Source organism: Scyliorhinus torazame, chromosome 7 (genome assembly GCF_047496885.1).
Source record: "Scyliorhinus torazame isolate Kashiwa2021f chromosome 7, sScyTor2.1, whole genome shotgun sequence".
Classification (NCBI taxonomy): Eukaryota; Metazoa; Chordata; class Chondrichthyes; order Carcharhiniformes; family Scyliorhinidae; genus Scyliorhinus; species Scyliorhinus torazame.
Genome location: NC_092713.1, coordinates 236,571,509 through 236,643,597, shown reverse-complemented (window position 1 = coordinate 236,643,597; position 72,089 = coordinate 236,571,509). Strand labels below are relative to the sequence as shown.

At 50.3% G+C, this 72,089-nt stretch overlaps 1 long non-coding RNA gene across 1 annotated transcript; it reads left to right on the top strand.

The window, feature by feature from the left end:
- The first annotated feature begins 11,863 nt into the window (after positions 1-11,863).
- Positions 11,864-67,039, top strand: LOC140427457 (uncharacterized). The gene is made up of 3 exons (XR_011948500.1): positions 11,864-11,921; positions 38,804-38,994; positions 65,598-67,039. It is a non-coding gene; the product is annotated as an uncharacterized lncRNA (long non-coding RNA).
- Positions 67,040-72,089: the final 5,050 nt, after the last annotated feature.

Below are 72,089 nucleotides of genomic sequence, written 5' to 3'. Positions count from 1 at the left end.
AAAACATAGGACTTGCTTCCTCCCTCTGCAACTGGATCCTCGACTTGCTGACCCATAGACCACAATCAGCAAGGATAAACAACAACATCTCCTCCATGATAGTCTTCAATACCAGGGCCTCGTAAGGCTGTGTATTTAGCCCCCTACTATACTCCCTGTACACACGCGACTGCGTAGCAGCATTTGGCTCCAACTCCATCTACAGGTTTGCTGATGACATGAACGTAGTGGGTCGAATCTCGAATACCGATGAGTCAGAAGAAAGGAGGGAGATAGAGAACCTAGTGGCGTGGTGCAATGTCAACGATCTCCCTCAACCTCGGCAAAACTAAGGAGCTGGTCATTGACTTTAGGAAGCGAAGTATCATCCACACCCCTGTCTGCATCAATGCAGCTGAGGTGGAGATGATTGACAGCTTCAAATTCCGAGTTGTGCACATCACCAAAAATCTGTCCTGGTCCACCCACGTCAACGCTATGACCAACAAAACACAACAGTACCTATACTTCCTCAGGAAGCTAAGGAAATTTGGCACGTCCTCTTTGATTCTTACCAATTTTTACAGATGCACCATAGATAGCATCTTATCTGACTGCATTACTGGTATGGCAACTGCTCGTCCCAAGACCATAAGAAATTAAACAGAGTCGTGAACACTGCCCAGTCCATCATGTGAAACTGCCTCCCATCCATTGACTCTGTCTACACCTCCTGGTGCCTTGAGAAAGCGGGCAGCAGAATCAAAGATCCCTCCCACCCAAGTTATTCTCTCTTCCAACCTCTTCCGTTGGGCAGGCGATACAAAAGTCTGAGAACACGCATTAACAGGTTCAAAATCAGCTTCTTCCCTGCTGTTACCAGACTCCTGATTGACCCTCTTATGGACTGAACTGATCTCTCCACACATCTTCTTTACTGAGTAGTACTCCACTCATTATGCTTCACCTGATGTCTAGAACCATGTATTTACATTGTGTATTTATTGTATGTCCTATGTTTTTTCATGTATGGAATGATCTGTCTGGACTGTACGCAGAACAATACTTTTCACTGTACCTTGGTACATGTGACAATAAATCAAATTCAATCGATGGCTCCACATAAATGGCAAAGGTCCTTGAATGTACCTTCAAATGATGCATCGTACTATATGAGGAAGAAGCCTGAAGTACTCCTGCATATTGCTAAGTTTAATAAGATGCTACACCAAGGTATTGGTAATGTCACTGCTGAACATGAAGCTGTGTTCTTCCTCAGGATGTCAGCATTTATCACCTCACCTCAGCCATTCCACCTGAGCTCTTGCTATTGCCTGTCAGCCAGCCAGCCCAGACTGCTGCAGCCTAAGCCATGATGGTACAATCCAAAGCCAGGCCTCCCAAGGCCAGAGATCTTGAGGTCATCCTAAAGGCCATCTGCAGTCACCCCATTCAATGTTAGCAAACTTCCACCAGCCTGGGGCATCCACTGGGAAAGAACTGTATCCGAGCACTAGGTAAAGGCACCAAGAATGACAGGTACAAAGGGAATTCACAAGGGTGATTAGCTGACATTTATATGAAATATTGGATGATTTGGTTTCTGAAGTTAGTTTGGAAAGTTTGTTTTGTAGCGACCTTTATTTGAGCATTGTAACCAAGATGACACGATGATCAATAACAGGGAAGGTAAAGTGTGGAACTGTTGGTGAATGAGGAATTGGGTTTGTGTACACGGGTACCATCACTAGATAAGCTGACCACAGGCAGCTCAACCAGACTGGGAATGTGTTTGTTACTTCCTCCCTTCCTCCTTCAGCACTTCTCCCACCTCCTCCTTGTCAGCTGGTCAGCATAAACTTGGTGGAAAGGGCTGTCAACGAGGCTCTGTATCATGCAGCAGACCACACTGAATCTTGACTTTCACTGAGTACTGCAGGGTTCCTGCAGAGCTGTCTAGTCAGTGAGGAGCATTGTCAAAGCACCCCTTGGTCTGCTCAATCACATTTCACGCAGCGGCTTGGTTTCATTATGAAACAATGAAATGAAATGAAAATCGCTTAGGGTCACAAGTAGGCTTCAAATGAAGTTACTGTGAAATGCCCCTAGTCGCCACATTCCGCCGCCTGTTCGGGGAGGCTGGTACGGGAATTGAACTGTGCTGCTGGCCTGCCTTGATCTGCATAAAAGCCAGCTATTTAGCCCTGTGCTAAACCAAGCATGCTGTGAACCAACATGTGTGGGTGGAGAACCAATGTTTTGAACCACATGGTCTGTGGATAGCCCTTGTCCCTAGTGACACCCTCTGGCTTGACACGGCTGTCAAGATCATGTGTTGGGTGTTCTGGATCACAAACAGGTCACCAACACTTGAAGTGGTGCAACTCTATTTTATTATAAGGTTAACTATATTAACATACTTGAACAGTGGGTAAATGCCATAGCAGCTTTAACTGTTGACCATTGCCTAGTTCTAACCAGGTGATGCACTCAGCACATGGTGAATATCTGTGTTGCAGGCTGGGAGCTCTGTGCTCCGAGCTGGCTTCTACTAGAATGAGCGGGAACTCTCCTGCCCCCTGTCTTTATAGTGCATGTGCTCTCACTGGTGATTGGCTGCGGTGTTGTGTATGCTGATTGGTCCCACTGCATGTCCATCAGTGTGTGTGTGTGTGTCTGCACCATAATATACTGGTGTATATTATGACAACGGCAACTCAAATGCAGATGGTCCAGCAGACAGCCACAGAATGAAGGCAACATGACAGCTGTCAGGATACAGAACATTAATACACTAGCTATAGGAACTTAAGAACTAGGAACGGGATAGGACATGTTGTCACTCTCCTCTGCCTTTAAATAAGATCTTACCTGACATGGGTTGATCTTTCATCTCAACTCCACTTTTCCTGCCCATTCCCTTAAAGTCCAAAAATCAATCAATGTCAGCCTTGCACTGTCTCATTAACTGACCATCCACAGGTCTTACCTGTTGGGCTGGACACTTTCTGCCGGCTTCCTTTGCCGAAGGAGGTGACAAGAGGATTCCCTTAAGAGGCCATTATATTGACCCACAGATGAATGGGCTGCCCAACCCCCTCCTGAACCGTGATGATTTGCAGTGGGGTTGGGATAGGGTGGGTAGATGCCTGGAACAGTGCGGCTGGCATGGCACCAAATTTACAGCCCTCCACCTGCTCTGCTGCCCCAGAGGACTGTAAAATTATTGCCCATGTCGGCTAAATCAAAATTAAAGTAAAACATTTGGCGAGCTTAATTGAACAATCTTAAATTCTCAAGGATTCATTAACACACACTTTCAGTAGACATGGATGATGTTGTCAGACACTGAGTTCCTTGTCAGCAATGTGTTCATTAACACATTTGTGTATTGAACAGTTGAAACAGAGAATTTTCAGTAAACTGAAGTGGAATAAATTGCTAATTTACCTGTTTATCCAAAACATAAAACCTGAAGGAATTTTTTTTTTTAATAAACATTTTATTGAGGTATTTTCAATGTACATGAAACTATAAACATAGTGCAAAAGCTGTCTCCCTTCATTACAGGTCCCACCTTTATTAACCCCCTACTCTAAGCTAAACTAACCCACTCCCTCTTCCGCTGACGATTAATTTTCCGCGAAGAAGTCGACGAACGGTTGCCACCTCCGGGAGAACCCTAACAGTGACCCTCTCAAAGCGAACTTGATTTTCTCCAAACAGAGAAAGCTAGCCATGTCAGATAGCCAGGTCTCCGACTTCAGGGGCTTTGAGTTCCTCCAAGCTAATCGTATCCGTCTCCGGGCTACCAGGGAAGCAAAGGCTAGAACTTCTGCCTTTTTCTCCTCCTGGATTCCCGAGTCTTCCGACACCCCGAAAACCGCCACCTCTGGACTCAGTGCCACCCTTGTTTTTAACACCGTGGACATGACATCTGCAAACCCCTACCAAAATCCCCTAAGCTTCGGACATGCCCAGAACATGTGGACATGGTTCACTGGTTCTCCCGCACATTTTGTACACCTGTCTTCCACCCCAAAGAATCTGCTCATCCGGGCCACTGTCATGTGAGCCCGATGAATGACCTTGAATTGAATTAAATTACATAGAATTTACAGTGCAGAAGGAGGCCATTCGGCCCATCGAGTCACACCGGCTCTTGGAAAGAGCACCCTACCCAAGTCCACACCTCCATCCTATCCCCATAACCCAGTTACCCCACCCAGCACTAAGGGCAATTTTGGACACTAAGGGCAATTTAGCTTGGCCAATCCACCTAACCTGAACATCAAATGTTACTTTGGCATGTCGACACTCAAGTTTCTAGGTTACCAGATCTCTCAGCAAGGCGTGCGCCCGGACACAGACAAGGTCAAGGCCATCGAAGCCATGAAGGTCCCTGAAGACAAGAAGGCGGTGTTGCGCTTCCTGGGCATGGTCAATTTTCTGGGCAAGTTCATCCCAAACCTGGCCTCACACACCATGGCCCTACGAAATCTGGTGCCTTTGAATGGAAGGCAGCACAACAGGCTGAGTGGTTGGAGCTGAAAACCGAGCTCACCACTGCACCAGCCTTGGCATTTTTCGATCCAGACAGGGGGACGAAGATCTCGACAGATACGAGCCAGGATGGCATCGGTGAGGTGCTGCTTCAACGCAATGACACTTCATCCTGGGCACCGGTATCCTACGCATCGACGGCCATTACGCCCACCAAAGTAAGGTATGCGCAAATAGAGAAGGAATGCCTGGGTCTTCTCACTGGCATTCTCAAGTTTCACGACTATGTCTACGGCCTGCCGACATTCACTGTCAACACGGATCATAGGCCTCTGGTCATCATTATCCACAAGGACCTGAACAACATGATGCCTCGGTTGCAGCGCATCCTCCTCAAACTTTGACTTAGTGTACACGCCTGGCAAGGAGCTCATCATCGCTGATGCATTTTCCTGCTCCATCACATTGCCTAGTGAACCGCTGGAAATCATCCGGCAGATTGAATCACAGGTGCAGCTGTGAGCTAGCACCCTCCCCGCGTCTGATGAGAAGGTGGTTTGTATCCGCGAGGAGATAGCCAAAGACCCCCTCTTGCAGCGTGTCATGCACCACCTCGCCAATGGCTGGCAGAAAGGGCATTGCCCTCAATTTTACAATGTAAAGGATGACCTGACGGTGATTGATGGTATCCTCCTCAAGTTGGACTGGATTGTCATTCCACTCAGTCTCCAGAGCTTGATGCTCCGCCAAATCTATGAGGGACACCTGGGCGTCGAGAAGTCCAGACGCAGAGACAGGCAGGCTGTCTACTGGCCCGGTATTAGCCAGGATATCTCGAACATGGTCCTCAACTGTGCGACCTGTCAATGCTTCCATCCAGCGCAGAGCAAGGAGGCGCTCCAGCAGCATGAAATCGAGACTTCCCCGTGGTCCAAGGTTGGCAGCAACCTCTTTCGTGCGAATGGTCGTGGCTATGTGACATCTCTTCTTTTTTTTCATGTTTTGTTGGCATATGGGAACGTACTTACATGTGGTGGCATTTGACTATGTTGTCATGACTACGTGTTGATTATTGATTCTCCAATTACCCTGAAGTCGTGAAGCTCTCAGACCTCACATCTCGGACCTGGAAGGAGACGTTCTCCAGGCATGGTATCCCACTCACTGTCATGAGTGCCAATGGCCCGTGCTTCAACTGCCACGAGTGGTCTATGTTTGCCAAGTCATACCATTTCAAACATGTCACTTCCAGCCCACACTATCCGCAGTCCAATGGGAAAGTTGAAAAAGAGGAGCACATTGTGAAACAGCTCATCTGCAAGGCTGCGGATTCTGCTTTTGACATCTACCTCGCGCTGTTTGCGTACAGGGCGACCCCACTGTCCACTGGCATGTCGCCAGCTCATCTCCTGATGAACAGGGACCTGCGGACGACACTTCCAGCCATACACTTGCCCAACCTGGATCACCTCCCGGTGCTGCAGAAGGTGCAGCAGCTCCGAAACCAGCAAAAGCAGGGCTATGGTGCTCATGCCACTGATTTGCCCGTGTTATCCCCGGCAGATACTGTCAGGATCAAGATACCGGATGGTGGCTGGTCTGCTCCAGCTGTCATTGTTCGACAGGCTGCGCCCCGCTCGTATGTTGTACGTACGGCTGATGGTTCTGTTGTGCGATGAAACAGACAGGCACTGCGCAAAGTTGTCTGCCCGCAACCGCTTTCTTCTCCGTTTCCGTCTGTTGTTTTGCCACCTCCTGATAGCTCGAACTACGAGGCCACCAGTCAGGCTTCCATCCCGCCTGTCAAGGCACCATCGTCCCCACCGCCACCTCTCCAGCGGTCGACAAGGATCAGACGCAAGCCCCAGAGACTGGACGTATGAACATTTGTTTTGTTTGCTATGTTCTGTTTTCTCACATTAGACAGCTGTCTTCACATGTAAATACGTTCACATAAGTCACCGCTTGTAAATATGTTAATATATGCCACCACATGTAAGTACGTTCCCATATGCCAACAAAACATTTTTAAAAAGGGGAGATGTCATGATATGCAGACATGCAGGTAATGATATACAGACAGGCACAGACAGGCAGCTAGTGAACACAGAGAACAGGACACGACCAATGAGCATGCAGGATACTCAGGGGTGATATCTCACTATAAAAGGCACGAGACGCTCACACTCCGCCTCTTTCCACTGATGAACATATACAGAGTGAGTCAGGGTGTATTTACAGTATCACACCTCCAGCACATGGCTAAGAGCTAGTCTGGTTCAGTCAGACAGAGTAACCACACTTAGGTTAGTAGAGACTCGAACTCATAGAGAACTGTGTGAACTGTGCTTCTGGTCAATAAATCAGATTGAACTAACTTCAAGGTCTGGAGTATCTTTTGGTTAAAGCTGCATCCAGTTGCAGCCTGTGTTATCCCAGAGTACATAACACGACACTACCCATCCTCTGGAAACTATCCTGTCCTGAATCCCCCTTCGCGGTAGGAGCGGGAAGGTTGACACCTGTTTACGAAGGAAGTCCCGCACCTGCAGATACCTGAATTTGTTTCCCCTCACCAACCCAAACTTCTCCTCCAGCGCCCTCATACTCGGAAAGCTGCCCTCTATAAACATATCCCCCATCCTCTCAAACCCTGCTCTCCACCATATACGGAACCCCCCATCCATATTTCTCAGGACAAACCAATGATTATTACAGATTGGGGACCAGACCGATGCTCCTACATGTCTCCTCCATTGCCCCCAGACTCTCAGGGCCGCCACCACTATGGGGCTGGCGGAGTACCGTGCCGGCGGGAACGGCAGAGGCGTAGTTACCAACGCCCCCAGACTGGTGCCCTTGCATGAAGCCGCCTCCATGCCAACCCCTCCCCCACCACCCACTTCCTGATCATGGCTATATTCGCCGCCCAGTAATAGGTACTAAAAGTTGGCAGTGCCAGCCCGCCCTCTCCCCGACTCCGCTCAAACATTATCTTCTCGCGGGGTCTTGCCCGCCCAAATGAAGCCAGTGATCAATTTGTTGACCCGTTTAAAAAAGGACCGCGGAATAAAGATGGGGAGACACTGAAATACAAACAAGAATCTCGGGAGGACCGTCATCTTCACTGTCTGCACCCTCCCAGCCAGTGACAACGGAAGCGTGTCCCATCTCCGATAATCGTCCTTCATTTGGTCTACTAGTCGGGCCAGATTCAATTTATGCAGCCGGTCCCATTCCCAACTTGAATGCCTAGGTACCTAAAGGTTCCCCCTACTAATCTAAACGGCAGCTCCCCCAATCGCCTCTCCTGTCCCCTCGCCTGGACCGCAAACATCTCACTTTTAGCTTACACCCCGAAAACCGGCCAAATTCCCCAAGAATCCTCATGATTTCTTCCATCCCCTCTGTTGGGTCCGATACATACAGAAGCAGGTTGTCTGCATAGAGCGAGACTCTGTGCCCCCCCCACCCCCCACCCCCTCCGGACCAGCCCCTTGAGGTTCTCAGAGCAATTGCCAACAGCTCTATAGCTAGCGCGAACAACAGTGGGGAGAGGGGGCATCCCTGTCTCGTCCCCCCGGTGCAGCCTAAAATAGTCTGATGTCTTATTCGTCCTTACGCTTGCCACAGGAGCCTGATACAGCAACCTGACCCAGCCAATAAAGCCCCGCCCAAATCCGAACCATCCCAGTACCTCCCACAGATAATCCCATTCTACCCGATCAAAAGCCTTTTCTGCATCCATTGCGATCACTGCCTCCAACTCCCTAACTTCCAGGGGTATCATGATCATGTTTAACAACCTTCTTACATTGGCCACCAACTGCCAACCCTTAACAAACCCCGTCTGGTCCTCCCCAATAACGTCCGGAACACAATCCTCAATTCTGGAGGACAAACATTTGGCCAGGAATTTGGCATCCACATTCAACAGGGATATCGGCCTGTAGGACCCACACAGCTCCGGGTTCTTGTCCCGCTTCAGAATCAGTGAAATCGTGGCCTGTGACATCGTCGGGGGCAGCACCCGTCTTTCCCTTGCCTCATTGAACATTCTCCTCAACACCGGCCCCAGTATCCCAGAGAACTTTTTATAAAACCCCACTGGGTACCTGTCCGGCACCAGAGCTTTACCCGACTGCATGGCCTTCAGACTCCCCACTCTCTCTTCCAAGCCGATCGGGGCCCCCAACCCTTCTACCAGCTCCCCGTCCACCTTTGGGAAATTCAGCCCCTCCAAGAAGTGCCTCATCCCCTACGGCCCCGTAGGGGGTTCCGACCTGTACAGCCTACTGTAGAAATCCCTTATTCACCCCTGCTGAATCTCCAACCAGGTTCTCATCTCCGTCATTTACTTTCCCCATCTCCCTGGCTGCCTCCCTCTATCTAAGCTGCTGTGCAAGCATTCTGCTGGCCTTCTCTTCATACTCATAGATTGCCCCCCTCGCCTTTCTCAGCTGCTCCACTGCCCTCCCTGTGGTTAACAAGCCGAACTCCGCCTGTAGCCTCCGCCGTTCCCTTAAAAGCCCTGCCTCTGGGGTCTCCGCATACCTCCTATCGATCTGCAGTATCTCCTTTACCAGTTGGTCCGTCTCTGCCCTGTCCACCTTCTCCCTATGGGCCCGTATCGAGATCAGCTCCCCTCTGACCACCGCCTTCAGTGCTTCCCAGACCACCGCTGCTGAAATTTCCCCCGTGTCGTTGACCTACAGGTAGTTCTGAATACACTTCGTCAGCCGTTCGCACTCCCCTTCGTCAGCCAAAAGTCCAACATCTAACCTCCATTGCGGGCGCTGGTTACTGTCTTTACTAACCTGCAGGTCAACCCAGTGTGTAGCATGGTCTGAGATTTTGATCGCCGAGTACCCCGTGTCCACCACCACTGCCAATAAGGCCCTGCTCAAAATAAAGAAATCAATCCGGGAGAACACTTTATGCACATGTGAGTAGAAGGAGAACTCCTTCACCCTCGGTTGCCCAAATCTCCATTGATCCCCCCCCCCATCAGCTCCATGAACCCTCTTAGTTCCTTTGCCATTGCTGGCACCCTGCCCGTTTTTGAGCTTGACCAGTCCAAGCCAGGGTCAATAACTGTGTTGAAGTCCCCTCCCATGACCAACCTGTGCGAGTCCAGGTCCGGTATCCTCCCCAGCATCCTCTTTATAAACTCCACATCATTCCAATTTGGCGCATACACATTTACTAATACCACCTGCACACCCTTCAGTGTCCCACTGACCATAATGTACCGACCTCCCACATCCGAGACTATTGTACCCGCCCCAAATACCACCCGCTTATTAATCAGGATCGTCACCCCTCTAGTCTTTGAGTCTAGTCCCGAGTGAAAGACCTGACTGACCCAGCCTTCCCTCAATCTAATCTGGTCAGTTACTCTAAGGTATGTCTCCTGCAACATTACCACGTCTGCCTTCAGTGCCCTAAGATGCGCGAACACACGCGCCCTCTTGACCGGCCCATTTTACCCTCGAACATTCCAGGTGATCAGCCTAGTTGGGGGGCTCATTGCCCCCCCTTCGCGATCAGCCATCCCCTTTTTTGGGCCTGCCTCCAGCCCATGCTCCCCACCTCCACTGGTCTGCCCCCAGGCAGCCTCCGCCCTCAACCTCCTCTCTGTCCCTTAGCCCAAGTCCCTCCCTCGTCAGCAGAACATTTACCTCCCCATCCCCCCCCCCCCCCCCCCCCCCCCAGTAACAACACTCTGTATCCCAACCCCTTTAATAATCCAAACATATGCACCCCCCCGCCCGACTGCACTTCCATGAGCTAGCCTGCCCAGCTATCTTGGTGGCCCCCATCCCTGGCACCGGACAGTCTCCCACCTATTGTTCCCTCTCCACCCTCCCCCCCACTCATACAAACATACTCCAACATCAAACAATCCCCACACAATTGCCTGACAGAAAAATACCAAGATCTAAACAAGCACACCTCCATCCCCAACAGTGCAAATGAAAACCTGAACTCACTCAGCTCTACCACTGGTCCCAAATCAATGCAAAAGGCATTCCAAACAGCTTCCACAAAATGAAAAACGAGAAACTTTTTTTTAAAAGAACACAAAAAAAACATGAACGTTGCAGTAAAGTTCAAAAGTTCTCAGTCCACCACCAGTCCTTTCCTTTTCGTGAAGTCCAGCGCGTCCTCAGGCGACTCGAAATAGAAGTGCTGTTCATCGTGCGTGACCCAGAGAAGGGCCGGATACAACAGTCCGAATTTCACCTTCTTGTTAAAAAGGATCGACCTAATCTGGTTGAAGCCTGCTCTTCTCCTGGCCGCCTCCACACTCAGGTCTTGGTACACCCGCAGGATACTGTTGTCCCACTTACAGCTCCATGTCTGCTTGGCCCATTGTAGAATGCGCTCCTTATCCAAGTACCTGTGGAATCTCACCACCATTGCCCTCGGGGGGTCTCCCATTCACAGCTTCCTCGCGGGTGCTCTGTGAGCCCTGTCCACCTCCAAGGGCCGGGAGAATGCCCCATCCCCCAGCAGCTTCTCAAACATGTCTGCGATGTTTGCCCCAGCGTCCGCTCCTTCGGACCTCTCCTGGAGCCCAACGATTCTCAAGTTCTGCAGGTGGGACCTATTCTCCACGTCCTCCACCTTCTCCAGGAGCTTTTTCTGCTGGTCTCTCAGCATCCCCACCTCCAACTCCACCACAGTTTGATGTTCCTCCTGCTCAGCCAGCGCCTTCTCTACCTTCTGGATCGCCCGATCTTGGCTGTCCAATCTAAGCTCCAGCTGCACTCTTTTATCGGGTCCAAGCAATCCCGTTTCTGCTTCCCAAAGCCTTCCTGAATAACTTGCATCAGCTGCTCCGTTGACCGCTGGGTCGACGCACCAGAGGTCCAGTCCATCGCCATGCTGCCTCCTGCTGCAGCTTCAGCCCAAGCCTTCTCTGTCTTTCTGTTTCTGCCTTTACGAGCACTTCTAGTCCTTCTCTCCATGCACTGATGTGGGAATTCAGTACACAATTGCCTCTGTCATCAGTTTTACAATTTACGTCCGGTATAAAATCGGGGGAAAAGGTCCAAACGTCCGACCAGAGCGGGAGCCACCAAATGTGCGACTTACTCCTTCATAGCCGCCACCGGAAATCAACCTGAAGGAAAATTTGACTGCATATGCATGATTGATATGTGGCTCTGTCTACTTTGAGGATGATAATGAGAGTAACTCAATGTCAAAAAGAATATTCCACAATTTCTAACTGTCATGCTGACACTTAAATGTCAACAAATGAAGTGGCAAGAATGTAAACCGCAAAAAAACTGGGATAACAGCTGAAGTTTTATTTATGAATTTGCATTAAAGCATTTACTCCCCTACTTCTTGCACCCTCTACAACTGTCCTTTCTAGGATTTTGAGGGGGTTTTCCTTGTATCCAATGACACGGGGACATCCTCTTCCTGTAAGTGTTCATTCTCGCTTTTGTTATAGACGATCTTCTCCTGTATACTCTGTAAAGGAAGTTGGAAGTTCCATTGAATAGAACGACATCCTGTATTACCTAATGTTCAGTATGTAGAGCATAGTGAGTATGGGGGCAATTTTCCAGCAACGTTGTGCCCGTTGGAATTGTGGCTATCTTGGGGAAATATCTGAAATTCAATTTCCGGGTGCGTTGTTCTCAGGCCCTTCCAGCAGACATAATCAGGTTCACACTATGAATTTAAATAGATTTTAACATGCAAAGTCAGCCTGACGCCCAATCTTCTGGGAACGTGCAATGTTCCCACTCATCGATGTGGCGTGGCATCGGTGGGAATCACTACTGGTCGCAGATGCGTTGACCACACTAGAGTGGGAGGTCGGAGAACATAGTCATCCCCAGATGAATGGGAAAATGGCAAGGCAGTGACCTGGCACTGCCCTGGGCACCGTGGCAGTGTCAGGTTGGCTTTGCTGGGGTGCCACGCGGCAGTGAGGTTGGCACTGAGGTTTGACGACCCCATAGCGGAGAGTCACTCCTCGGGGAGTGCTGATGGTGGGGGGCCTTTACTAGAGAGGTGGGGGGGGGGAGGTGGACTAATGCCAGCAAGGATGGTGGGGAGCGGATGGTGGCTGGGTTGAGTCATCGTGAAGCCTGCATTGTCTGAGAGGGGGAGGGGTGACCCGAACATCTAATGGTGGGGGGTTTCCCCACTGTATCTTGCATTCCTTACAGACAAGATGATTTGTCTCAAGTTAGCTGGAGCTCGACATCACCAAATAAGAATGTTTTGCACTTTAAACTGCTGTGAGACTTTAAATCCTGCAGTAAAACACAATTTTCCACCCACCAACTGCTGAACTCTGACTCACAGACAGTTTCATCTATGTAGCTCATGCAAAGCAATAAGATGTGATTGACGCCAGAAAAATGAGTGGGAAGAGTACATTGCAGATAAGGTGGGCCCATCTCCCACACTGCCCACTTTCGGTGAAACCTACACCAACACAAAACCTGATCTTATTGCGCTTTTCGCACCACAGTCATCATTGCAAATCTTCCTCCAACACCATGGGCTGGATTCTCCGGGGTGGAGAATGGTCCTTCACCCGTAAATCGGGACCGGCGCCGCTGAAGTGATTCTCTGGAGAATTGCTCGGGGGTCGCTCACACGCGATTTACACGGGACGGGTAGGGGGCTATTGACAGATGCCCCCACCGCGATTGTCCGCGCAAAACCACGGGCGTCATTCTCCGCCGGCGGGAGTCTCCGTTTTGCCGGCGCCCGGGGGTTTCCCGACGGCGTGGGGCTGCCCCACAATGGGAAACCCCATTGACCGGCCGTTGTTACAGAGACTCCCGCCGGCCAGTCGGGGCAGAAATATGGCGGGGCGGGTAGGAGAATTTTGCCCCACATATCAGCCGTCGGGAATCTCGGGTTGCGGACACCGCCCTGGTGTGGGACGGGGGATCGATCACCGGGGTGGGGGGGGGGGGGTGCCTCATGGATGGCCAGGGAGCGATCGAGCGGCATGGACCCGCGGTGCGCGCAATCACGTGGTGGCCTACATTTTTGATGACGGTCCACGGTGTGAATCCGCCATGTCGCATGGCACGGCCGATGTGCACATGTGCGGTCTCCCGACCGGAAGTGCAGGGCCCCATATCCGCAGCCAGGGCTGGAGAAGCACTCCGGGGCACTGCCAGCCCCCTGCAGGTCGGAGAATCGCTCACGACTTACTTAAAGGAAGTCCAGAGTGAAACGCCAGCGTAAAGGGACATAGCCCCATTTTTGGAGAATCCAGCCCCATATCTATAGCTAAAGGTACAGATCTATTCAGCCAAATAGAACAAAATCTACCTGGTAGTTTGTGTACAATTGGGTGTCACTTATTAATTCCTCTGGGTGCTGCTTTCTGAAGTTAATGCTAATTTCCTTCAATGTAACACTTGAGTTTTTATTAAAACATAAATAATCACAATTGGTTACAACTCTTGTGCAGCCCAAGAACTCCAAAATGAAAGCTAAAGTGCATTAAATTACTAACTGGACAAAGGAAGATTGTTTTTGATCTTAAGGGAGAAGGTCACGGCCACGATGTTTTGTGATATTCTCATGTCTTTAGCCCACTGGATCATTTGGCTCTCAAACTCCATTTTCAAGATGATGTGAGTTAATAGTGCATTTTTGGTTGGCTTTCTATCTTTATGAAATGATGGGTCATAGTAGAAGCAAATAGATTGTTTCCAGTGATTCAAGAACCTAGAGCAAGAAAATATAGATGTAATATCAAATAACATGGAAGCTCAAATGTTTGTCATCCAGAATCTGCGGCGAAATTCTCCGGTATCGGCGCGATGTCCACCGACCGGCGCTCAAAACGGCGCAAATCAGTCGGGCATCGCGCCGCCCCAAAGGTGCGGAATCCTCCGCATCTTGGGGGGCCCAGCCCTAACCTTGAGCGGCAAGGCCCACGCCGGACTGATTTCCGCCCCGCCAGCTGGCGGAAAAGGCCTTTGGTGCCCTGCCAGCTGGCGGGAAATGACATCTCCGGGCGGCGCATGCACGGGAGCGTCAGCGGCCGCTCACGGCATCCACGCGCATGCGCAGTGGAGGGGGTCTCTTCCGCCTCCGCCATGGTGGAGACCGTGGCGAAGGCGGAAGGAAAAGAGTGCCCCCATGGCACAGGCCCCCTGTGGGGGCACCCCCCGGGGCCAGATCGCCCCGCGCCCCCCCCCCCCCCCCAGGACCACGGAGCCCGCCCGCGCCGCCTTGTCCCGCCGGTAAGAGAGGTGGTTTAATCCACGCCGGCGGGACAGGCATCTTAGCAGCGGGACTTCGGCCCATTCGGGCCGGAGAATCGCCGGGGGGGTGGGGGGTTGGCCGCCAACCGGTGCGGCGCGATTCCTGCCCCCGCCGAATCTCTGGTGCCAGAGAATTCGGCAACCGGCGGGGGCGGGATTCACGCCAACCCCCGGCCATTCTCCGACCCGGCGGGGGGTCGGAGAATCTCGCCCCGGGTCTCCAATTTGTGGCCCACCTTGACGCGACTGGTGGCACATGGTTAGGGATTTCGTGGCATCACTTATCTCCTGCAGTCCACAGTCTCCCCACAATCCAATGGCAGTGGCACAACAAGAATATTACATGTTGCCCTCTTTTTGATAGAGCAACACATCTGCCCTCTCCCCAACCCCCTCAACCAACATACATCATGGCGCTAAAGAGCCAACTAGGTCAGGCTTTACCAGCCTGTTTCTGTCTGCAGCCAGGCCGAAATTCCAGAGGTCACCAGTTAACAGTATCACAAAGAAACCAACACAAGTAACAGTCACTAACATTCACAAAGTCACTGGAGGGCACCCTATGGGAGCAGTCGAATTAGTTTGCTTTCCTCTTAATACAGCATTGTGCGTCATCACTTGGATGAGAAATGAATTCAAGATAATCATTGTGCTTGAGATTAAATTCATCACCTTTATCACATTTGGCATTTTTTAAAGCAGCTTCTGAATCTGCATTATTAATAAATACTTTCTCTAAAACCTGGCTGGATGGTTACACTATTCTTCAATGCAGTCAATGGTCATTGTTCTGAGAGTTGTACCTTGTGTCTCATTTCCTGATTTTAGATCAGTTTGTCTACTTCAGAATTTATTTGACTCTCAGATTATTCATTGATCATTATTGAAAAAAGGTGGAAGAAGGAACAACAATAATTTTAATGTGACAAGAAACTACCCTTCACACAACTAATTTTAATAGGAACATTTGAATTAAATTAGCAAGCTTTTTTAATATTGTTCCTGACTACTATTTTTGGACAAAAAGTTTGGAATATTTCTCTGAGTTATTAGAATTTCTGTGATTCAATAATGAAATGCCAAATTAATACTTTTTGATATTTGTATTATAAGACTGGAGAAGGTAAAGTCACCTCTCCAAAAGGGGCTGAAATATATGTCTAAATGTCTGAAGACTGAGCTTCCTTGTATTCACAGCTGTTGGTTCATCTTTAGAGAAACCACAGGCGTGATGCAACGGACTCGTCGCGCCTGGCTTGGTTTCGGGATGAGGCCGTTGAATCTCGCAAGAGGCCAAAATATCTCGCAAGATTCAACGGAATCTGGCAAGGCGTCGTAATCCGGATCTCGCTGTAGCTGGAAATTTGCCAGATTCTCCCAGTTACTCGGATTTACCAGCCATGCCTAGGAGACCTTGCCAGGGCGCTCTTTAGTACTGGTCCACACGAACATGGACCAGTCATAATGGCACCTGGGGGGTCTCCCATGCCATTGGAGACCCCCAGGTTAGGCATTAGGTAGGGTGTCACCCTGGCACTCACACTGGCCCCTGGGCACCTTGACATTGCCAACTTGGCATTTTGGCACTGCCACCCAGCCACCTGACAGTGCTATAATGGCAGGGGCATTAATAATGGCCAGGCTGGCAACGCCAAGGTGCCTGGATGCCAGGTTGCCAGTGCTAGGGGTATGGCCCTGATGGGGCCTTGTCTATAAGAGATAGGGTGAGGGGGAACTCGAGGACGCTGGAAGAGGTCATTTGGGTGAAGTGCGGGAGGTCTGGAGGCTGCGGTGGGGTTGCTGAGGAGGAGTCAACAGATTGGGGCTGCCTTTAAAAATTACGCCCGAAATACGAGTAGTGTTCCTGCACTGGCGAGCAGGAAATAACTAAAGTGTGACCTCGACGGGGAGTTCACCGCCGAGGCCATAAAACCCAGCAAAGTGCCGTTGAATAGCGGGGTCTTTAGTGCCGAGAAACACCCCATTAAACGCGCCTGAAACCGGATATCAAATGTTTTTGATTGAATCGAGCCCCAATAGTTCTTTGCCATGCTAAAACCCAATCTCCTGGTTTGTCAACCTCAGTACTTGTCACTGATGGTGCAATAATGTAATTTGTTTACAAGGAAACAACAATTAACCACTCTGTTTTTTTCCTTACATGCTGTTGGATCGCCTTGCTTTTCCATCATTCGTAATTAATCTCATTTAAACATTACATTTCAAAGAGAAATTAAAGTAATGACGGGCTAGATTCTCAGATTCTGGGGCTATGTCTCCACACTGGCGTGGAAACGGTGGCATTTTACGCCATAAACAATTGTCTTAATATGGCTACCGATTCCTCGTTTTGCTGGGGGCTAGCATGGCGGCAGCGTAGAGCACCCGGCTCTAGTAGCCGATTCGGCTCGGAGAATTGCCGGGTTCATGGCCGCGCATGCGCACGGTGGCGGCCTGCAGCGGTCGTACCATGCTACATGGCGGAGGCCGCTCGTGGACCCGTCCTGCGAAATAGTGCCTCCCCCTTGGCCGGCTCATACACCCCGGGTCACCCCCCCGCAGTGCCCCCTGTTAGCGGAAGAAATTGCTATATGTGTCTGGATTGATACAATAAAGATGTCTCAAAGTATTGTAATAGCACAGGTCAAGGGCAAACCAGCAAGCAAGGGGTTAAACATCTCCCAAGGGAAAACCAGCAAGCAAGGGGTTAAAGTCACCCACATTGGAAATGATTTAATCATCTCACAGAGCATTTGAATATGAAAAGGGAAACACAGGAGGCCCCAGTATGTCTAAGGGATCCATTGTCCAACACATTCGCACCTCTTCTAGAAGTTAAATATGTTAAGCACAAACCCATGTGATTGTAAGGAAACATTGTATTCTTTAATCGTTTTCCCATTACGGGGACCAGAAAATATGCACACTGATCACTTTGTATTGTTCCGAATGATTCAGTGACGTCAATACCTGCTTGTGACTCCGAAGGACTTTAAATATATATGCATGTAATTCTGAGGACAGGCACAGCTGACTTTTGGGAGCTACAGGATAGTCGCAGAATCTATCTCTTCTGTGTGCACACAGTTTTTCTGAATTATACAAAGTTTTACCAACACCACGCGGAGTCCGCAGCCACCATGCCGAGTTCCCGACGGATGAGGCCACACGCGACTGACACCATCGGGAAATCGTCCGGTCGGGGGTGGAGCATCGGGGGCCTCAGGCAATGTCCGATTTGGTCAGGAACTGTGATTCTCCAGCCGATCGCCGAACGTGATTTTGCCATCGGCGACCGGAGAATTAACTCCGACATCCCCTTACCTGGCACTTTTAAATGGTATTTTGTAATTTGCCTGAATGACTACAAGAATTATTGTTTCTTTAAAAGTTTTCAATTTTCTTCCTGCTTCAAATACATTCCAGTATTATATTTTCACTCTTGTTATAACATTTCAGAATTCCCTCATATATTTTATTGAAGAGTTACCTGAACTACTTCATTTTTTCTGGTTAAAAATTAATATCAACATTAAGCCTTTAAATCTCATATTATCCATAAAATCCATCCATTTACAGACAAGTGCTACATAGATTGTCGTACCTACTCAAAATATCAGGGGTTTCTTTTATGTTTTTTATTAAAGGAAATTAATGTTGAGATATCAGATAGCATGATAGTTGAATGTCACCATGACAAAGGTAGAGGTCTCATAAATTTGGCCTTGCTAGTGTCTGAGGGCACAGCAAAAAATCATACATAAGTACCATGGACAAGGTAGATGGTTGTGTAAGCCTAGTTCATATACTTTTCCAATCCACTCAGGCAAGTGATGGTTGCCTTCTGATTGAGGTTACAATGAAAGAACAGAATCGCACAACGCCACAGTCTGAGACAAAGCTCCCACGCTTGTATTGCTGTGTGTATTTTTTGGTGGATTTAAACGGAATCTCGAGATGAACTGCAGCAGCTTTGGTATAAACATGGAACACTTGATAAGAGTCTTGTGGTGTTACTCCTTTATCGATGTTGTCAAGAACAGGAAACCTGCTTTTCACTTTTTAATGTGGTGTGCAAATTCTGGCAAGCTGAAGGCCATTATTTATGGGTGAAACCGAGTTTAGTACAGATATGAGAGGGAAACAATTAAATTCACAGGTGCCATTATACAGTAAAACCAATAACAATTAAAACATCTCATAAAATCAGTAACTAACAAAAGATCAGTTAATTATAGGATGGAATGCAACCATTTTAATTGGGGAACAGCTTTATAATTCTTTGATCTTTAAATTGTATACAACTCTTAATATTGGCAATTTACCTCCAGAGACTTTAACTATTTTCAAACAATTTGAAGAATAATTATGTGGTGAGCTTGTTGCTTGACTCATTGCTTGATGTTATTGGCTTGAAATAACGTGCTGGATTCTCCGGTCCCTCAACCCTGGACGGGATTCTCCATTCCCTGACGCCGATTTTGTTATCGGCGATCTGACGGAGAATCCCTTTTTAAGATGGAATCGGGGGCGGTGCCTGTTTTCCGACGCTCTGCCCCCTCCAAAACACGTCATCGAGGAGCGAGTCGCGCGCCGTTGGGATGGACTCGGGCCATTACCTGAGGGCCCTCCCCCGATGCTCCGCCCTGATGGGCCGAGTTCCCGACCGCGCAGTTGATTCATGGGCTGGGCTTCTCCTTTCTGGGGACTAAGTCCCCACGCCGGCGGGAAAACCGCCGCCAACCACTTTGGCGTCAACAGCCCCCGGAAGTGTGGAATTATCAGCACTTTCGAGGGCTAGGTGGACGCCGGAGGGGTTGGAGCCACTGCAGCCAACGGCGAAGGGACGGCGCAATCGTGCGCATGCGCAGAACTGCCAAGGTGATTCTGCGCATGCGCAGACCAGCCAGCGTATTTTGGCACCTGCGCGTGGGGTTCTCTTCTCTGCACCGGCCTAAGCAGAGCCCGACTGGGGCCGGCGCGGAAGGAAGAGGTGCCCCCAAGGAACAAGCCCGTACGCAGATCGGTGGGCCCCGATCGCAGCCCAGGTCACTGTGGGGCCCCCCCCCCCCAGGGTCGGATCCCCCCGCACCCCCCCAAGGATCGCCCCCACCGACTTACCCACCAACTTACCACCGGTGCGTGAGTTGAGTGATTCACACCGGCGGGACTGGCCATAAATGGATGGCTGCTCGGCCTATCAGGGCCCGGAGAATCGCTGGGGGGGTCGCTGCCAGTGGCCCCCGACTGGCGTGACGGGAATCCCGTCCCCGCCCGAAAAACGGCTCTGCAGAATACGGCAGCCAGCGTCGAGGCGGCGGGGCGGGATTCATACCGCCTCCTGAGGAATCTCCGACCCGGCGGGGGGTCGGAGAATCCCGCCCCTGGACTCAGCGGTCGGGAGCCTGGTGTGGCGGCTACATACTGTGTCCCGCGGCACCAAGAGCCGAGCAGTAGCCATGCTACTGGCCGAGGAGGGGGCCGGCTTCGGCCAGGGCTAGGGGGGCTGGTGGGGGGTAGCGAGAGAGTGTCCAGGTGGTCACTATCTGGCAGGTCGGGTTCATGCACGACCGGCTCCATGTTGTACGGCGCAACCGAATAAGGTCATCGCCGTGCGCATGCGCGGTCACGGACCCGGCATTTCTCCAGGCGTTTATATCGGGAAGGCTGTGCATTTTATATGGCACGCCTGCTAGTCCCTCACCGGTCAGAGGACCGGTGCTGGGGCCATGCCAATTCTTCCGGTCATAGCCCCAAAATCAGAGAATCCAGCCCCCTATATTTCCCGGCAGCGTGCCGTTCCCTGGTGGCGGGATTCGCTACACTCTCAGCTTGTCAGTGGGTTTTCCCATTGAAGCCCACGCTGACGGGAAACCATGGACTGGGATGCTCTGCTGGCTGAAATAGTGAATCACAATGACCAAAGAATTCCGACCAAGATCTTTCTACTTCATGCCCATGGGGCGGAATTCTATGATAATGGGGCTATGTCGCCACGCCCGGGAGAAAACGGGCGCGAATCACTCTGGACTTTTTTCTAGAAAGTCCAGAGTAATTCTCCGTTTTGAAGGGGACTTGCAGGGCTCCGGAGTAGTCCACGCAGCTCCGTCTGCCGACACGGGGCTTTGCACATCCGGCCGCTGGTCTGCGCAACATGGCGAACCCACACAGCGGGCCGGCCCCGACAATAAAGGTCCCCCCAGATCGCGCGCACCCGCCGATCAGTGGCCCCCGACTGCGAGCCTGGCCACCCTGGAGGCCCCCCCGGTGACGGATCCGCTCCGCCCCCCACCAGGGCGGCCATGGACTATGTCCGCAGCTGCCATTCCGAGTGCCTCCCAGGTGGAACCATGAGTGAACCACACCGGTGGGAATTCGGCAAATTGCCAGCGGAGAATTGCCTCTTTCAATGGCCCCCGACCGGCGCCACGTCGACCGCGCGATTGGCAGCGATTCTCCACTCGCCGGAGAATCGCAGAAAGGCGTCGGACCCGATCGAGGGTCTGACACCCCATTCTCCGCCCCCGCGCCGAGCGTGATTGCGGCACGGAGGCTCGGAGAATCGCGGCCCCAGTCTTTGACTTGGGTTTAGTTTTGCTTTGGAACGTTTTCTGCTCCGCTATCCACTTTGTTGAAAGGGTGGCAAACGGGGTCAGTCTGCCAGTAAAAGAACCTGTTAGGTTTTTAACCCCATTGCTTTCAATTCAGTGAAAGTGATTGTGAAGCTGTTGGACTGTTGCAAAAACCCAACTGATCCACCGATGTGCTTTAGAAAAGGAAATGCCGACATGTGACTCCAGTCCTCCATAAACATGGTTGACTTTAAATGGTCCTCTCGCATGCCCTAGCAAGACACTCAGTTTTCACCATAAAAATCAGGGCAACTCGGGATGGACAATGTATGCTAGCTCTACAAGCATACGCTGAGAATTTTAAAAATCTGATAGTTTGTTTCCACCAGCAAAGTGGATAGGAAGCAGCTGCTGCTCAGAGGATATTTCAGCAACACTTGGGTAAATGTGGAGACTAGGAATTTGGAAGAGGCCAGGACAGGTGAAGCCTACAATTTCTTTGTGTGGTGTTCCTTCTTCAAGTTAGAATGAAAATTATGGTCGGAGCTTGGTTATTATCAGTCCTGATTGCATCTTTAAATTAGACTGTGCTAGCCCCAAATTATAAGTTAAAAATTGAAAACAATGTCACCCAGTGAATTTTAATGATCTACCCAACAATATTGGCATTTTAGATTTATCAGAAAATTTGCCATCCTTAACCAATCTGGTCTATATGTGTCTTGGGTTGCAGGAAGATATAGACGGGAAGCTCAAATGGGCAGAAAAGTGGCAGATGGAATTGAACCCTGAAACGTGTGAGGTGATACACTTTGGAAGGAGTAATGTGATAAGGGAGCATTCAATGAATGGCACGATACTGGGACATCCCAAGGAGCAAAGGGACCTTGACGTGTTTGTCCATAGATCTCTGAAGGCAGAATGGCAGGTTAATAGGGTTGGTGAAAAAGGCATATGGGACACTTGCCTTTATCAATTGAGGCATAGATTGCAAAAGCAGGGATATCATGTTGGAGTTGTATCGACATTTGGTGAGACAACAGCAGGAGTACTGTGGGCAATTCTGGTCGCCACATTACAGGAAGGATGTGATTGCACTGGAGGGGGTGCAGAGGTGATTCACCAGGTTGTTGCCGGGGATCGAACATTTAAGTTATGAAAAGAGGTTGTATAGGCTTGGGTTGTTTTTGCTGGAACTGTGAAGACTGAGGGGCGACCTGGTCGAGGTGTACAAGATTATGAGAGGCATGGACAGGGTGGATAGGGAGCAGCTGTTCCCCTTAGTTGAAGGGCTAATTATGAGGGGACACAAGTTCAAGGTGAGGGGCAGGCGGTTTAGGGGGGTTTTGAGGAAAAACCTTTTTACCCAGAGTGTGGTGATGGTCTGGAATGCACCAGAGGCGGGTTGCCTCACATCCTTTCAAAAGTACCTGGATGAACACTTGGCATGTCATAACATTCAAGGCTATGGGTCAAATGCTGGCAAATGGGATTAGGTAGGCAAGTCAGGTGTTTTTCATGTGTTGATTCAGGCTTGATGTGTCGAAGGGCCTCTTCTGTGCTGTATTATTCTGTGATTCTGTGATACATGAGACTAAAGACTCACAGCAAAGTGGTTAACTCTTAACTGTCCTCTCAAATGGCCGAGCAAACCTTTCAGTTGTACCAAACCACTACAGAAAAATAAAAAAGGAGTAAAAACGGATGGAACATCTGGAATCAAGCACCGGAAATGGACAATGGCACACCCAACCCTTCAAAACCCTCCGAACTAGCATCTGAGGCCTTGAGCCAAAATTGCAAGAGCTGTCCCACAGACTACACAAGCACCAACCCACCATGTTCATATCCACAGAATCATACCATACAAATAATTTCTCAGACGCCACCATCATCATCCCTGAATATGTCCTGTCCCATCGGCAGGATAGACGCAGCAGAGGTGACAGCCCAGTGGTATATAATGGGAAGGAAGTTTCCTGGGAGTACTCAACATTGACTCTGACTCCCATGAATTCTCTTGGCATCAGGTCAAATGTAATCTCCGACTCAAGAATCGCCATTCCTCTATGCTGACCACCAATCGGGAAATGTACTGATGGTGGCAATGGCACAGAATGTACTCTGGGTCAGGGACTTTAATGCCCAACACCAAGTATGGCTCAGTGAGACCACTAATGTCTGAAATGGCCAAGTCACGAACGTCAAATCTGCCTGGCAGGCGGTGAGGGAACCAACAAGGGGGAAAACCAACAAGATCTTGTACTCACCAATCTACCTGTCACAGATGTATCTGTTCATGACAGTGTAGGTAGGAGTGACCAAGGTACAATCCTTGTGAAGACAAAGTTCCATCTTCACACTGAACAGACCTTCCATCGTGCTGTGTGGCACTACCACTGTGCTAAATGGGATAGATTCAGAATTGATCTAGCAACTCAAAATCGTGCACCCATGAAAGCATTGGACCATCAGCAGCAGCAGAACTGTATTAAACTCTGTAAAATCATGGCTTGCCATACCCCCCACTCTACCATTGCAACAAAGTCGGGGATCAACTCTGATTAAATGAAGAGTGCTTGGATGTTGATGCCAGGAGAAGCATTAGACATTCCTAAAAATGAGGTGTCAATTTGGTGAAGCTACAACACAAGGCTACTGCATTGTGTGGGGCACAGTGATTAGCACTGCTGCCTCACAGCGATGGGGACCCCCAGGTTGTGTGGAGTTTGTACATTCTCCCCATGGCTGCGTGAGTTTCCTTCAGGGTTCTCCAGTTTCCTCCCACAGTCCAAAGATGAGCAGGTTAGGTGGCTTAGCCATGCTAAATTGTCCCGGGATGTGCAGGTTAAGTTATGAGGATGGGGCGAGGGAGCGGACCTAGGTAGGGTACTCTTGTGAAAGGTCGGTGCAGACTCGATTGTAAGATCCTATGATACTTGCGTGCCAAATAGCAGAAACAACATGCAATCACAGACAGATAAGTTCTGAGCTCTGCAGTCCTGCCACATCCACCTAATAGGAGGAGCAGGCTCCACAAATATCCCCACCCTTAATGATGGGGGAGCCCAGCGCATCAGTGCAAAAGGCAAGGTTGAAGCATTTATAGCCACTTCAGATGAACTGCTAAGTGGATGATCCATCTCAACCTCCCCCTGGGGTCCCCAGCATGGCAGTTCAGCCATAATCATATTGAATGACGGGTGGAGTAGGCTTGAAGGGATGAATGGCCGACTCCAGCTCCCAGTTTCTATGTTTCTATGTCAATCTTCAGCCAATTCAATTCACTCCTTGTGATCTTAAGAAATGACTTAAAGGTCTGGGTACTGCAAAGGTAATGGGTCCTGACAACATTCTAGTAATAGTGCTGAAGGCATGTGCTCCAGAACTAGTCCTTGTGGTGATATGCCTGTGAATAATATTGTACACACTCCGCAATGTGACCTCCCACCAGCAGGTGGGGTTAGACATCAGTTATGTGACATCTGGCTCTCGCCAGAAGGTTGTAAGGCATACACCAGGACAGTTGCACGTAAAGATAGTTCCAGGAGAGTCTATGTCACTTAATCAGTAACTTAGTCTGTATAACATTCTGATTGTTGCCTTACCACATGTACATTAATACATGATCATTCTAGTTAAGTCACCAGCAATTCTGTATGAATCATTGCAAAGAAAAAGGGGTTGGATTCTCTGGTTGCCGACGCCGGAATCGCGTTTAGCGATTGGCTGGAGAATCACATAACGACCAAATTGGAGGGGGAGGTGGGTGCCGCTTTCATGATGTTCCGCCCCCTCCAAAGCGGTGTATTGATGGCCTCAGGACATTGCCTGGCATGGCATGCTCGGCGTGGCGGCTGCAGACTCAGTCCAGTGCTGCCACAGTCGGGGAGAGCCGATCCGCAGGCAGGAGCTGGGGGCACTGTGGGGGGGGGGGGGGTCCGGGGGGCATGCGAGCCAGGGGGGGTCCGGGGCATGCGAGCCATACAAAGTGGGGGGGGGAACTATTTTGTGGACCAGGTCCGCGAGCAGCGGCGTCATGTAGCACGACGCGGCCGCTACTGTGCGCATGCACAGCCACGGACCCGACAATTCTCCAGGCCGTATCGGCAGCTAGAGTCGGGTGTTCTACGCTGCCGGCATGCTAGCCCCTGGCCAAACTGTGGATTGATGGCCATTTTACGCCATTGTTTCTGTCAAAAAATGCCACTGTTCACACGCTGGCGTGGGGACGTTGCTTCAAAACCGGAGAATCCAGCCCAAGGTCACAGAACACAACAGCCCTGCCTCTGGCCAAGCTGTTACAGTGTGACTCTAACATTGGCATCTACTTGGAAATGAGGATAATTTCCAGATATGTCCTATCCACAAAAATCAGGACAAATCCGATCCAACCATTACTCCATCAGTTTACTCGTGATCATCTGAAAAGTGATGGGAGTTGTCACTGACAGTACGATCAAGCGGCATTTATTCAGTAACAACCTTTTCCCTAACACTCAGTTTGGATTCCACCGGAGATGCTTGTCCCCTGATCTCGTACAGCCTTGGCTGAAATATGCACAAAGGAGCTGAACTCATAATTGACCTTTCCTTTATCTGATGTCAGAGATGGGGATGTTCACTGACGATTGCACAGTTTTACAACATCGTCCAAAACTTCTCAGATGCAGAAGCAATCCATGTCCGTACGCAGCAGTACCTGGTCAACATTCAGGATCAGAAGAGGCAAGTAACATTCGTGCCACACAAGTGCTAGGCAATGGCAATCTCCAATAAACGAGAATCTAACCATATCCATTTGGTATTCAATGACATTCCCATCGTTGAAACACACTCTATCAACATCCTGGCAGTTACTATTGACCAGGAAATGAATTGGAATAGCCATAAAAATATAATGGCTACAAGAGCAAGTCAGAGACTGAGAAATCTAAGGCGATTAATTCACCTCCTGACTCCCCAAACCCTGTCCATCATCTACAAAACACAAATCAACAGTGATATGGAATACTCTCCATTTTCCAGGATGAATGCAGCTCCAAAACACTCAAGACGTTCCACACCATCTAGGACAAAGCAACTTTCTTGACTGGCACCTACTCTCCAACTTAAACATATGGGGCGGGATTCTCCAATAATGGGCCTATGTCCCCACGCCGGCATGAAAAGCAGCGCCAACCACTCCGGCGTCAACGGTCCCCGATAATGGGGAATGCTCCCCTTGCTAGGGGGCTAGGTTGACGCTGGAGTGGCCGCCGCAGCTCCAGCCAGCACGGAACGGTCCCCGCAAGTTCGCGCATGCGTGCTACGGCCGGCATATTTCTGCGCATGCGTGGAGGTTCCCTTCTCCGTTCCGGCCCCCAGACAATATGGCGGAACCTTACAGGTATCCGGTGCGGAGTAAAATAGGCCCCCAAGGAACCAGCCCGCCCGCCGATCAGTTGGCCCCGATCGCGGGCCAGGCCACCATGGGGCCACACCCCCCCGGGATCAGATCCCCCCGCCCCCCCCCTACAGGACGCCTCTGCAGACTCACCTTCCAGGTCCCGTCATGTGGGACCTGAATAACCAACGCCAGCGGGACTCGGCCAAACCCGTCGGCCACTCAGCCCATCGGGGCCCGTAGAATCGCCGGAGGGGCCGCTGTCAACGGCCCCCGACTGGCGCGGCAGGAATCCCGGGAGTTCCCGAGAATCGGCACCAGAGAATGGGGAAGCCGGCAGCAGGGCCACATTCTCGTGTCCCCCGGGGATTCTCCGACCCGGCACTGACGCACAGTGGCAGCAGTGTGTACAAGATACACTGCAGAAACTCGGTATTCTCAGCAGACCCCATGATATTCCACCTCCGATGGGCCAAGTTCCCCACAGCATGGTTCACTAGTGCTTTTAAAAATCATGAAACCGTCATAGTGGCTGAAGAGGAAGTGAGAGAAGAGGTAGGACACAGAGATGTCCTGACACTGGCCGGGCTGGCTGCGGGAGGGGGGGGGTGGGGGTGTGCCCTACCAGGGCTGGAGCGTGGTGCATGACGGTGGAATGGGTCATGTGGCTGGGGTGATCCCCTACAGGACTGGAGCGGTGTCCAGGCAGGGACCGCCATTGCCGCAGCCTGCAAGGCAAGTCTCTTGCTGCGCACCCACTGTCCACCCACCTTGGTCCCTGATTCTGCAGAGCGACACTGGCCGAATGGGTGCCCCCAGCCCTCCCACCCCACCCTCCACCACAACCCCTACCACCCAACCAGCCACAGGGCACCACACGGCCCACTCAACGACAATGCCCCTAGTCGCACCTACGGGGGCTGCGGAGCATACCGCTGGCAAGGGCAGCGCCAGCTGATGGTACCTCTGGCATCAGGCATCAGGGATGGTCACTAGGGCCAGAGACCCCCAAGGTGCCAGGCACCAACGGGGCCACGGGTGCGGAGATCGGGGGAGCATGCGGCGGCAGATCCTGCAGTGCCAACCGGGGCTACCGTGTAGCCCATTAGACCTGGTTAGGCACACGGGTAGACACCATGCTAACATGTCGGCCTTTCACCCCCTGCAGACAATAGATATTGGAACTCAACCAGCAATGGTGGCCTTCCTCCTAATCGCCGCAGCCCTGGGGGATGCCAAGTGGCTATGCGAGCTGGAGCTGCTCGAGGAGGAGGAGGAAGCTCCAGAACAGGAGGCAGCTGCCCAGGATGGAGAGCTGGCTGCCCAACAGGCCAAGGAGGAGGAGGTGCAACGGAGGTGCCACATGAGGCCAAGTGTGTACCGGCAGCGCCCATCATTCGAGGATCTGACAGACTGGGCATGTCGTCAAAGACTCTCGCTGAGCAGAGAGACAATGCGATATATCTGCCAGATCATGGCACATCTGGCACCGGGGGAATGGGAAGGGACATCTGCTTCTGGTGGCCGTCAAGCTGAATATTACCCTGAATCTTTACGCCACGGGGTCCTTCCAGGTGCCGAGTAAGGACCTGTCTGGGATCTCACAAAACACGGTGCGCAGGTGCATCCGTACCATCATGGAGGCCCAATATGCCCAGTTGGCACAATACATCCATTTCAATGTAGATCGAGGACACCAGGATGCCTGGGCAGTGGAGTTCGCCGCCATTGCTGACATGCCCTGTGTCCAGGCGTTGTTCGATGGGATGCACGTTCCCTAGGAGCACCTGCAGGTGACAGGCAGCTCCACACAAACTGAAAGGATTTCCACATGCAGCTGATATGTGACTAACAGCTGCCCATTTTATACGTCTGCGCCCGATACCCGGGCAGTGTGCACGACAGCTTTATCTTGGCACACTCAAAGATTCCTATCATGTTCGAGATGCACCTCCCCACTGCCTGGGGTGTTGGCTCCTGGGTGGCAGGGGTTATCCACTGAGGTTGTGGCTGATGGCACCTATCCGAAGGCCACAGTCCGATGCGAAGACCCGCTACAATGATGCCCAGGCACCGACCAGGGGTGTAATCAAGCGATGCATCGGCATCCTGAACCGCTGTGGAGGGGTCCTCTAGTATGGCGCTGAGAGGGTCGTCCACATCATGGCGGTCTGCTGCGTCGTCCATGACAGATGGGCGGCGTGCTGGAGGAGGAGGGCCCAGACAGACACGGGAGGCTGCATGACATGTGCACCAGGGCCAACATGCATGGGACGCTCTGATCGCCTTCAGGTTCAACGACTATGGAGGGGGAGGGTGGGGGGGGGTGATGGACTGGCCAGGGACATGGACACCATCACATCCAAGTGGATCCCCAGATGGTGCATAAGGAGTGGGAGTGGCCTGCTGTAATTCCTGCCCTGCGACCTGGGTCCACATTGGCAGGCTTCCTCTGGGGTGATCGGCTGGTGCTCGGGTATCCCAAATGGCATGGTGCCACCCTGTTCTGCTCATTGCCCAACAGATACGCCAGGGACAGGAGGAGGGGAGTCGAAGATTCCCCCACCACCAGACTCTGCCAGTCCTGGAGACCCGCTCTGGTCTCGACCAAGGCCTGCATTCTTGTGGCCATTGAGCACACGGATTGGACCATCGTCGTATGGTACTGCGCCGCATCGCCCATTGACTGTGCCACATCAACCAGTGACTGTGCCATCTCCCTCTGGGACTGGGCTACCTCCCACTATGTCTGCGCCATGTCAACCAGCGCCTGGGCAATGCTGCCAATGTTCTCAGCCATGGCCTCCAGCACTTAGGGCTCTGAGTGGATGCCACAGATCTGCAATCACTCGAAGAAAGCCAGACGAGAAACCGGCGCACCCACAAATGTAGCCGAGCTGAAATCTTTCCTGGGAATGGTCATTTATTCTGGCATGCTCATTCCAAACCTGGCCGCAACATTGGCACCACTACACCAGTTGCTAAGAAAACACCACTGTTGGCAATGGAAGAAACAGCAAGAGAGGTTTTTTGCTTGGTAAAACAAGCTCTGCAATCTTTGAATCTTTCAGTTCATTTTAACCCAGGGAAGCCAATTGTGCTCACATGCGAGACAGTTCTATCCCGTAAGATGGAGAGTGGATAAGAACAGCCAATTGTCTTTGCTTCAAGGACTCTCCCAGAAGCTGAGTGAAATTACTCCCAAATCGAAAAGGAGGGACTAGCCATCATCTATGGTTATAAACGTTCCACCATTCCATTTTCGGAAGGCATAATTGTAACTCATCATAAGTTGTTCTTGGGTCTTTTGAGAGAGAACAAGTCAATGCCTCCAATGCCGCTGCCAGGGTGCACCATTGCACTTTGCTGGTAGCAGCCTACAACTACACTTTCCAACACAAGGCTGGCACCCAAATCTCCAATGTGGATGCATTGAGTTGATGCCCCTTGCTAAAGAACTTAGCGTCGCCGCCAGTACCCCAAGAAATCATCTTGGAGTTGAACTTGGACACCTTGCTGGTGTCATCTGGACATATATAAAAGTGGACCCAGCGCGATCTGCTATTATTCAATAGGGTGGCATACGAGAAGTCTGAACAGTTCAGGCTCTATTTAACTGCAGGAATGAGCTATCCTGCAAGGATGGAACAATATTTTGGGGCTCTCGAGCTGTTGGTCCACCCCCCGCGAGGGAATCCCTCTTACAAGAATCATACAACATCCATTTGGGCCAAACAGAAATGAAAATGCTGCTTCGCAGTTATATCTGCTGGCTGGGAATCGATAAAGCTATTGAGAAATTGGTACAGTAATGCATCACCTACCAGACTTAATAATCGTTACCTCCTTCAGCCAATCAGCACCCCTGGGAGTGACCAGGTTGCCCATGGACCGAAGTACACGTCAACTATGAAAGGCCCTTTCTTGGGTACGATGTTTCTTGTCTTGGTAGACACTCATTCCAAACGACTGTCCATGCAAGAGATGGGAAGTATGAGCTCGGCAGCTACTGTGGACACCTTTCTTTGGATATTCGTCATACACGCTGTGCCGGAAACCATTGTGTCCGGTAACGGCACCCCTTTTACTGGGGATGATTTCCAACACTTTGGTCAGACAATCAAAATTCGGCATACCATGGGGCGGCACGGTAGTGCAGTGGTTAGCACTGCTGCCTCATGGTGCCAAAGATCCGGGTTCGATCCTGACCCAGGTCACTATCCATGTGGAGTTTGCACATTCTCCCCTGTGAGTCTGTGTGGTCTCATCCCCACAACCCAAAGATGTGCAGGGTAGGTGGATTGTCCATGCTAAATTAATCCTTAATTGGAAAACAAATAAATTGGCTACTTTAAATTTATTTAAAAATAGTTTTTTTTAAAGTTGATGAACCTGTATGGCCCTCTATCACCCTGCGTTCAACGGGTTGGCAGAAGGGTGGTATAGGTTTTAAAAATACTATGAGGAAGCAATCAGACTGGCCATTGTTCCATCAGCTGGCCAACGTCCAGTATTACAACATGACCACATATGTCACTGGGGGTCACACTGGCTGAATTGCATATGGGTCATCGTCTCAGAACTCGTTTGGATGTTTCCAAATTTGACAGGGAGGGTGGAGGCACGTCAGGCCTCCCAGAAAAATCAACATACTTCACAAAAACGTGACAGATCATTCAAGGTGGGTGACCTGGTTCTGGTTTGAAATGTCGCCCCACTCCGGTTCGCCAGTCGGATCGTGTCCCAATCTGGACCTGTATCACATGTAGTAAATGTCAATGGCAGGACAGTGCGGATGCATGTCAACCAGATGAGGAGCCGAGGGAAAGTAACACCCATCCCAGAACAGATGGGTCCAAATTGTGCCTAGGGCACTCCTGTGGCTTTTCCAGAGTGGAGGGAGCCGGGGATTTTAGAGTCAGATCCGCCAGTGGTCTCGATGGGAGCTGGCGAGGTGAGCAGCCCTACAGAAGAGGTGGAGTCTCCGAAAACATCAACTTCTGCCAACAACAAGACTAACCTGGAGACGATGGAGACAGCTGGGGGACGAATGAGGTCCACGAAGACTCAAAAACTGACTCTATGATGAACCATTTTTACATTATGTATTTGTTAATAGCACTAGTATATAACTGGCTTTGTAAATTGTAATGAGGGATTTAAGGGGGAAGGGATCTGGTTGTGTGGCCCCTTTAATAGGGCAGACTTTGCGGTCCACATGACCAGCTCGGGACCAATCGCACTGAAGCGCGCGAACCCTGACTATTAAAGAGAAAGCACGGGGCCCTTGGAGCAGGGGCCAGGGCTGTGTGGACCCCAGAGCTGGAAAGTCGAAACCTAATCATCATTGGTCTCTGCCTGTATTTAGTTGGCTTTGTCGACTGTTATTAAATCCCCTCTATTGTGATTGTGAACCTCCAGTGTAATGTCTCGAGCCATCAAAATTAGTTACAGATTCAAAAGTTCAAGAATGTGCTTGACAGACTGGGCAACACAAAGCTGCCATCATCCACCTGTGTTTTCAGAAAAGCAAATTTTGAAAGCAATACTCTGCAACGTTCTACATGAATCATTGACTAATTTTGTATGGCACATGTAATCAGAAAATCAGGTGAACATTTTCAGTAATGTTTCTAACCCTCATGGATTGACAATAGTCTGAATATGTATATCTATTTGATTATTCGGTTTTACAGCAAAGACTGGTCTAAAATTTTGATTGTGTGGTTAAACTGAAAAACACATTCACAGTGATGTATTAAAAGTTGCAATAAGGAATCTTTTTATGTAGAATCCCATGGAATTTGAGGCTAGTACCTGCGTGTTAGAAGCAAATGCAAAATCCAAAATGTGCAGTTTAGACCTGGTAAGAGCAGATCGGAACTTTGTGGATTAATTGAATAGCCAGGGTACCCCTTCAGACAGAATTGATACCCCTTTGGATCTGATCCCGGACACCTTTTTATGACAGTAAGATGCCCTATGGAATTGTTAAAAGTAGGCATAAATGTGTGTAAAAAGTGTTACCCTCCTATTACCCATCCATTCTTCCTACACAATCCTCCAAACCCCCTGACCATCACCCACTCCCCTGACTATTCTCTTGACCCCCTGACTACTCCCCACCCACCACTACCTTCCAGAACCACTAACTGACCACCCAACTCCCACCTTCCTGCCACCAATTGACCACCTGACCAAAATCACTCAATTGATCAGCCGATTCCTGACCCATCCTACCCACCACCCACCCATCCTACTTCTCAAATTGACTAGCATCTAGAACAGTAGTGAACTCCCTCACTGGAGAGTCAGTTTTGAGTTTTATGCTTAATTTCTGGAATGGAGACGGTGATGTAGTCTTGATGTCATTGGGCTAGAAATCCACAGGCCAGGGCTAATGCTCTGGCGACATCACAGAATCACAAAACTATTACACCACTGAGGAGGCCATTTGGCCCACTGTGTCTGCACTGGCTCTCCAATGAACAGTAAAGCTGAGTGCCATCCTCACTGCATTTTCCCCATACCCCTGCATATTGCTTCTATTCAAGTAATCATCTAATGCCCTCTTTTTTCTTTGTATACTAGAATACCCAATTAATTTTTCCCAATTAAGGGGCAATTTAGCGTGGTCAATCCACCTACCCTGCACATCTTTGGGTTGTGGGGGCGAAACCCACGCAAACACGGGGGGGAATGTGCAAACTCCACACGGACAATGACCCAGAGTCGGGATCGAACCTGGGACCTCAGTGCTGTGAGGCAGCAGTGCAACCACTACGCCACCATGCTGCCCTATCTAATGCCCTCTTGAATGCCTCAACTCAACCTGCCTCCTCCACACTCCCAGGCACAAATTCAAATCACATTACAGCTGGTGGAATTTAAATTCAACCATAATTCTGGATTTCAAAACTAGTCTCAGTAATAGTGACTATGAAACTATCATTAATTGCCATTAAAAACCCATCTGGTTCACGAGCAAAGGAAATATGCCATCTTTACCTATATGTGACTCCAGACACTAACAGCAATGTGGCTGACTTGTAACTATCCTTTGCAATGTCCTAGCAAGCTACTCATTTCCAGCAGAATTAGGGATGGACAATAAATGCTGGCCTTGCCTGCAACACTCACATCATATGAAATAATACATTTAAAGAAAACCCTTATAACTCAGTGGTAAGTGCCCGACTAACCGAAAATGTCATCTTGTTAAAGGGTACTTGCCCTTGTAATGACTGACCCTAAATATCTACTGTGGGTTTTGCTTTGCCATGCAAATACAGCAAATTCATGCCGCTCAATAAATGCCAATGGTGAGACAGATGACACAATACCATTTTTGCAAAGGAAATTGGCAGAGCAGCAGAACTTAGGCAAAAGCTTATTTATTGATAGATCTGCTCCTTGCCTTTTCCCATTACGTATCGATAATATTGAGCATCATTAGCTCCACCATTACTTTGACAGCAAAATCTGGCACAATAATTTGCAGACATCAAAAGAATAAAATTGTGAAGTGTATGAAATGCAATGAGCCTCTATTCACCTCTGAAGTCACGTCCAGTCATTTCATCTCTGTAAACATCAGAGAAAAGAGAGGCTGATATTTACCGTTGTTATGTTTATCTGAGATGATTCTATGTGCTATGTACCACTTATATATTAGGAGCTATCCATAGAATTGAAATGGCATTGGGGCATAATATTGAAAGCTGTCTTTGAAAAGGGGATAGAAAACAAACTACAAGAAAAATCCATTGTAACATAGCGTGATTTAATAGTTTAAGACTGATAAGCTACAGGCATTCCAACTTTGAATGTTGTGCAGTCAAGCAAACAGACAAAGAGTTAGCTGGTCGGGATTCAGTGTAGATGTTAAGAACATAGAACATAGAACATAGAACAATACAGCGCAGTACAGGCCCTTCGGCCCACGATGTTGCACCGAAACAAAAGCCATCTAACCTACACTATACCATTATCATCCATGTTAATCTGCTTCTGAATGCTGGGGGGGGGGGGGTAGAAGATGCTATTGTTTGAACAGAGCTGGAGGATGATAATTTCAGACACCAATTTCCTTTCCATTCCAGAATTTCTATAGTATAGTTTAGGATTTTGAGTTACTTGTTCTGGCTATGGAACCTTTAAACTACATTTACTTCAATTTGTCCTCTGAACCATACCCAAATGGGATAAATAAGAAAATAGCCTGGCAGATTGAAAACTAGCCTGATTGATTAGCTAATACTCAATATAATAATGGACACAATACTATGATGTGGCAGCTGAGCCAGTTTTTCATGCAATGCAAGAAAATATATATTTAAAATAGCTAGAAAAACATGCGTTGCATTATGAAATATGCAGATGAAACATATCTAAATACTTCTAAGGTGCATTGATATTCTGATATTTACATTTCTACATTTTGCTGAAGCAACCTTAAGTTCTGATTTTCTGCCTGAAATCCTGTGCTTATTTTAATGTTAGTTTTAAAATAAAACAGTGTATTCAGAATGTTAGGGAAAATCTTTTGCTCTCCGGAATGTTGGAGACAAGTCATATAACTGAGATGTGTGTCAGGACCCTGTGGAAGTTCTCTATGTGGACCTCTGCATGAATTGCCCAGGAAGGTTCAGCTCCCAGTGGATCATTTCCCTTACTCCCTGTGAGCCTCTGTCAATGTCTCTGACTCTAAGTTAGAGTCGGAAGACTTGAGGCCGTTCTGAATAGTTACCCAGGAAAGGTTAGGCTGATTAAAGCCGAGGCACAAAAACCCAAAAAGAAAAGTCATTCAACTGCGGCTGACAATGGAGGTTAAGGAGAAAATTAAAAATAAAGTTGCCAGAAATAGTAGCAAACCTTTATAAAATTTTTTAATTTTAGAGTACCCAATTCATTTTTTCCAATTAAGGGGCAATTTAGCGTGGCCAATCCACCTACCCTGCACATTTTTGGGTTGTGGGGGCGAAACCCACGCAAACACGGGGAGAATATGCGGCGTTATATCCGCCCGTTATGCGGCGCCGGCTGCGTCATCTATGCGGCGCCGCTTTTACGCGGTCGACAAGGCCTGGCGCGTGTAGATGACGCGGCCCCGATCCTAGCCCATTGTCAGGGCCTGAATCGGTCGGGATCGGGGCTGTTTCGCGCCGTCGTGGATCTCGATGGCGTTCACGACGGCGCGGCCACTTCGGCGCGGGAGTGGAGAATCCCGCCCAGATTATATGCAGATAAGGGGCGAAATTCTCCCCAAACGGCGCGATGCCCGCCGACTGGCGCCCAAAACGGCGCCAATCAGACGGGCATCGCGCCGCCCCAAAGGTGCGGAATGCTCCGCATCTTTGGGGGCCGAGCCCCAACATTGAGGGGCTAGGCCGACGCCGGAGGGATTTCTGCCCTGCCAGTTGGCGGAAACGGCCTTTGTTGCCCCGCCAGCTGGCGCGGAAATGACATATCGGGGCGGCGCATGCGCGGGAGCGTCAGCGGCCGCTGACAGTTTCCCGCGCATGCGCAGTGGAGGGAGACTCTTCCACCTCCGCCATGGTGAAGACCGTGTCAGAGGCGGAAGGGAAAGAGTGCCCCCACAGCACAGGCCCGCCCGCGGATCGGTGGGCCCTGATCGCGGGCCAGGCCACCGTGGGGCACCCCCCGGGTCCAGATCGCCCCGCGCCCCCCCCCCCCCCCCCAGGACCCCGGAGCCCGCCCACGCCGCCTTGTCCCGCCGTTCAAAAGGTGGTTTAATCCACGCCGGCGGGACAGGCAATTTATCGGCGGGACTTCAGCCCATCCGGGCCGGAGAATCGAGCGGGGGGGCCCGCCAACCGGCGCGGCCCGATTCCCGTCCCCGCCGAATATCCGGTACCGGAGACTTTGGCAACCGGCGGGGGCGGGATTCACGGCACCCCCCGGCAATTCTCCAACCCGGCACGATGCCCGTCTGACATTGCGCCGTTTCGGGAGAATTTCGCCCGAGCTGAGGATGATCATTTTAGATTCCAATTTCCTTTCCATTCCAGCATTTCCTGTCCAACGATGGTATAATTCTGCTCCCTACTTACAATCTTACCACCTCACCCACCTGTCCCTGCTTAGCTGCCCACTTACTCACCTTAGACATGTTACCCACTTCTTAAGGGTTCTGACAAAGAGTCATAATCTTAAATCGTTAGCCGACCATCCATTCTCCCCATATGATCATTCCTTTATGTGTATGTGGTGGAGAACATTTCTCCTTCCAAAGTAACGTATTTGGTTTTACAACTATGATGCTTCACATACTAGGTTTTCTGTCGTTACTTTCCAAATAAATGATCACAGAGAATATTGTCAAATTGAAACAAAAATGTTTTGATGAAAGTGTTCATAAACTAGTGCAATCAATGATTAAAAATCTGAAACAGAATATTTCTGAGAAGCTTGTAAGTATTGTAGAACAGAGAAGAACATAAGAAATAGGAACAAGTGTTCATTATATGCCCAGTTGAGCCTGCTCCACCATTCAATATGACCATGTCGTATCTTGGACTTCAACCCATCCCACCAATCCCCATGTCCATTGATTCCCGAAGAGACCATCTGCCTAGCCCGACCTTAAATGTACTCACCGATGGAGCATCCACATCCTCTGGCGTACAGATTTCCAAAGACCCAGAACCATTTGTGTAAAGTCATTTCTCCTCATCTCAGTCCTAAGTTTTCATTCCCTTATCCTGAAACTGTGCCCAACCAGCAACCAGCAAACTTAGTCTCTTAGTGTCCACCCAATCAAACCCCTACAGAGTCTTGTATGTTTCAATGTGATCACCTCTGATTCTTCTAAACTCCAGGACATAAAGTCACGATTTATTCGGCCACTCATCAAGGGATAATCCCCTTATCCCAGTGACCAATTTAGTGAACCTTTGCAGTACTGCCTCCATTGCAAATATACCTTTCCTTAAATATGCAGACCAAAATGGCACACAGTATTTCAGGTGTAGTCTACCAAAGCCCTGTATAACTGTAGCAAGAGAATAAAGGCCAACATGCCTAATTGCTTGTTGTACCTGTATGCTAACATTTTGCATGCCTTGTATGAGCATACCAAATTTCTCTGAACATTAACATTTACAAGTTTTGTTCCTTCTCAAACATATTCTGCTTTTGTATTCTTATGATCAAAGTGACTTTCCACCTAGATTCACCAGCAAACCTAGATATATTAATCTCTGTCTCTTCATCTAAGTCATTAATATAGATTGTAAATAACTGAGACCTGTGAACTTATCCTTGTGACACGTCATGATTCACAGCCTGCCAACTTAAAAATGCCCCATTTATGCCCATTCTGCCTCGTGTCTATTAACCAATCCTCTATCCATGGGAATATTTTACCCTCAACGCCATGAGTCCTTACCTTGCCTATTAACATTCTGTGTGGTGCCTTATCAAGTGCCTTTTGGAAATCTAAGTATACTGCATTTACCAGTTCATCTTCATCTACCCTACAAGTTGTACCCTCAAAAAAATTGTTAATAATTTGTCAGATAGGATTTCCCTTTATTAAAACCATTTGACCTGTTTTAATTGTACTATTCTTTTCTAAGTAGCTCATTAAGACTTTCCTAGGAATAGATTCCATCATTTTCAATTGCCAAATGTTCGGTTAATTGGCCTGTAGGTCCCTGTTTTCTTTCTCCATTCGTTCTTGAAAAGCAGAGTTACAATTGCTACCTTCCAATCTGAGGAGACACCTCCCAAATCTAAGGAATTTTGGAAAATCATGGCTCTCGCATCCACAACCTCTATCTCTTTTAGAACCCATGGTTGTCAGCCACCAGGTCCTGGGATTTTAGTCACTTAAGCTTTTCCAATACCTTTTCTCTGCTAATGTCGATGCACACCAATTCTATTATAAATGCTTTTGAACTTCAGTCTCCGTGGGCTTACAAAGGCAGGTATTATCTCTCTGATTTTTACATAAAATCAATTCTGAATAAATAAATTCTTTTGATTATTTGTATATTGTTTTATGCTTCACTTGATGATTAGAATAGAGTTCTGAATTGCTAATTTTCTACCTTTTATGTGTTTATTTTTCACAGCTTCCTTCAAGTTCAGCTTTAAAGTGTAAATGATCAAGAGTTTGTACTGGATATAAAAGTCCAGCATTTGAAGAACATTGTAAATAGAATACAATGAAATTACAGTCTGTTGAGTGCTCCTATTGCATGGCACTCACATGTCACGACATTTTCGATCTCCAATATGCCGCAGCTCTGAAGGTCTGATTTAAGTGAGTTCAGTGCTACTTGGGCTCTATTTTCCTGATATTTTGACAAATGGGATAAATGAGCAAAACAAGATTATGGGAATACAGTTTTTAAACTGTGTGATTTCTATAAATGTTAATTCAGTAGAAATCAACCATCACACGGTTGCAATAATGTTGAAAGTTAATAAATCAGTGCCAATAAAATTAATATCCATTGTTGTAAGGCACATTTATGAATGGGAGGGAGTGGTGGAATTTTAAGGTGGGTAAGCAGATACATTTGGGTGTGGTTAGGATGGGGGTCTGGGAGGGTGGCTACAATACTGGAAAATGCAAATACATCAGGAAATCAGTTCTAACTTCTGCGACCTCATTGGGTTAGACTGTGCAGCATGCATCCACTTCAGAATATGTTAATCATTAAATTACAACAATGTTCATAGTGATTTTGGAGTTTAACTTCGGTTCCTCAGGTTTCCAGGACCTCCTGAAAGTCTGCAGTGAAAGAAAGGAAAGCAAAATGTGGTAATTTGAGGGGTTGACGCCATGACAGGAAAAGATGGCAAGTAGAATAGCTGCTTTCGTATCTGCTTGTGTGAAAATGTTTGTTCACTGTGCCTGTGCTGAGATATTACTTTCACATTTTGCACACTTTGATGGCATCATCCATAACTTGGAGGATCGGAAGTCTAATTTGCGCTTTGCAGCTCTGATCCATGATGTCCATTCAGGACCAATATGGTAACCAGCAGTAGCAGGAGCTGCACCAGCAACAGCCTGCTGCTCTCAGACCAACCTCAGATCAGTAGAGGGTGCAGGCTTGCAGGAGGCCATAACTGGCACATGGGGTCCACATGCATAGGAGAAGCTTCCTTGACATTGGGCGGTGCGGTGGCGCAGTGGTTAGCACTGCTGCCTCACGGCACCGAGGACCTGGGTTAGATCCGAGCCCTGGGTCACTGTCTGTGGTGGATGGTGAGGGGAGGGAGGGGTAGAATTTCCGCGAGGGTTTCCAGAGTGGTTGTGAAGTGCTGTGCTTTGTGCAATATTGTCCAGGAGCAAAGTTTGGAGCTACAGTAGGAACAAAGCTCAGAGCTCAGGTCCTCCTCAGATGATTTTGAGGATGGAGAAGGAGATGAGGAGGAGGTGGAAGGTGATGTGGGCAATGCATCATCAGCAGCTCACTTCGCTGCCCAGGATTCCCTCATTTTTGAGAGCTTCACTTACGTTCTATCAAGGGCACCCATCTCACTGCTTCATGCCAAAGCACCCCCAACCCCACGGGCACCCCTCCTACCCCCTAATGCTAGTAACATAAATCAAACAATTAAACTTCCTTTACACAGCTCTTCACTGAACATCACCCACACCCACTCCATCATTATTCACCATCAGTTCATGTTTTCCCATTCTATCATTACACAGCTGAAAAGACCAATTGTCAGCCAGCAGCAAAAGATGAGCATGAAGTAAAAGTGATGCAAAACAACCATATTTCTATGGCTCACAGACAATACGAAAACTTCTCAGTCTCACAATGTGTTAACTCACCCATAGAAAAAAGAATGAAAAATTTGCATCTATATCAAACTTTTCATGAGCACCGGGCGTCTCAAAGGGCTTTGCAACCTGACTCTCTAGAACATAGAACATAGAACATTACAGCGCAGTACAGGCCCTTCAGCCCTCGATGTTGCGCCGACCTGTGAAACCACTCTAAAGCCCATCTACACTATTCCTTTATCATCCATATGTCTATCCAATGACCATTTGAATGCCCTTAGTGTTGGTGAGTCCACTACTGTTGCAGGCAGGGCATTCCACGCACTTACCACTCTCTGAGTAAAGAACCTACCTCTGACATCTGTCCTATATCTATCTCCCCTCAATTTAAAGCTATGTCCCCTCGTGCTAGACATCACCATCCGAGGAAAAAGGCTCTCACTGTCCACCCTATCCAACCCTCTGATCATCTTGTATGCCTCAATTAAGTCAGCTCTTAACCTTCTCTCTAACGAAAACAGCCTCTAGTCCCTCAGCCTTTCCTCATAAGATCTTCCCTCCATACCAGGCAACATTCTGGTTATTCTCCTCTGCACCCTTTCCAATGCTTCCACATCCTTCCTATAATGCGGCGACCAGAATTGCACGCAATACTCCTAATGCGGCCGCACCAGAGTTTTGTACAGCTGCAACATGACCTCATGGCTCAGAAACTCAATCCCTCTGCCAATAAAAGCTAACGCACCGTACGCCTTCTTAACAACCCTCACAACCTGGGTGGCAACTTTCATGGATCTATGGACATGGACACCGAGATCTCTCTGCTCATCCACACTGCCAAGAATCTTACCATTAGCCCAGTACTCTGTCTTCCTGTTATTCCTTCTAAAATGAATCACCTCACACTTTTCTGCATTAAACTCCATTTGCCACCTCTCAGCCCAGCGCTGCAGCTTATCTATGTCTATCACTGTCCACAAAGCCACCAACTTTCGTGTCATCTGCAAATTTACTCACCTATCCTTCTACGCCCTCCTCCAGGTCATTTATAAAAACTACAAACAGCAGTGGCCCCAAAACAGATCCTTGTGGTACACCACTAGTAACTGGACCCAGTCTGAACATTTCCCATCAACCAATCCAAACTGCTAAATCACCCTGAATCCCATGCCTCCGTATTTTCTGCAGTAGCCTACCGTGGGGAACCTTATCAAACGCTTTACTGAAATCCATATACACCACATCAACTGCTTTACCCTCATCCACCTGTTTGGTTACCTTCTCAAAGAACTCAATAAGGTTTGTGAGGCACGACCTGCCCTTCACAAAACCGTGTTGACTATCTCTAATCAAATGATTTCTTTCCAGATGATTATACATCCTATCTCTTATAAACCTTTCCAATATTTTGCCCACAACAGAAGTAAGGCTCACTGGTCTATAGTTACCGGGTTTTCTCTATTTCCCTTCTTGAACAAGGGAACAACATTTGCTATCCTCCAGTCTTCTGGCACTATTCCTGTAGACAAAGATGACTTAAAGATCAAAGCCAAAGGCTCAGCAATTCCTCCCTAGCTTCCCAGAGAATCCTAGGATAAATCCCATCCGGTCCAGGGGACTTATCTGTTTTCACACTTTCCAGAATTGCTAACACTTCTTCCTTATAAACCTCAAGCTCTTCTAGTCTAGTAGCCTGAATCTCAGTATTCTCCTCGACAATATTATCTTTTTCCCGTGTGAATACTGATGAAAAATATTCATTTAGCACCTCTCCTATCTCCTCAGACTCCACACACAACTTCCCGCTACTGTCCTTGACTGGGCCTACTCTTACCCCAGTCATTCTTTTATTCCTGACATATCTATAGAAAGCTTTAGGGTTATCCTTGATCCTACCTGCCAAAGACTTCTCATGTCCCCTCCTGGCTCTTCTTAGCTCTCTCTTTAGGTCCTTCCTAGCTAACTTGTAACTCTCGAGCGCCCGAACTGAACCTTCATGTCTCATCTTTACATAAGCCTCCTTCTTCCTCTTGACAAGTGTTCGACTGCTTTAGTAAACCACGGTTCCCTTGCTCGACCACTTCCTCCCTGCCTGACAGGTACATACTTATCAAGGACACGCAGTAGCTGTTCCTTGCACAAGCTCCACATTTCCATCGTTCCCATCCCCTGCAGTTTTCCTCTCCATCCGATGCATCCTAAGTGAAAATGAAATGAAAATCGCTTATTGTCACAAGTAGGCTTCAATGAAGTTACTGTGAAAAGCCCCTGGTCACCACATTCCGGCGCCTGTTCGGGGAGGCTGGTACGGGAATTGAACCGTGCTGCTGGCCTGCTTGGTCTGCTTTAAAAGCCAGCGAATTAGCCCAGTATGCTAAACCAGCCCCTAAGCCTTGCCTCATCGCATTATAATTGCCTTTCCCCCAGATATAACTCTTGCCCTGCGGTATATACCTATCCCTTTCCATCACTAAAGTAAACGTAATCGAATTGTGGCCACTATCACCAAAGTGCTCACCTACCTCCAAATCTAACACCTGTCCTGGTTCATTACCCAGTACCAAATCCAAAATGGCCTCGCCTCTCGTTGGCCTATCTACATACTGTGTCAGGAAACCCTCCTGCACACATTGGACAAAAACGGACCCATCTAAAGTACTCGAACTTTTTTATCCTAAAAGTTGTCAATATGACATGCCTTCATTGGGCAGCCATTTTGGGAGTGTACAGAGAAACATAGAAAATAGAAGCCCTAGGAGGTCACCCGGCCCTTTGATGCTGCTCCGCCAGCCATTCATTATGATCATACCTGATCATCAAGTTCAATACCCTGATCCCGCCTTCCCTTCATATCCCTTCAACCCATTAGCTCCAAGGGTTATATTTAATTCCTTCTTGAAATTACACACTGTTTTGGCCTCAACTACTCTCTGTGTTGTGAATTCCACAGATTCGCCACTCGTCTCAGTCCTGAAAGGTTTATCCCTTATTCTCAAACTATGATCCCTAGCTCTGGACTCCCCCACCATCAGGAACATTCTTTCTGAATCTATCGTGTCTAATCCTGTTAGGTTTTGTAAGTTTTCATAAGATTTCCTCTCACTCTTCTAAACTCCAATGAATGTTATCCTAACCAATTTAGTCTCTCCTATGACAATCCCGCCATCCCTGGAATTAGCCTGGTAAACCTTTGCTGTACTCTCTCCATAGCAAGAACATCCTTCCTCAGATAAGGACACCAAAACTGCACACAATACTCCAGGTGTGGCCTCACCTATGCCCTATACAATTCCAGTAAAACATCTTTATTCCTCTACTCAAATCCTCTCACTATGAAGGCCAACATTACCATGTGCCTTCTTCACTGCCTGCTATAACTGGGCATTTACCTTCAGTGACTGATGCACAAGGTCACCAAGGTCTCACTGAGTGCCCACTTCTCTCAATTTACACTCATTCAAATAATAACCTGCCTTCCTATTTTTGCTACCGTGTCCATTATTTGTTACTTCATTTTCTTTAAAAAAAAATATAAAGTCCACATTGAATAGAGATTGTATCCTAAAAGTTGTCAATATGACATGCCTTCATTGGGCATGATAACAAAAGCTAAAGAAAAACTTGGGGTCCGATTTTACAGGAGAAAAAAGAGTCCCATTTAGGATGCATTTAGCGGGGTGTTTCTCGACGCCTGCAGCACAGAGGCCAACCCTGCGATGAAACATGAACCTTGTTTTATTTTGGCCTCGGCCAGGAATGCCCCGCCAAGGCCACACTTACCTTCTTTTTTAAATGCCACCCCAATCACTTGACCCCCCGGCCCACCCCCTGCACTCTGGCCTCCGGACCCCCCCTCCCAATGTCCCAACGTTCATGTTCGGGGATCCTCGACTTCCCCCTCACCTTACCTCCTAAGGACAAGGCACCCGCTGGACTGATCAGAGGCACAGACGACCTGGCACCCGTGCACGTTAACATTGCCTACCTGCCCACTTAAATATGTAAATCTGGATCATGCCAAGTGAGGGCAGAATCCAGATCTGTGAGATCTCGCTAGATCCCACGAGGCATTCCAAGCTTCGCAAATCTCGCGAAGCCTCTCACGAGATTTAACGGCCTTGCCGTGCCACTGGGTCTGGCGCGACGAGGCTGTTCGATCATGCCTAGAATCTATTGGCCAGTTCAGTACATGCATATTGTGCATTAGCTAGTTCTTGCTGAAATCCTACTTTATCATGTGACCTTTCTGAAGGAAAATGCACATTTCGGCTGAATTGTGGACAACATAATAATTTTTGTGAGAAATTGTCTCATCTGATGACACTGGAAGTGGTGCGAGGGGACCCTGGAGTTGCTCTGCTGATGCCCTCTGCACTGCTGGCCACTATCTGTGTAGCCCACACAGCATACTGCCAGGATATCGCCTCATACAGGTTCAGCCCCACATGAGCCAGAAGGCTTCTTGACTCACCCTGATTAAATCAGGGGTGGGTAAGGTCAAGGGTGGACTTCCTACCCGGAGGGCAATTGAAGCCCATATTTGGGCAATTAATGGCTACTTAAGACCCTTATCCTTCTGTTGCTGATGTACTATCATTGATAGGGGAGCCACATGCCATGTAAGGTGGTGTCCTTTCTGAAGGAATTGAGGGTCTCCCTGTTTGGGCACCCTTTTGGCCACAGTGGGTCACTCCCAGTTAAAGGACAGCCCCTAGTGAAAGAATCCCCCCACGCAGGTCACTGTACAAAGACCCACCATCCCCTCGCCGGACCCGCTCGAATGGCGCTGGGAAGTCTGACCAACTTAACTTCGGCGCCTCCTCAATGCTATCTGGACTGGCCCTGCTGCAGTACCAACAATGCCAGCACTCACAGTGGTTTTGTTGGGGCTGAAGATCTGCTGGCTCTCCAATCAGCTGGTAGCTCTTGAAGGCAGATCCTCTGCCTGTCGTGTTGGGTGCTCTGCTGCATAGATGAACCAACACATTTGAGGATGCTACAACTCAGTTTTATTACTAACAATAACAACATCTGTCAACTGGTTACTGTGGTTCGTTCATTACCCTCTAACCTGTGGACCTAGCCCTAATACTATCTTGGAGAAGCACTCAGCACATGGTGAATGTCTGAGTGGCTTGCTGTGAGCTCTGTGCCCTGAGCTGTCTTCTGCTGGAATGAGCGGGAAGTGTCGTGTTCCCCGTTTTATAGTGTATATGCTCTTGCCTGTGATTGGCTGTGATGTTGTGTGTGTATTGATTGGTCCGTTGATCTGTCCATCAGTGTGTATGTATGTTTGCACCATGATGTTTATCTGAATATCATGACACTGCTCTTAAAGGTACGGAAGTTCCGATACCAGACAGTTAATTGAATTCAGAAAATAGTCGCGTCAGGACCCCTGACCCCCTCCCTGGATTTCCAATCAGTAGATGGGGCTGCTAAATTCAGCTGAAAAGTTGCAACAGGTAATGTGGCAGCGGTAGTATCTCTGGCTCTGCAGCTCAAAATGGAGATGGAGCAGGGACTGTGATGAGTACAATCTTTACATCATCCACCTGACCAAGTTGGAGCTGGACTCCTCCATGTTCCTTGATGGTGACAAGAGGCTCTCTGATGGGCCTGCTTATTCACACAGCATCTTGTTGGGCATGTTCATTTGCTGTTCAGATATATTGCAGTCAACGAGGAGCCCCGAAAAGGTGAGTCGAAAGTAATTTATTTCCGACCCACAGTTAGGAAACAGAGCAAATAAGTAACAGTCCAAGTCCAGCCGGGATCATCCTGAGATGCCGGCTCCCTCTTGGGCCAGCTTTTATCTCAGGGTATTAACGAGCCAGCTGTCAGGCCACTGCCTCTCAGCGGGGGAGCTCGTATACCACGAGCCCCATGGAGGATTTAATTCCTTTTAAGTTAAAATATTTAAGCTGTATATAGGTATTGTAATCTGGTCAAATTAAATCTTATGTCTGGAGGTAATAATTAATTATAACAATGGGAACGAATATTGTACAAAAGCTTTTATAATCATTAAAATATTGATGAACAGAAGCATTTGATTTACATGTTTGTAAAATTTGCAGGATAAAAATATAATATTGATAATATAGATTCTAATGATTTTTTATTCAAATAGACCCGAGCAGACAAATTTATTTAAGGAAAACCAAGCATTTGTTGTGCACAGCTGCGTATTTTTGCCCTTTCTGAAATGGAGAAGCAAAAATGGAGTAGAAAATTAAAACATGTTGTTTTTTATATCTGTACCGAGCCTGAAAATGAAGAATTTATTGGACTGAGATTTAACTTAATAAATTAATTACAGCAAAGTGCATTTCTTGAGACAACGCTCGGAAACACTGTGCTTGAATTATATTCTCTTACAGTACTTTAGTACAAACTCTGATGAATTGGGCAATTGCCATTTTGAAGCTATGTTAACTCACTTGTACACATTGGGAAATATGATGTAAAAATGCTCCATCTCACAAAACCCATGAGTCCAGCTTTAGCTAATTAAGGAGGAAGACTCTTTACAAATCTTGTCTAATAAATACGATAAACCACTGTTTATAATGAACTGTGTTTACAATATAAGTGCATATTGAGCACAGGGAAAACTTTCAACTATGTTGTGCACTTCTCCAAGATGCAGAAAATAAATGACAGGAATGACTTCCAAATAATTGAAAAATAGCCATTCCTATGAGTAAAGCAATTGGGGCAATTTGTGTACCAGCCAGTTAATAAATCTGAGATTTCTGAAGTGCATGGTATTCCTGCGTTCACAGAATCCGAGAATAATACAGTGCAGAAGAGGCACTTTGGCCCATCGGGTCTGCGGCGATGCATGAAAGGCACCTTTACTGCCTACCAAATCCCATTTGCCAGCAGTTGGCCCATAGCCTTGAATGTCATGGTGTGCCAAGTGCTCATCCAGGTACCTCTTAAAGAATGTGAGGCACCCTGCCTCTTCCATTCTCCCAGGCGGTGCATTCCAAATCATCACCAAAAAAAGGTAAAAAAGCTTTTCCTCAAATTCCCCCTAAACCTCCTGCCCCTCACCTTGAACTTGTGTCCCCTCGTAACTGATCCTTCAACTAAGGGGAACAGCTGCTCCCTATCCACCCTGTCCATGCCCCCATAATCTTGTACACCTCGATCAGGTCGCCCCTCAGGCTTCTCTACTCCAGCAAAAACAACCCAAGCCTATCCAACCTCTCTTCATAATTTAAAGTTTCCATGTTGCCATGGGAAATGTTGCATTCTCTCAGGAAATAAGTCACATCGTCACCGTGTTTCCAGTTTAATTTTGGTAATATATGTACTCAAATGCTAAGAATAGCAAAGGGAGCTGGAGTGGTTCAGTCTGTAGCTCTCCTACCTCTGAGCTGGAAGGCCATGGAATCAAGTCTCACTCCAGGACATGTCAGCCACTGTAGCATAAGAATGATTGGGCAGAGCAAGGGTTAATGTGGGACCAGAAAGCATGGTATGTACCAAGGGAGTCACATGTTGGTAGACTGTATCTAGTAACGTCTTGAAGGATCTAGCATGGAGACAGCGCCCATGTATGGTAGTACTTTGGAGAAGTAGAGTAGTTATGGGTTACCAATAAATGGGTTATGTTGTTTTTTTAAAATCTTTTTATTGGTATTTTCTAGAATTATAAATAATTATGTACATTGCTGGTCATGATCATTCACTGTACCGTACAGAAAAGTTTGCCTTTTCCCTCCCTTGAGTTTTCCTAGATACAGGAATGGGTTATGTTGTTGACCAAGACTCTACTTGATTGGCTTAAGTAGACACAATAAAGACATCTGAATTTAGGTGCAACTCGATTCGAAAGTGCTAGCTTAATCACGATTCAATTTCGGAGAATACATGTACACTGATGACTCAGACTCACGACTGAGATATTAGCATTACCTACATTGCTGAAGGAACTGGCTAAGCTTCAATCAGTTGATACAGATATCTTCTTCTCTGAGCTCAAAGCTCAGGGTCTCTTTTCTGTAATGGTTGTTCTCATTCTCTGAACTCCAAGCTCAGGGTCTTCCTTCTGCAATGGCTGTTCTTCATCTCTGAGCTCTGAGCTTAGGGTCCCCATTCTGTAATGGTGGTCTCCGAGGTGTAACTGTAAAAGTCCTTCCTGTTTATTTCCTTTGTTCCTATTTATTTTATGTTATTTTATTCTTTTGGTCCATGGACCCACAATCAGAATGTTACTTTAAGCAGAAGATTCAAGTTTGAAGCAGCCTGTTTATCAGGACACTGTGTTCCCAGCTTTTGTTTTTTGAGAGGAGAAGCCAGAATCCTCAGAACAGAGTGGATCTTAGGAACCCTTGTTTGGAGGGAGTTTGATCGATTGGTTAACTGGCATTCAATGGGGTGGCCAGGAACAGTGTACTGCCTGAAAACAGTCAGTGATTGGTTCCTGTGTGATGCTTTCTGAGAGAATTAGAATAAATGTTTAGACCTTGCAAGTGAAAGGAACATTCTCTCTCTCTCCTGCTGGCTGAAGTGAAAGAACTGCTCATTGTTCTGAAAGTTGAGTGCCTGACACATCCTTTGGTGTGAACCTGAAATGATGTTGAGTTTGCAGAGAACGTAGACAACATTGCCAGAGAAAACCATCTCAAAGCCAGAAGGAAAAAGTATGAAAATGAAAGCTGATCTTCAGAAAGACACTGGGTGTGATTCACCGTCCCGCCAGACCTGTTTTCCAGCACGGCGTGCCCCTGCCAGCTGCTGGCCAATGGGGTTTCTCATTGTGGCCATGCCGGTGAAGCGGAGGATCCCGCCGACAGAGAATCCGGCATACTGACTGGAAATCATCCCAGTACATCAAAGATCCTTATCCTTTTACTTTTAGTAATATTTATTTCACATTGCACCACCCTTTCCCATCTGTGTTATTTGTGTGTGTGTGTGTATAGCGATTAGGGGGTTTGGAAAGGGGTAATAGATGGCCAGTTACATTTCTGTCCATTTAATTATAATACAGTACATAATAAAAGGTTGCTTATATTAAAGTTACAAACCTGGTGACTGTAGTTTATTGGGCTCAACCAAGGAGCTCCGCTATTTAAATTAAAATCTAATTTCACTGTTGCCTCACGGTGCCAAGGTCCCAGGTTCGATCCCGGCTCTGGGTCACTGTCAGTTTGGAGTTTGCACATTCTCCCCGTGTTTGCGTGGTTTTCGCCCCCACAACCCAAAGATGTGCAAGGTAGGTGGATTGAACACGCGAAATTGCCCCTTAATTGGAAAAAAATGAATTGGGTGCACTAGGGCAGCACGGTAGCATTGTGGATAGCACAATTGCTTCACAGCTCCAGGGTCCCAGGTTCGATTCCGGCTTGGGTCACTGTCTGTGCGGAGTGTGCACATCCTCCCCGTGTGTGTGTGGGTTTCCTCTGGGTGCTCCGGTTTCCTCCCACAGTCCAAAGATGTGCAGGTTAGGTGGATTGGCCATGATAAATTGCCCATAGTGTCCAAAATTGCCCTTAGTGTTGGGTGGGGTTTCTGGGTTATGGGGATAGGGTGGAGGTGTTGACCTTGGGTAGGGTGCTCTTTCCAAGAGCCGGTGCAGACTCGATGGGCCGAATGGCCTCCTTCTGCACTGTAAATTCTATGATTCTATGAAATTTATTAAAAAATAAAATTTTTTTTACAAATCTAATTTCACATGTGTTGCAACTCCGAGTCAAGTGGAGCTGGAATTGACCACGCACAAGCCCACGGTGTTGTGACAGTAACACTTTCCTTTTTTGTTTTGCATGCTCCACGAACCCTTCCTTCTCTTATGTAGAGCCAGTAAAGTGATCAACCTCCACATTCCAGTACAGTGACCAACCACAACATGCCCCGAGTTGCCTCTGTCAGGTTTCTGCTCCGGGCTCACAAGATGTCCTTAGTTGGCATTTTTTCTTGCTATATTTGCCTGTCTGCCTGTTACAATGTTCAACCATACAAGCCTCCAGACCTCTTAGAGAGAGACACCAAACAATTTTCCAACAACCACAAAAGAACCCAGTCACTGATACATGCAAACCAGTGCGTATTGGTGTCAGTCGCCAGCCTGAATAAATGGGGAGCGTTAGCAGCAGGAATGGCACCTGGCAGTAAAACCACTCCCACTTGCCAAGTCATAAATGTTGGTTGATTTGAAGGAGTGATCAAACAACATTGTGGTGACGCCACGCTGTCGTGTTGGGTGCTCTGTTACACAGATGAACCAACACGGTTGCAGATGGTACAACTCTGTTTTATTACTATCAATAACAACATCTGTAAACTTGTTACTCTGGTTCGTTCATTACTCTTTAACCTGTGGACCCAGCCCTAACACTAACTTGGAGAGGCACTCAGCACATGGTGAATGTCTGAGTGGCTTGCTGTGAGCTCTGTGCCCTGAGCTGTCTCCTGCTGGAATGAGCGGGAACTGTGGTGTTCCCTGTTTTATACTGCGTGTGCCCTTGCTTGTGATTGGCTGTGATGTTGCGTGTGTGTTGATTGGTCCGTTGATCTGTCCTTCAGTGTATATGTGTGTTTGCACCATGATGTTTATCTGAATATCATGACATCCCTCCTTTTTTACAAAAATATATGCCTATGTGTTAATAAATATAGATGTGTACTGAGCGCAGCTGAATGTGTGTGTGCAATATCTACAACATGTACATGAGGCTAAACTATATACATAGGAAGGTGTCAGGTGCAACATAGCAACGAGGTTGTACCATAAACAAAACAAGTGTAAACATCAAGCATCAAAACGAACTCCTGTAACAACAAAAAGAGAAACATATTAACATTGTGGCATAAAACTTTAATGAGTCCAATGTTCAAACAGGCTCATAAGTCCAGCCTAGTAGGTGGCCGACGAATTCGGGTTCACCGCCTCATGGGTGGGTCAGGATCCACCGGCTGAGGAATGGGCCTGGCCACAGGTGACAGAGGAATGGGCATGGTGGCAGGAAGCTCCACGAAGTTGACATCAGGAACAACAGGAGGGCGTGGCACCAGTGTATGATCACGTAGCGAGCACGGAAGCAGGCGAAGAGCCTGGCGATTGCGCCGGCGAATGGAGCCATCAGGTATGCGAACAAGGAACGAGCTGGGAGCCACGCATCGGAGAACTTCGGCAGTTGCCGACCAGCCACCCTCTGGTAGGTGGATGCGGACGTTGTCTCCAGGCGCCAAGGCAGGAAGATCAGTTGCCCGAGTGTCATGTGCCACCTTCTGCTGAGCGCGCTGCTGTCGCATCCTTTGCAGTACTGGAGCATAGTCGGGTGTAGGAACAAGAATGGATGGCACAGTGGTCCTGAGGGCGCGACCCATCAACAGCTGGGCTGGTGAGAGGCCAGTGGCTAGTGGGGCCGAGCGATAGGCCAGCAGGGCTAAACAGAAGTCAGATCCGGCATCAGCAGCCTTGTAGAGGACCCGCTTGACAATATGAACGCCCTTTTCCGTCTTGCCATTGGACTGGGGATGGCAGAGGACTGGACGTCACGTGTGTGAAGCCATACGAAGCAGCAAAAGAAGACCATTCTTGGCTTACAAAACAGGACCCATTGTCCGACATGACAGTAAGCGGAATGCCATGGCGAGCGAAGGTCTCTTTGCATGCCCTGATGATAGCGGACGATGTCAAATCGTGCAGGCGTAGGACCTCTGGATAATTCGAAAAGTAACCTATGATGATGACTTAGTCCCTGCCAAGCGCATGAAAAAGGTCCACACCCACCTTCGCCCAGGGGGACATCACCAACTCATGGGGCTGAAGCGTCTCAGGGGGTTGCGCCGGCTGAAACCTTTGGCAGGTGGGGCAGTTAAGCACCATGCTGGCAATGTCGTCGCTGATGCCCGGCCAGTAGACAGCTTCTCAGGCCCTCCGCCTGCACGTCTCAACCCCGAGATGGCCTTCGTGCAGTTGTTCGAGGACCAACCTGTGCATGCTGTGTGGAATCACAATCCGGTCCAACTTTAGGAGGACATCATCAATGATGGCCAAGTCGTCCCAGACATTGTAGAATTGTGGGCACTGTCCTTTGAGCCACTCTCTCGTCATGTGGCGCATCACAGGTTGTAGAAGGAGGTCAGCCACAGTCTCCCAGCGAATACGGGCCAGACTTGAATCATCAGCTGGCAGATTGGCCGATGTGAAGGCCACATGCACTTTGACCTGACAGACGAACCACTCCAAATTGGGCGGTGTGCTCACTGCTCTGGACAGGGCATCCGTGATGATGAGGTCCTTTCCCGGGGTGTAGACCAGTTGGAATTCGTACCTCCGGAGCTTGAGTAGGATGCGCTGGAGGCGAGGGGTCATCTCCTTCAGGTCCTTATGTATGATGCTGACCAGGGGGCGATGGTCGGTTTCCACGGTGAACTGAGGGTGACCATACACGTAGTCGTGGAACTTATCTATGCCGGTTAACAAACTCAGGCACTCCTTCTCGATCTGCGCATAGCGCTGTTCTGTGGGGGTCATGGCCTGCGAGGCATAGGCGACCGGGGCCCATGATGCAGCGTCATCCCATTGCAGGAGTACCGCCCCAATGCCGGACTGGCTGGCATCAGTCGAGATCTTCGTATCTCGAGAGGTGTCGAAGAACGGCAATACCGGGGCTGTGGTGAGCTTAATTTTGAGCTCTTCCCATTCCTTCTGGTGTGCGAGCAGCCATTGGAACTCTGTGGTCTTCTTCACTAGGTGGCGAAGAGCCGTTGTGTGGGAGGCAAGGTTGGGAATGAACTTCCCCAGGAAGTTGACCATCCCGAGAAAGCGTAGCACTGCTTTCTTGTCTGCCGGCTGCGGCATGGCTGTAATGGCGCTCACTTTGTCTGCATCCGGACGCACTCCTGACAGGGATATGGGGTCCCCCAGAAACTTTAGCTCAGTTTGGCCAAAAGAACACTTGGCTTGGTTGAGGCGCAGGCCGTGTTCCCGTATCCGAGCAAAGACACGCTGGAGACGACTGATGTGCTCCTGTGGTGTGGTGGACTGGATGATGATGTCGTCAACATAGACGCGCACCCCTTCGATGCCCTCCATCATCTGTTCCATGATTCTGTGAAATACCTCAGATGCCGAGATGATGCCAAACGGCATTCAGTTGTAGCTGTACCTGCCAAAAAGAGTGTTGAAGGTGCACAGCTTCCTGCTGGACTGATCCAGTTGAATCTGCCAAAAACCCTTCGAGGCATCAAGCTTTGTAAAAATTTTAGCCTGAGCCATTTCGCTCGTGATCTCTTCCTGTTTGGGTATGGGGTAGTGTTCCCTCATGATGTTGTTGTTTAGGTCTTTCGTGCCGATGCAGATCCGGAGTTCGCCAGAGGGCTTTTTAACGCACACCATGGAGCTGACCCACGGCGTGGGCTCCGTGACCCGGGATAGCACTCCTTGGTCCTGGAGATCCTGCAGCTGCTGCTTGAGGCGGTCTTTGAGTGGTGCTGGGACTCTACGAGGTGCGTGAATGACCGGGGTGGCGTCCGGTTTGAGCCGTATTCTGTAAGTGTAGGGCAGTGTGTCCATGCCCTCGAATGCCTCCTGGTTGTGGGCGAGTGGAGCTGTGCCCTAAATTCTGCATCCGGGAAGTCTGACGTGCCTTCTGGAGACAGAGCGTGTACCCGCTGAACGAGGTGGAGAACCTTGCACGCCTGTGCGCCTAGCAGGGAATCCTTCAATGATCCAACTATCTCAAAGGACAGTGATGCTGTGTATGCATTGTGTGTGACCTCGAGCTGGCAGGATCCCATGGCCGGGATAACGTTTCCGTTGTACTCGACCATCTTACAACGGGATGGCCGAATCGGTGGTCTGACCTTCAAGGCGTAGAAGGCTGACCATGCTATCAGGTTGGCGGAGGCACCAGTGTCTAAACGGAATGTGATTGGTGATCGGTTGACCGTTAGGGTGGCACACCATTCATCACCCGGATTGACACTGTTCACTGGCATCGGCTGGTGGGTCCTGCTTGGGGACATCCGGTTCCTGTCAATGACCGCAACACGGAAGGCTTCCCGGTCGTCTGTATCACCGGTCTGTATATCGTCCGGGTGCCGATTCGGCTGCCTGGAATTGGGAGTAGCGGCTGGTCGCGTTTTCTTGGAGGACGCAGGCTTCGATGGCGGTGGCTAGGGTGAGGCTCTTCATTTTGAGGAGCTGCTGGCGTAGGGTGCCCGAGGTGACCCCAAAAACTATCTGGTCCCGAATCATGGAATCGGAGGTGACCTCGTAACCGCAGGACTGCGAGGATACGGAGGTGTGCTCGGAAAGATAGAAAAGGCTCATCCTTACCCTGCAGGCGCTGCTGGAAGAGGTACCTCTCAAAGCTCTCATTTACCTCGACGCTGAAGTGTTGCTCGAGTTTGAGAAGGACCGTCTTGTTCTTCGTCTTGTCCTCACCTTCCGCGAACACTAGGGAGTTGTAGATGTGGATGGCGTGTTGCCCTGCCGTGGAGAGGAGGAGGGCGATTTTCCTGTTGTCCGAAGCATTCTCCCTTTCTGTGGCTTCTAGGAAGAACTGGAAGCGCTGTTTAAAAAGCTTCCAGACGACGCCGAGGTTTCCAGCGATTTGGAGTGGCTGCGGCGGGCTGATGGTGTCCATGGCACAGGATGGCGGATTCCTGAAGATGTGTAGGTAGGTCTCACAGTTGCTGGGTTCCAAGCTTGGTACTATGTCGTGTTGGGTGCTCTGCTACACAGATGAACCAACACGGTTGCAGATGGTACAACTCTGTTTTATTACTATCAATAACAACATCTGTAAACTTGTTACTCTGGTTCGTTCATTACCCTTTAACCTGTGGACCCAGCCCTAACACTATCTTGGAGAGGCACTCAGCACATGGTGAATGTCTGAGTGGCTTGCTGTGAGCTCTGTGCCCTGAGCTGTCTCCTGCTGGAATGAGCCGGAAGTGTTGTGTTCCCCATTGTATAGTGTGTCTGCTCTTGCTTGTGATTGGCTGTGATGTTGCGTGTGTGTTGATTGGTCTGTTGATCTGTCCATCAGTGTGTATGTGTGTTTGCACCATGATGTTTATCTGAATATCATGACACACGCAACTTGGGGAAAGCTGAAAAGGAAAGGTAAGAAAATAGTAATATTAAAATTCAGAAAGAACAGAAGTACATCAGGTCAGGCACCTTTATTCATAAATTGGCCGAAGGTTTGCTTACGTAACAGCAATGACAAGAATTCAAATGTAGTAACTGCTTGTGAAAAGTTTTGGGATGTCCTGATGATTTGAAAGTAATATCGACACATTCTTTCATGAGAGGAAAAATTGAATGTACTAATGGAATCTAGCCTCATTCTACCCTCGATAAACTTGAGGTATTTCAAAATTCTGCTGTTGCTTGTGTCCCATTTATCCATCAACCCATTCTTGCTGCCCTGCAGTGCCTCCCAATGGGCAGCACGGTAGCATAGTGCTTAGCACTGTCGCTTCACAACACCAGGGTCCCAGGTTCGATTCCTGGCGTGGGTCACTGTCTGTGCAGAGCCTGCACGTTCTCCCCGTATCTGCGTGGGTTTCCTCTGGGTGCTCCGGTTTCCTCCCACAAGTCCCGAAAGACGTGTTGTTAGGTAATTTGGACATTCTGAATTCTCCCTCTATTTACGCGAATAGGCACCGGAATGTGGGGCGTCATTCTCCGACCCCCCAGCGGGTCGGAGAATGGCAGTTGGCCGCCGTGAATCCCGCCCCCGCCCCCGCCGAAGTCTCCGAAGGGAGAAATGTCGGCGGGGCGTTAATGGCGCCGCTGCCGCGGAGAATGTCACGGGTCTGCGCAAGGCAGCCGATTTTCGGCCTGCCGATATTCTCCCTTCCGGATGGGCCAAAGTCCCGTCGACGTGATGACCGTTCACGTCGACGTGAATTAAACCTCCTTTTCATCGGCGTGACCCGGTGCTCCAGGCTCACGCCGACCAGCGAGGAGCTGAGTGACGGCCTGGGGGGTTGGCTCTGGGCAGGAAATGGCGTGGCCGCAGACTGATTGCGTGAGGAGAGGTGTGTCTCGGCTTGTGTGTGTGTGTGTGCGGCGGGGGGGGGGGGGGGGGGTGGTTAGAGTAGGCTGGGCTCCGGGGGAGTGCCGGGAGGGGGTCCGTGCTGGGGTGGAGGTTGGGGGCTGGAGGGGGTCCGTGCTGGGGTGGAGGTTGGGGAGGGGGTCCGTGCCGGGGTGGAGGTTGGGGGTTGGAGGGGGTCCGTGCCGGGGTGGAGGTTGGGGGGGGTCCGTGCTGGGGTGGAGGTTGGGGAGGGGGTCCGTGCCGGGGTGGAGGTTGGGGGGGGGTCCGTGCTGGGGTGGAGGTTGGGGAGGGGGTCCGTGCCGGGGTGGAGGTTGGGGAGGGGGTCCATGCCGGGGTGGAGGTTGGGGGTTGGGGGGGGTCCGTGCTGGGGTGGAGGTTGGGGGTTGGGGGTTGGGGGGGGTCCGTGCTGGGGTGGAGGTTGGGGGGCGGTCCGTGCCGGGGTGGAGGTTGGGGAGGGGGGGTCCGTGCTGGGGTGGAGGTTGGGAAGGGGGTCCGTGCTGGGGTGGAGGTTGGGGGGGGGTCCGTGCTGGGGTGGAGGTTGGGGAGGGGGTCCGTGCTGGGGTGGAGTTTGGGGGGGGTCCGTGCTGGGGTGGAGGTTGGGGGTTGGAGGGGGTCCGTGCTGGGGTGGAGGTTGGGGGTTGGAGGGGGTCCGTGCTGGGGTGGAGGTTGGGGAGGGGGTCCGTGCCGGGGTGGAGGTTGGGGGTTGGAGGGGGTCCATGCCGGGGTGGAGGTTGGGGGGGGGTCCGTGCTGGGGTGGAGGTTGGGGAGGGGGTCCGTGCCGGGGTGGAGGTTGGGGGGGGGGGTCCGTGCCGGGGTGGAGGTTGGGGGTTGGAGGGGGTCCGTGCCGGGGTGGAGGTTGGTGGGGGGGTCTGTGCTGGGGTGGAGGTTGGGGGGTGTCCGTGCTGGGTTGGAGGTTGGGGAGGGGGTCCGTGCCGGGGTGGAGGTTGGGGGGGGGTCCGTGCCGGGGTGGAGGTTGGGGGTTGGAGGGGGTCCGTGCTGGGGTGGAGGTTGGGGGTTGGAGGGGGTGCGTGCTGGGGTGGAGGTTGGGGTGGGGGTCCGTGCCGGGGTGGAGGTTGGGGGGGGGGGTCCGTGCCGGGGTGGAGGTTGGGGGTTGGAGGGGGTCCGTGCCGGGGTGGAGGTTGGGGGTTGGAGGGGGTCCGTGCTGGGGTGGAGGTTGGGGAGGGGGTCCGTGCCGAGGAGGGTGATGGGAGGGCAAATGAGTTGGTCCACCTGGCCAGGTGCCAGCCTCCAACAGTTGGACCCATGCGGTCCATGCCACCTGGCTGGGGGGAGGAGGGGATATGGGCAATGATGACATGTCGTCGTTCCCCTCCCCCCCCACCAGGCCGTCATGTTTTCAGATCATCCAGCGATGTTGGCCGCCGTGGTGGCAGCCGCTCATGTCTATGTTGCCCTGGATGAGGAGGAGGAGGTGGAGGAGGAGGAGGAGTGTGCCAGAGAGGCGGCGCAGGCTGCCGCAGAGGGGCAGGCGGCAGCCGCCCAGGCTGGAGGGACACCTGACCGACAGGACGAGGAGGGGGAGGAGGACGTCGCGGCCCCACGGCAACGGAGGCACCCGAGGGCGCCCCGTGTGTACCGGCCCCGGCAGTCATACCAGGACCTCACGGACCGGGAATGCAGGAGGAGACTCCGGATGAGCCGGGAAACCGTGGCACACATCTGCCACCTGCTGGCACACCTGTCACCGCGTGGCACTGGCGGGGGACACCCTCTCCCCGTGTCCGTCAAGGTTACGGTGGCCCTGAACCTTTATGCAACGGGGTCATTCCAGGCACCGAGTGGGGGCCTGTCCGGCATATCGCAGACATCGGTGCACCGGTGCATCCGGGCAGTGACAGATGCCCTTTATGCCATGGCGCACCGCTACATCCGCTTCCCCGTGGACCGGGCCAGCCAAGATGCCCGGGCCGTGGGCTTCTCTGCCGTGGCCGTTTTCCCCATGGTCCAGGGCGCGATCGATGGGATGCACGTCGCCGTGCGGCCACCTGCAGATAACAGGGCTGTGTTCACTAATAGGAAGGGGACCTACTCGATGAACGTACAGGTGGTCTGCGACCACCGCATGATGATCCTGCACGTCTGCGCCCGTCACCTAGGCAGTGTACACGACTCATTCGTGTTGTCGCGGTCATCCATCCCCGGCATGTACGAGGGACGCCATCCCCGGCTGAGGGGCTGGTGGCTGGGCGACAGGGGCTACCCATTGCGATCGTGGCTGATGACGCCTTTACGGAGGCCACAGAATGAGGCGGAGAACCGCTACAATGATGCCCATGTAGCGACAAGAGGAGTGATCGAGAGGTGCTTTGGCGTGCTGAAGATGCGTTTCAGGTGCCTGGACCTCTCTGGGGGCGCCCTCCAGTATCGGTCAGATAGGGTCGGCCGCATCATTGTGGTGTGCTGCGTCCTGCACAACATAGCCCAGCAGAGGGGCGATGTGCCGCAGGCAGAGGAGGGCGGAGTGGAGGAGCAGCAGGAAGAGGCACAGTCCTCCCCAGATGAGGGGGATGGAGGCAATGGTCAGGGCAGACGGGGTAGACACAGGCGGGTGGCTGTCTACCGTTACCGGCTGGCCCAGCGGGCACGGGACAGACTGATAGACGCCCGCTTCACTGACTAGATGGGCGTGGGAATCGGGTAGTATGGCCACAGACCGCACACCATGGCAACAGCCGACCACCCACACCCCCCACCCATCCACCCACCCAGCACCCTCACCCCCCTCCCCAACTCCACCCACCCCACCCGCATGCACACCACCCCCCCCCCCCATTGCCGATCCACCGGCGGCACAACGGGCCGGGCTCACACAGTTGCGGGTGGACGCGTGTCTATCGCAGGCCATGGAGGATGATGACAACCCGCCCTGCGATGAGCTCCTGGCTCTACATCGTTGGACTATGTCTGACCCATGGCCACAGTACCACCATCCACCCGGACCATCCCTGCATGCGGCTGTGACACTGCAGCGCACGGTCCCGTCCTCTGCCCGGGGGATGTTGATGGCGGCCCAGGGGGAAGGGGGCAGACTCACCTGGGGCTGAGGTAAGACCACCCCTCACACACACACTTGCGCTCAACGTACATGACACGCCCGCACACTTTGGACAGAGCACAAAGGCAGCTTCGGTAGGTGTAACATTGACTTTAATAACCAAAGGAGTTCATGCACGTGCCCTAGCCCCTAAAACTCATCTGTGCCCTGCACCCGTGCCAACTTACTCAGTGTCTAATTGTTTGGCCTTACGGGCCCTTTGACTATGTCTACGTGGTTCCCCAGACGGTACAGCAGAACTGGAGGAGGACTCCTGTGATTCCTGCCCTCTGACACTGGATCCCTTTGGCGGCCGTTTCCTGGGGCGTCCTGGCCTAGTTGGGCCAGGCTGCGGCCCGGGCGACTGGGATGGTGAGCTGCCAGCCTGTCCTGCCCGTTGCCCACCCGATGCACCTGGTACGGAAGGGGAGGAGTCCGAGGTGTCGCGGTGTACCGGGACCTCCCCTACAGAGGGAGCCGGGACGGACCACACCACCTCCTCCTCCCTCGGGGTGCCCGATGGCCCCCAGGCCTCTACATGGGTGGGGGATGCGAACGGACTGGCCATCCGACGCCCCCCGACATCTGGCGCTGCCAGTCCTGGAGGCCCGTGCTGGTATCGACAGGGGTCTGCAGGTTTGCAGCCATGGAGCCCAGGGTGTTGGCAAACCCTGTCTGTGACAGTGCGATGCCGGCTCGCACATGGCCACTGGCGCCGATGCCCTCAGCGATGGCCTGCTGAGATTGGGCCATGGCCTGCAGAGACTGGGCCATGGCCTGCAGAGACTGGGCCATGGCCTGCTGAGACTGGGCTATGGCGTTGAGCGCCTCTGCCATCTGGCGCTGGCACTGGCTCATTGCCTCCAGTGAGAGGGCAGCCATTTCCTGGCCCACAGACGCCGCCTGCACGGAAGGCCCCAGGCCTCGCAAACCGTTCCCCATGTCTGACACCGTCGCAACCATTGCCTCCACCGCGGACGCCACCCGTGCGGTGTCAGCCTGGGTGGCACGCATGACCGGGACCACTCCCAGCTCCTGGACGCGGGTGGACTCCTCCACCTGTGACCGCAGCCGCCGCAAGCCGCCCGTCACCCTCTTCGCTCGTCTCCGGGTCGGTGGTTGCATCGGATCTATGTGTGGGTGTGGTAACTGCAGGAACCCGGGATCCATCGGGGCGGCAGATGTTCGCTTGGGCTGGGCTGCCCTCCGACCGCCCGGCTCCTCTGCTGTTCCTACCTCCACCTGCTGTACCGGGACGGCTGTGTTGTGCGCACCAGTGAGTGTACCAGACGCCTCATCCATAAAGTGCCCAACCGTGGTGAGTGTTTCTGCGATGGTGGAGGGTGTTGGTGACAGCAGTGGCGTTGTGTCGTGCTCTTCGTCCCACTCTGACTCCATGGCACTTTGGGGTGGGGGTTCGTCTCCACCCATCCACTCTGAGTCACTGTCCGGTATTTCGTCTTCCCGGGTAGGGGTGTCCTGGGTAGTGCTGTCCCGGGTAGTGCTGTCCCGGGTAGGGTTGTCCTGGGTAGTGCTGTCCCGGGTAGGGGTGTCCTGGATAGTGGTGTCCTGGGTAGTGGTGTCCTGGGTAGTGGTGTCCTGGGTAGTGGTGTCCTGGCTTGGATGTGACGGGGGCCTGTGGCTGCCCCCCTCATCGCTGGGTGGTCGCTCCCGCAGGTGACGGGGGTGTCGTCTCCCTGTTGCTCCAGGTCTCTCCGTCTCCCGTGGTGTGCGAGGGGCATCCTGCGGGCGTCGCATGCTGGAGGGTGCGGGTCTCTCCGTCTCCCGTGGTGTGCGAGGGGCATCCTGCGGGCGTCGCATGCTGGAGGGTGCGGATCTCTCTGTCTCCCGTGGTGTGCGAGGGGCATCCTGCGGGCGTCGCATGCTGGAGGGTCCGGGTCTCTCCGCCTCCCGTGGTCTCCGAGGGGCATCCTGCGGGCGTCGCATGCTGGAGGGTCCGGGTCTCTCCGTCTCCCGTGGTCTCCGAGGGGCATCCTGCGGGCGTCGCATGCTGGAGGGTCCGGGTCTCTCCGTCTCCCGTGGTCTCCGAGGGGCATCCTGCGGGCGTCGCATGCTGGAGGGTCCGGGTCTCTCCGTCTCCCGTGGTCTCCGAGGGGCATCCTGCGGGCGTCGCATGCTGGAGGGTCCGGGTCTCTCCGTCTCCCGTGGTCTCCGAGGGGCATCCTGCGGGCGTCGCATGCTGGAAGGTCCGGGTCTCTCCGTCTCCTGTGGTCTCCGAGGGGCATCCTGCGGGCGGTGTGCATCTGCGGGGATGGGTGCCTGGACGTTTGGTCCTGCGATACACAATGAAGCATGCATGGTTAGACATCAGGCAGTGATCAGGTGATACGGGGGAGGGGGATATAGGGGAGGGGGGATATGGGGGAGGGGGGGATATGGGGGAGGGGGGATATGGGGGAGGGGGGGATATGGGGGAGGGGGGATATGGGGGATATGGGGGAGGGGGGTTATGGGGGATATGGGGGATATGGGGGAGGGGGGATATGGGGGAGGGGGGGATATGGGGAGGGGGGATATGGGGGATATGGGGAGGGGGGATATTGGGGATATGGGGGACATGGGGGAGGGGGGATATGAGGGAGGGGGATATGGGGGAGGGGGGATATGGGGGATATGGGGGAGGGGGGATATGGGGAGGGGGGATATGGGGGAGGGGGGATATGGGGAGGGGGGATATGGGGGAGGGGGGGATATGGGGAGGGGGATATGGGGGATATGGGGGAGGGGGGGATATGGGGGAGGGGGGGGATATGGGGAGGCTCACCCTGCCTGCTCTGACGAGGTCGTTCACCTTCTTGTGGCACTGGGTGCCTGTCCGTGGTGTCAAGGCCACAGCGGTGACGGCCTCTGCCACTTCCCTCCACAGACGCCGGCTGTGGCGTGGGGCAACTCTGCGGCCGTGCCCGGGATACAGGGCGTCCCTCCTCTGCTCCACCGCGTCCAGGAGCGCCTCCACATCGCGTTACTCGAACCTCGGGGCTGAGCGACGGCCAGCCATCCAGTCGGGTGTTGCGGTCGGGTGTTCCGGTCGGTTTGGGGGGAGCGGCGCGGCCTTATGAGCCGTCACGCCGTGCAGCGCGTATGACGCTGCACGGCGTGAACCACTGCGCAAGCGCGGATCCCGTTACGTCGCTGCTAGCCCATTTCGGGCCGGAGACTATCGTCCCATTTTTATGACATGACGCAAGTGGGATTTGCGCCGTTTTTTGCACCGATCGGCGGACTTTCCGCCGATAACGGAGAATTTCGCCCCAGGTGACTGGCGGCTTTGCACAGTAGCTTCACTGCAGTGTAATGTAAGTCTAATGTGACAATGAAGATTATTATTATTAATTAAGCAATATATTGATTTTACATTCTCATTCTTGTTTCAAATCCCTCTGTGACCTCACCCCTCCCTCTCTCTGTTACTTCCTCCAACCCTCCAATCCTCCGAGATCTCTGACCTCCCCCGATTTTGACCTCTTTAGCATCCCAATTTTAATTGCTCCATGTTTGATGGCTAGCCCCTAAACTCTGGAATTGCCTTTCTGGAGCCCACCACCTTTCTCATCTCTGTTCCCACAAGTGTGACGTGATGCATATTGGTAGGAAGAACATGGAGCGATAATATAAAATAAGGGGTAAAATTCTTAAAGTGGTGCAGGAGCAGAGGGACCTGGGTGTATATGTGCATAGATCGTTGAAGATGGCAGGACAGGTAGAGAGAGCAGTTAATAAAGCATATTGTATCCTGGGGTTTATTAATAGGGTCATAACGTGCAAGAGCAAGGAGGTTATGCTGAACCTAAACAAGACACTAGTTAGACCCCATCTGGAATATTGTGTATGGTTCTTGGGTGCCACAATATAGGGAAGATGTGAGTGTATTGGAGAGAGTGCAGAAGAGAATGGCTCCAGGGATGAGAAACTTCAGTTCTGAGGGTGGATTGGAGAGTGATTGGGATTGTTCTCCTTGAAGAGAAGAAGCCTAAGAGGCGATTTGATAGAGATGTTCAAAATCATGAGGGGCCGGACAGTGTAGATAGGGGGAAACTATTCCCCCTTGTAAAAGAATCATGAACAAGAGGTTACAGATTTAAAGGGCAGCACGGTAGCACAGTGGTTAGCACAGTTGCTTCACAGCTCCAGGGTCCTGGGTTCGATTCCCGGCGTGGGCCACTGTCAGTGCAGAGTATGCATGTTCTCCCCGTGTCTGCGTGGGTTACCTCCGGGTGCTCCAGTTTCCTCCCACAGTCCAAAGATGTGCAGGTTAGGTGGATTGGCCATGATGAATTGCCATTAGTGTCCAAAAAAGATTAGGTGGGGTGATGGGAATTGGGTGGAGGCATGGGTTTAAGTAGGATGCTCTTTCCAAGAGCTGGTGCAGACTCAATGGGCTGAATGGCCTCGTTCTGCACTGTAAATTCTGTGATTATCTGTATGATTTGCAAAATAAGCAAATGTCATGTGAGAAAAAACCTTTTTGCACAACGAGTGTTTTGAGCTTGGAATACATTTCCTGGAAGTGTGGTACGGGCAGGTTCAATCGAGGTATTCAGGAGGGCATTACATAATTATTTGATTAGAAACAATGTTAAGCGGTTTGTGGAAAAAACAGGGGAATGGCACTAAGGGCTTGATTCAACTAATTGGGAATAAAGTCCCATAGCGAGTGTATTTAGCCGCGTGTTTCCCAGAACTCACTGTGCTGAGAAATACATGGCTATACAACACGACTCATGTTGTGTAAGAGACCTCAGCAGGGAACGCGTTGGTCGAGGCCACGCAGAGCCCTGGTTTTTACACCGGGGAGCTCTGCTCGCCAGAACTGCCCCGTGTAGTGAGAGAATGACGTCCTGCTCTCCGAAGCGACCCCCAATCCCACCCAAATACACTATGGGATGATCCTGAGTCCACGGATCCCTGCCAACACCCACACAGGGCACCGGCAGCCCAATCAAACGTGCATAAAAATGCCAGCTTCTCACCTTGGTAGTCCCCATGCCAGCTGGCATTGCCACATCAGCATTGACAGGCTGGCACCCAGGTGACACTGCAAGGGTGGCAGTCTGGCACTGCCAAGGTGCCCAGGTGGCACCAGAAGTGCCAGGGAACCATCCTGCCAGAGGGCATGCAGCTGAGGGCCTCTGATCCCATGGGAGGCTCCCACGAGTGTCCAGCTGGTCCTCATTTCTGGACACCAGTGCTGGGAGGCGCCCACCCAAGGTCTCCCAGGCAAAAGAGATGAATCCCAAAGCATCAGGTACCTCGGGAATCATTTTTGTTTCTCTTTTCTTTTAAATTTAAAGTACGCAATTCATTTTTTCCAATTAAGGGGCAATTTAGCATGGCCAATCCACCTAGCTTGCACATTTTTGGGTTACGGAGGTGAACCCACGCAAACACGTGGAGAATCTGTAAACTCCACACGGACAGTGATCCAGAGCCGGGATCGAACCTGGGACCTCGGCGCTGTGAGGCCGCAGTGCTAACCCACTGCGCCCGCGGTACCTTGGGAACCTGCACATTAGAGTGAGACTAGCTGCCTCGCTCTAATATTCAGATTGGCCAAAAAGTCACCGCACCTATAGTGGGAGGGATTCACATCTCAATGAACCAACGCGATCTCATAAAGTGTGGCGAGCTGGGGAGATCCTGGGGATGAGGTCTCCCAGCTTTTATTGGCCATACTGCGCCGCAATGAGGTGCTTTTCAGATGCCGCCCTAAAATGCGGCTAGTTAAGATGAGCCTCAGCCATCACTGGTTGCAGTAAAGGAAAGTCTGGACGTAGAAATTGTCCACCCACTCCCCGCATCGACCACCAGCTGCGAAAATCTCTGCACTTACAAAGACATTTTGTTTTGGCAATGTCTTGTCTCTCAAAATGTTATTTCAAAAGAAAAAATGAGGGAGTCACACATGGTGACGATTGTAATGAGTACTTGAAGTTAAGGAGAGAAAGATAAATATTCGAGAACGAGATATTAACCGAAGATAATAACAGATATTATGCTTGCACCCCCAGGAATATACGGAAGACAGAAGACAAGATGAAGAGAGGACTGATGACCTACATTGTGATCACCGCTGGACTCCTACAACTGCGCAAGTTACAAGCTTCTGTACCCTACACCACACCAGCCCCGAACACCACCACACAACATGACACCCCTAGCCCGGACACCACACCACACATAGAGATAGACACTGAAATCCCCACTTGGTGCGGAAACATTGCCAAATGGTACCCCCTTTCATACACAGTAGAGGCCCTTCTGGTAATTGCAATAATCTGCAGTGTCATCCAGACACTTAGACTCTGCAAATGGCGAAAAAGAGCCTCCCGCTCCCCGATATATACACTCCGAGCCCCCTTCTTTGGAATTCACCCACTCAACAAACACTGTAATCGCTGATAAAAATAAAGACCGAATACCACTCTAACTTTGATAGATTAAGTAGGAATGTGATGCTGCTGTTTTGAAATCTTGTATTGTACATAAGTTCTTTTTGATATTTGCCAGCAGCATGAGAGTAGCTGAGATAGTGTTAGTTAGATATTCAATTGTGCGGAACAGTGAAATGTTTTATAGTGACCCGTTAGAAATTATGAATGTATAATGTGTTAATAAAAATGTTAGGTAAATTCTCCAAAAATATAGGACAGAATAGTGTAGAACCTGTCCTTGACCAAGGGTAACCGGCACACCAGGGATGGATAAGGGATCAACAGTGTGATCCACCACGCTTCGTGTTCAGGATCAAGAGGATGGGATGTAGCCATCTCAGATGGCCACCTGCAAAGGACAATGGGAATTATGGCCAACCCCGGACTCAGACAGACCCAGAGCTTGTGTGTGTATTTGCAACCCAGATAGCTAGATGGGATCGAAACCCCCGCTCATATGCATTCTAATGGCCCATTTCCCCAGAACAATAGGACTGCACTCAAGAAACCGATACAGCCACAGACTGATTGGCGCCACTCCCTTTACTCAGGGAGCCCAAACAGCCAAGGTCAATGACCGCTAAGGACACACCCAGCCATCAAGACACCCGCCCCTTTATTGGCTAAAATCGAAGGCAGTGATCGAAGCCTGTCGAATTATTGGGTCCAAGTTAAGGACCGCCCCAAAGAGCGCTAAATCCCAGAGGGATAAGACGAGACACAGCCATGTGCTCGGTCTCTCTTGGATCTGGCCTATACCAACCCAAGTGCAGCATAACGACCAGACAGACAAGTTCAAGACCAACGATCGCTACCAGACGGATGAGCCCAGCAGAAACAGAGCCACTTCCACCCAGCCATGCAAGATCCGGACAAAGTCCTTGTCCATCTGCATAGAGCCGGTTGCCCTGAAGTTAAGTATAGGTTATTGTGTTTGTTAGTTGTAGTTTAACTTGTAGTGTTTTGTGTTGCATGTCAAAGTAATCCTTGTGTGTAAATAAACCATCTTTGAACTTGAACTGGCTAACTGGTTGTGTGGTCCTTTGATCGATATCCGGTCAAGCCTTGTGGTGGTGTCATTTGATACCTGGCGACTCTAAAGAGCATCATTATTAATTGGCAACATTTTAGATGACTCTGGTGGCGATTGGCAACAGGGAGTTGTGACATCCGGGTTTCCCGTGCTTTACTGGCTCCCTTTCCGTGCCTTGTCCCCTGCTTCTGATTGGGCTAATAAGTTAAATTCCAGCATTGTGTGTCTATGTCAGTTAATGCAACAACGAGTCAGACCTTGCATTGTGCTTTATACTTATGCCGCATAAACTCAAGTTAGTTACTGAAGATGAGTCAGACCTTGAAACCATCACTAGTATCATCTTTGTTATCAGTCCGATAAAGTCCTTTCAACCACAATGCTTATTTTCGTTATATGTGGACAAACTTTCAATGTGACTATAAATAAAGCTCTGGGATTTACAGGAATTATTACTTTTTATGAAGATAGTCTACCAGGATTGAATGGGTATTCTGCATTTGATGTGGAGTTAATGTAGCTTATTCGGTATTGACAGCAGACCATAGTTTGCATCCTAATGGAGCTTATTTAGCATAGTGTCTTCAAAGACAAACTGGGAACAGTATTGAAAGTCAGATCTTTACTGCTTGATGGGCTGTTAATGGAGAATGAACATCCCTCCACTCGAAGGAAGGAAAAAGAACCATTGCCTCTTTGATATCAGATTCCAAGAAAATGGAATTGAGTTACTCAGAAGCAATTACTTACGTCCAGCAGTTCCCTGCAAAACAATCAGTTAACATGATGTAATGGTTGGCCTTGTATATAACTGTTGGTTCATAACTAACAATTTTGCTTCAGGAAAGGAAATATTTGTAATCTAATGCCATGTTACCTCACAATATGGGGGAGATGGCGGAGGGGGAGGGCAGGAGGTGGGACAGAATTGTGGTCTGAGCATGATGTGGTAGGATTAAGCCTGCAGTTCACTTATTCACACACACATACAACGGAAGAAGCCTGCCGAGAAATGCAAGCACATGGAAGGCATACAAATGAGAAAGAGAAGAAGAATTAAGACTAATGGCTGTCAAGCTAATTCTTTAAACAATAAAACAAAAACAATTAGCCTAAATTGTATTTTTATTTTTTTTTCCAATTTATTCAACTGAACAAAATAGGATAGATTAAATTCAAGAATCTGTACAAATGCGTAAATTTGTACAATTAAAAGGCCGGAGTGATTCTCCGACTATAAGGGTGCTTGCAGGGCCCCAGCGTGAACCGCGCAGCTCTGCTGCGATAAGGGGCCCTGAGTACCGGCCGTGAGTCTGCGCATGCGCGTGGCGGCAGCCTGCGGCGCCGGCCCCACGCAACATGGTGGAACCACACAGCGGTCCGGCGTGGAAGAAGTTACGTCCCCCCCCAGATCGCACACACCCGCTGATCGCTGGCCCCCGATCGTGGGCCTGGCCATCATGGAGGTCCCCCCCCCCCCACCCCCCCCGCCCACTGATCCTCGCCCCCAGGATGGCCACCGCAGCCACAACGCCGAGCTCCCGCCGGGTGGAACCATAGGTGAAGCACCCCGGCGGGAACTCGGCCGGTCGACTGCGGAGAATCGCTGCGGGGGCCTCTTTCAACTGCCCCAGACCGGCGCCGCATCGACCGCGCGGGCTGGCAGCGATTCTCTGGTCGCCGGAGAATCGCGCGAAGGCAATGCGGGTCCAACGCCCCATTTTCTGCCCCTGCGCCGGGAGTGATTGCGGCACGGGGGCTCGGAGAATCCCGGCCATGGTGTTTGAAAGCTAAATGGTGTTTGACAGATTTATTCAAGCTTTTGAGTACGTAACTAGAAGGGTAGACAAAGGTGAGCCAGTAATTAATAATAATAATCGCTTATTGTCACAAGTAGGCTTCAATGAAGTTACTGTGAAAAGCCCCTAGTCGCCAAATTCCGGCGCCTGTTCGGGGAGGCCGGTACGGGAATCGAACGCGCGCTGCTGCCATTGTTCTGCATTACAAGGCAGCTGATTCGCCCACTGTGCTAAACCAACTAATTGTGATGTACTTGGATTTCCAAAAGGCCTTCAATAAAATGCCACACAAAAGGTTAATATGCAAGAAAAGTGCTTAGGGTGCTGGGGCAATATATTGGCCTGGATGGAAGATTAGTTAATGGATTGAAACAGACATTTAGGATAAAGGGGGCAGTTTCAAGTTGACAGACTGTATTGAGTGGCGTATCAGTAAGAATCAGTGGTGGGGTCTCAGCTATTTATGGAACATAAGAACATAACAGATAGGAACAGGAGTAGGCCATTAAATGAAATCATGCCTGATTTTCTATTTCAGCTCCATTTTCCTGTTGTTTTTAATCTGTAGAAATCTATCAATCTCAGTCTTGAACATACTCGATGATTGAGCTTCCACAGCCCTCTGGACGGAGAATTGTAAAGATTCACCAGCATGTGAGTGAAGAAACTCCTCCTTATCTCAGTTCTACCCCTTATTCTGAGAGTGTCAATCTATATTAATATCTTAAACAAAGAGACCAAGAGAAATATATCAATATCTGATTTATGGTACAAAGCTAGGTAGGAATGTATGCAGTGATGAGGACCCAAACAGGCGGCAGAAATATATAGATAGGTTAAGTGAGCAAGATTTCAGGTGGAGTATAATGGAGAAGGACAAGTGCAAAGTCATTGGGCGAGATTCTACACGAACCGGCGGGGCGGGCAACTCTGGAGCGAAGGAGTGGCGTGAACCACTCTGGCGTCGGGCTGCCCCGAAGGAGCGGAATCCTCCGTACCTTCAGGAGCTAGGCCAGCACCGGAGTCGTTTGCGCCCCACCAGCCGGCGGGAAAGGGGTTTGGAGCCGCGCCATCCGGCGCCGAAGGGCCTCCGCTGGCCGGTGCGAGTTGGCACATGTGCGGGAGCGCCAGCGGTGCTGGCGTCATCCCAGCGCATGTGCAGGGGGGGGTTAATCTCCGCGTCGGCCATCACGGAGGACCACAGCAGCCGACGCGGAGGAATAGAGTGCCCCCACGGCTTTGGCCCGCCCGCGGATCGGTGGGCCCCGATCGCGGGCCAGACCCCCGTGGGGCACCTCCCGGGGCCAGATCCCCCCGCGCCCCCCCCGAGGACCCCGGAGGCCGCCCGCGCAGCCAGGTCCTGCCGGTAAGTACCTACTCTAATTTACGCCGGCGGGACCAGCCGAAAACGGGCGGCCACTCAGCCCCTCGCGGGCCGGAGAATCGCCGTGGGGTGCCGCTGGCAGGGGTGGGATTCACGCCCCCCCCCCCCCTCCCCCCCCGGCCGATTCTCCGACCCGGCGGGGGGGGGGGGGGGGGGTCGGAGAATCCCGCCCATTCTCTTTGGTGGTAAGAATTGCCAAGCAGAATATTACAAAAAGGCATTATTACACTTTTAAATGTTGATGGTCAGAGAGACTTTTGTATCTTCTTGCAAGTTATCTGATAGATAGAGCAAACAATTAGGAAGGCATATATCATGTGTATCCTTAATCCAAGTGGAGTGCAGTAGAAGAACAAGGTAATCTTGCTCCAGTTGTGACATGAGAGTAACTGCCCATGGGCAGCACAGTAGCACAGTAGTTCGCAAAATTGCTTCACAGCTCCAGGTCCCAGGTTCTATTCCCGGCTTGGGTAACTGTCTGTGCGGAGTCTGCACGTTCTCCCCGTGTGTGCGTGGGGTTTCCTCCGGGTGCTCCGGTTTCCTCCCATAGTCCAAAGATGTGCAGTGTAGGTGGATTGTCCATGCTAAAATTGCCCTTAGTGTTCAAAATTGCCCTTAGTGTTGGGTGGGGTTGCTGGGTTTTGGGGATAGGGGTGGAGGTGTGGGCTTTGGTGGATACTCTTTCCAAGAGCCTGTGCAGACTTGATGGGCCAAATGGCCTCCTTCTGCACTGTAAATTCTATGATATCAAGATAGAATTTGATGGGGTGTGGCATCAAAGAGCCCTGGCAAAATTGAAGTCAATGAAAATCAAAGGAAAACTCTCCACTGGGTAGAATCAAACCTAGCACAAAGGAAGATGGTTGTCATTGTTGTAGGCTAATCATCTCAGACCCCGGACATCACTAGAGGAATTCCTTGGGGCAATGTTCAAAGCTCATAATCTTTAGTTGCTTCATCAATGAACTTCACCCCACCATAAGTTTAGAAGCGGGGATGTTCACTGATCAGAGCACAACATTCCATACCAATATTCAACTCTTCAGATGCTGAATTAGTCTGTGTCCATATGCAGCAAGAACTGAACAATGTTTCGGTTCAACATCGTGGGCCGAAGGGCCTGTACTGCGCTGTATCGTTCTATGTTCTATGTTCTAACACTCAGACTTGAGCTGATAAATGGCAAGTAAGTCAGGCCACACAAGTGGCAGGAAATGACCATCTTGAACAAAAGAAAATCTAACCATCTCCCCATGGTATTCAATGGCATTATCACTGCAGAGTCCTACACTATCAATATCCTGAGGGTTACCATTAATCAGAATTTTAACTGAGCCAGTCACGCAAATACTGTGGCTACAAGAGCTGCTCAAAGGTGGAAAATTCTGCAGCAAGTAACTCACTTCCTGTCTTCCTAAAGCATGTCTACAAGGCACAAGTCAGGATGATGTAATACTCTCCATTTGCCTAGATGAATACAGCTCCAACAGCACTGAAAAAGTTCAGCAACATCCAGGATGAAGTAGCCTGCTTGATCGCACGACCTTAAACGTTAGCACACATTGACATTGTAAACCATCTACAAGATGCACAATAGCAACGTGGCAAGTTTCCTTTGACAGCATCTTCTGAATAAACAACCTCTGCTACCAAGAAGGACAAAGGCAGAAGACATACAGGAACAGTATCAGCTGCATGGTCCCCTCCAAGCCACCGTCCATCCTGACTTGGCTCCATATTGCTTTTCCTTCACTAGATCGAAATCCTGGAGGTCCCTTCCTAACAGCAGTAGGTGTACCTCATCAGATGGGCTGCAGCAGTTTGAGAAGTTGGCTCAACACCACTTCTCAAGG